Source organism: Camellia sinensis, chromosome 2, assembly GCF_055761805.1.
Source record: "Camellia sinensis isolate YWXY chromosome 2, ASM5576180v1, whole genome shotgun sequence".
Taxonomy (NCBI): Eukaryota; Viridiplantae; Streptophyta; class Magnoliopsida; order Ericales; family Theaceae; genus Camellia; species Camellia sinensis.
Genome location: NC_138962.1, coordinates 26,246,519 through 26,318,607, shown reverse-complemented (window position 1 = coordinate 26,318,607; position 72,089 = coordinate 26,246,519). Strand labels below are relative to the sequence as shown.

General features: G+C 39.2%; 3 protein-coding genes across 4 annotated transcripts; 2 read left to right on the top strand and 1 right to left on the bottom strand.

Annotated features, from left to right (window-relative positions):
- Positions 1-4,111: 4,111 nt before the first annotated feature.
- LOC114274291 (uncharacterized) lies at positions 4,112-4,756 on the top strand. Its single transcript, XM_028216181.2, has one exon. It carries the CDS (start codon positions 4,112-4,114, stop codon positions 4,754-4,756), a length of 645 nt encoding a protein of 214 aa, XP_028071982.2.
- A 16,606-nt stretch (positions 4,757-21,362) lies between these two features.
- On the top strand, positions 21,363-30,228 carry CHB3 (DNA-binding family protein). 2 transcript variants are annotated; one of them, XM_082913963.1, is made up of 7 exons: positions 21,363-22,169; positions 22,438-22,967; positions 26,435-27,010; positions 27,391-27,557; positions 27,636-28,240; positions 28,674-28,864; positions 29,547-30,228. In XM_082913963.1, exons 1-7 carry the CDS (start codon positions 21,665-21,667, stop codon positions 29,637-29,639), a joined length of 2,667 nt encoding a protein of 888 aa, XP_082770089.1. In that variant the 5' UTR covers positions 21,363-21,664; the 3' UTR covers positions 29,640-30,228. The 2 variants fall into 2 exon arrangements, with proteins under 2 accessions (XP_082770089.1, XP_082770088.1); XM_082913962.1 differs by having other exon boundaries at positions 29,482-30,228.
- A 3,340-nt stretch (positions 30,229-33,568) lies between these two features.
- Positions 33,569-41,445, bottom strand: LOC114274283 (ras-related protein Rab7). The gene is made up of 7 exons (XM_028216175.2): positions 41,109-41,445; positions 40,878-40,904; positions 40,695-40,794; positions 35,719-35,865; positions 35,163-35,243; positions 34,918-35,063; positions 33,569-33,872 (listed from the first exon to the last, which is right to left on the bottom strand). The coding sequence occupies exons 1-7, from the start codon at positions 41,159-41,161 to the stop codon at positions 33,806-33,808; spliced, it is 621 nt and encodes a 206-aa protein (XP_028071976.1). The 5' UTR covers positions 41,162-41,445; the 3' UTR covers positions 33,569-33,805.
- Between the last annotated feature and the right edge of the window lie 30,644 nt (positions 41,446-72,089).

The following is a 72,089-nucleotide window of genomic DNA, read 5'->3' as shown; positions in this document are numbered from 1 at the left end:
CTGCCATACATTTCTTCTTAAGCTGCCTACTTCACCCTTACCCAGTTGTTCACTCTTCAACCTCCCAGACAGTTATTGCTGCTCATTCTCCAGTCATTCCACCATTGTTGGACCATTAGCATAGTTTTGCCTCTATAATCACTTTCTAACCTCGAACCCCCCTACATTTCTAGCGACTCTGCTGGGGAGGCTGCTTTGTTGATGGTTCATACCCGCAGTGGCTTACACACTTCATTGGAAAAAATGGCAGATGATGAAGTTCAATAACCCCTACGGCAACAAGGCTCTTCCAATGGCAGAGCAACACATGCTGAGGACCATGATCACAGTGTTGTGGTTGAGGTAATCTAGTCACCCTGGGATATGCATAGAGAGATCCTGGCAGCTCTGCAAACTCTTACCAAGTTTATTATGGCCATGGCATCCAGGCCAACTCTAGCGCAGGCTCCTCCACCTGTAGCAGTCCCAATCCCAGTGCCTAACATGTTCCCTGACGTTCGGGCTCCGATCCAGGTGCCTCCGGTGGTACCTCAGACGAACGGTACAGCCGTTGGTTCAGCTACCCAGGAGCAAACTGGTCCATTTCAGCCTACTCATTTCATTACTCTAGCTGACGTACAAGCTATGCTCGAGCAAGAGCATAGCAAGAAGCAATTACCATCTCTCCCTGACCCGGATGTGAAGCTCTTCCATATTCTCAAGAGATATTGACCACGCCATACCCAACTGGGTATACAGTGTCCAAATTATCAAGTTTGATGGGAAGCAAGGCAATGCCAGAGAACATGTGGTGAAGTTCATTAAAACTCTTGGTGTCCATGGTAGTGACCACTCTCTGTGCCTTCCGAAGTTTTCCAAATCACTTACTGAAAGGGCTTATAGCTAGTATGTGAACTTGGCCCCCAACTCGATCAAGAGTTGGGAGAAGATAGTGAACAAGTTCCACACAAAGTTCTTCCAAATCCAAGAGAAAGTTTACATCCCTCACACTTGAGTGAGATGTCCAAAAAAAAGGTGAAAATATACTGGACTATGTCAATCGGTTCCAAGATAAGGCTATTGACTGTCATGAACTAGTGGATGAGGCCTATCTAGTCAGCATATGTGTTGAGGGTGCCATACGTGACTATAAAATCTTCTCGGTGAACCATAATATGCCTACCTTTTCAACCTTGATTGAGGCAGCTAGAAACCTCAATACCACCGGTCCTTTACATAGATCTCATGATAATCACCGCTACTTCCGTAGTAGTAGAGTTGCTGCAGTAACCTCCGTAGGAGGGAACCGCTCGCAAAGGAAGGCATCGTCCTCTTGGAAGAAGAAGAGTTATGAGGACAAAAATCCATGTCCTTGTAGCCTTGAGAATGTTAAAGCCTTGGTTAAAGAATGGGTAACTGATGGTGAACTTACCTTACCTCCGGTTGATGTTCCTCCAACCAAGAAAGACAAGGAAAGCCCAGATTATTTTATCTATCACAGAGCCACTAAACACCCTACTAGGGACTGTTAGACTTTGAAAAGTATCTTTAAGAAAAAAGTTACTGCAAATGAGCTAAAGTTCAAAGATGTCGGTAATCGTGATGTAAGGAAAGACTCTTATCCTAACCACAATGAGAAGGGGAAGAATGTACATATGATTGGGTATCTTGAGCATTTGCGCGATCAAGTGCACATGGCGTCCTACTATGATGAGTTAGAAGAAACCACAACTAGCCAGCTCCCTCAGACGGTACATGTAGAGGCAAAGTCCACAGAGGATACTCATGCTCAAACCTTGCAAAACTCTATTAAGTTTCACACCTTCTTTGACCAACTGGGGCTGAGCCAAGCCGCCAGGTTATAAACAACAAGGGCCCTCATCAACATCTCTGAAGTGCACCATACTGAAGTTGTTGAGGCTAAGGAGTATGTGCCTCGGCGCATCCAAGAAGATTATGGAGCCATTACTTTTTTAAAAAGAGACAGAGCATACCCATTTCCTCATAACCGTCCTCTTTTTTGTCATAGCTCACATCAATGATGTAGAGTTCAAGTGTGCTTTCTTTGATGGTGGGGCGTCCATAAACATCATCACTACTGACACCTTTGCAAAGGCTGGTATTCCAGAGTCCAGGATGGTCTGCCAACCCATTACTGTGATGTGTTTTGGCGGTGAGAAAAAAATTACTAAGGGCCATGTTGTAGTGGGCTTAGTAGTTGGCTAGATCCGCTCCGCAACTAAGTTTCATGTGATTGAAGCGGACACAAATTACCGCATGATACTTGGCAGTGCTTGGATGTACCGATATAGGGCTATCCAATTGGGTTATCACCAATGCATAAATGCAAAGTTGGGCAAGCGCACAGTGACCATAAATGCGTTTGACAAGCCATTTGGAGTGGAGGAGGCACACTATTCTGATGTAGTTTTCTTTACTGAACTGTCAACGGATGAAACTCCAAAGACTGGTAAAGTTGCAGGGGTAAAGTTACCGAAGTGGGAAAACATTCGAGATGCAGAGGCTGCTCCAGAAAGTAGTGGGCACAAGAGGAGCAGCAAGTCCACAAGTCCTCCGCCCAAGATTGTTAAGGTGCGCGAGGGCGGCAAGACAATTTATTACCTATAACGGTCTTGGGGGCCAGACTTCATACCTTGGGAGGATGGCCCCCAGGCAAATAAATGTGATGGTTAAAAATCCCAAGAAGGGTTGGTGGTGACCCTTGAGCCCGCTCCTGAGTGCATACAAAACAGACCCAAACCACAGCAGAAAGTACTTGCTGAGGTAAACCTCAGTGACTTACTAGGGCAGAGCAAGCCCATGTTTATCAACAATACAGTGGCTCCAGCAGCTAAGGCGGAATTAATAACACTACTGAAATGGTACAGTGACGTCTTTGCTTGGACATACGACGAGATGCCTGGTCTTGACCCATCCTTTGTCACCTATCACCTTGACACTTTTCCCAACCCTAAGCCCATAAAGCAGCATGCTCGAAAGTATCGCCCTGACCTTGAGGCGAAGATTAAGGAAGAGGTGGAAAAGTTGCAGAAGGCCAAGTTCATTGAGCCTATATAGTACTCAACTTGGCTAGCAAATATTGTGCCTATAAAGAAGAAGAATGGCCAAATCAGGGTCTGTGTAGACTTTCGCGACCTGAACAAGGCCTGCCCAAAAAATGAGTTTTCATTGGCCCCATGTTGACACACTTGCCAATTCTACCATAGGCCATCAGATGTTCTCATTCATGAACAGGTTCGGTGGTTGTAACTAGATCAAAATGGCACTAGAAAATGCAGAAAAGACAGCTTTTAGAACATCCTTGGGAAATTTTTTCTATATAGTGATGCCCTTCGGATTGAAAAATGCGGGGGCAACCTATCAATGGGCTATGACTGCAGTGTTCCGTGACATGTTACATCATGAAGTGGAAGTGTATGTGGATAATCTGGTAGTAAAATCTACTGAGGCAAACCGCCACCTCTGTGACTTGGAAAAAGTTTTTCAATGTTGTCGAAAGTTCCGCTTAAAGATGAACCCTCTCAAGTGTGCTTTCGAAGTTACCGCAAGCAAGTTCCTTGGCTTTCTGGTACACCAATGGAGGATTGAAGTAGATGGGGATAAGATCAAGTCAATCATAGAGATGCCACCGCCATACTCTCAAAAAGCCTTGAAGAAATTCCTAGGCAAAGTGTCATACCTTAGGAGGTTCATCCCAGCCCTTTCTGAGATAACCTTTTTCCTTTGGGACACTGCTAAAAGGAAATCACAAGTTTGAATGGTTGCAAGAACACCAACAGGCATTTGATATGGTGAAGCAAGCAATTACCTCTCCCCTTACAATGATTGCCCCACAACCTAAAAACCTCTGCTACTACACTTTACCTCTACACCTCAATCTATTAGAGCTCTACTTGTCCAAGACATAGACGGCATTGAGAAGCCAATCTATTATATTAGCCGTAAATTCAATGGTGCCGAATCATAGTATACCCCAATTGAGAGACATTGTTTAGCCTTAATCTTCACTGCGCAGAAGTTGCGCCATTATTTTTTAGCACACCCGATCTAAGTTGTGACCAGGAGTGATTCAGTCTGCTACTTACTAAGCAAGCCCGCTCTGACCGGAAGAATGGCGAGATGGCTTTTAGCTCTTACAGAATATGACATAACATGTGTTACTCCCAAGGCTATCAAGAGCCAAGCACTTGTAGACTTGCTAGCACAATTCCTATCTGGTGAACATGAACCTGAAGAGGTACCCCTACCTGGTGAGGTCCATGTCTCAGCAGCAACGGTTAAGACTTATTGGGATTTAAAATTTGATGGAGCCTCTAGAGCTGGGAAAGGTGGAGTTGGCATAACATTCATTAGTCAAGAGGGAGAGAAGTTTTATTTGTCATACTTTGAATGTTCAAACAACGAGGTTGAATATGAGGCATTGATACTGGGTCTAATTACTGCTCAAAAGAAAAGCCTCCGCAAGTTGAAAATTTGTGGTGACTCCAAGCTAGTTGTTAAGCAAACAATGGGTGATTTCGCCTTGAATGAGCATCTGCTGGCCCCATACCGCACCACAGTTCAAAAGTTGCTCACTCAATTTGATGATGTCCAAATCCTGTACACCCCTCGAACACACAACCGTTTTTCCGATGCCTTGGCTACACTAGGGGCAAATGTGGATATACTAGATGACAGTATAACCATCGTCATTGAGAAAATAACAACACCAGCAGTGTTAGCCGAAGAACATACAAAGCAAGATGCTGAGGGATAGAGAGCAGATATAATCCAACAACTGAAAGCAGGCTAGGAAACAATCAGACCAGCAGAACTTACATCATTCCTACTCCTCAAAGGAGAGTTGTATTTTCTTAGTCCCAATAACCTGCTAGCAAGGTGCGTCAATAGACAAGAAGCAACTTCCAGACTTAAGCAGATCCATACTAAGTCTTGCGGAGATGGAGATATCAGTCTATATCGACGAATGCAGAGGCAAGGGTACTACTGGCTAAAAATGGAAAAAGAAAGTACTGAGTTGCAGAGGCAATGTGCGAAATGTCAATCCCATCGTAAAGAAGAGGAAGCAGTGAGGAATGGAGGCATTCGTATATTGATTATCTTGGAAACGGCACACTGCCTGAGAACAAAGCCGATGTAATTAGAGTTAAGAGGTGGGCCCTCTACTTCTTCCTTGACCAAGGCAAGTTATACCGAAGAAGCTTTGAAAGAACACCTTTGGCGTGTTTATCAAAGGATAAGGCAAATGAAATGCTGAGGGAAGCCCACAAGATAGAGTATCAAGGAAGGCAGCGACTATATGGACACCTTATCCACCTCGGCTACTACTGGCCGACAATGGAGGAGGATACAAAAAACTTTGTAAATAGGTGCCAGTCTTGCCAAAAGTTTAGGAACTTGATACACCCACCCGCGATTGAACTGCACAACATCAAGACTCCTTACCCGTTTCATACTTAGTCATTTGACCTAGTAGGTCCTATAGCATAGCAATCCAAAGGCCACAGATGGATACTTGCAACAACTAAAGTTAGTACTAAGTGGGTAGAGGCTATACCGATAAGGAAGGCATATGGGGCAGGAGTGGCCAACTTCATCAAGGAAAGCACAATCTGTAGGTTTGGCATACCCAAGGTGATGTTGTCTGATAGTGGGACCTCCTTTGTGAACCGCCATGTGGGAAGATTATTGGACACCTACCAGATCAAGCACCACAAGTCCACTCCATATTATCCTCAAGGGAACAGACAAACTGAGGCAACCAACAAAACCCTCATCCGAATACTGAGTAAAATGATGGACAAAGAAAGGGGCACATGGTCCGAACAACTTCCCATAGCACTCTGGGCATATAGAACATCAAAAAGGAAGCCAACTCAGGCAACCTATTTTCTCTAGCATATGGGACCGAAGCTGTGTTACCAGTTGAGTTGGCAGTACCCTCAGCAAGAATGGCTATGTCAGCACACTTAGCTCCAAACAGCAGGAAGAACGGCATAAAGGCAGCCGAAAAAAGAAAAGATCGAGCCTCGCAGGCAATAAAGAAGTATCATTAGTCTATAGCCCGCGCCTACAATCAATCTGTTCAACATAAGAAGTTCAATGAGGGGGACTTGGTATGGAAAATAGTGGATGTAATCATGCAAGGGCAACCAATCCCCAAGTTCTCACCAAGATGAGAAGGCCCCTGCAAAGTTGTTGAGGCAAGTAGCAGCGAGTGTTACAAGTTGACAAAAGTAGATAATGGGTTCAGAACTGGCCTTATCAACACTACGTGTATAAATGAGTATTTTCCTTAATTTCTTTTGTTCAGAAAAAGAGTTGTAAAGTTTTTTTGTTAATACTTCCAAAGCAAAGTGTAAGAAAGTGTCATACACTTAGTAAACCTGTTACTCTTGTAAACACTTAGTGTGAAGAAATTTTTTTTCAAACTTAGTGAAATTTTATCCTTACAAAAACTTAGTCATGGAAATGTTTTGTTCATGGCAAGATTTTTGCTTGTCTTTAGAAGCCATTAAAAAAAAAAAAAAAAAAACAGTGAAAGGAAAGCAATGAAATAAGACTCAATATCTTTGTTTCTCATAAACATCGAAGTTTTCCACAACATCATTACAATGTTCAAAGGAAAAATAAGAAAGAAAAAGATAACAAAAGTACAAAGAAAAAGAGCCACAACAAAGTCACAATACATCAAATCAACCCTTTCATAAGGGAGTCCATCAGGGTCACATCACGAGGCAACTAAGCAACGAGCGCGGAGTCTTTTTCCTTGAACCGAGCTAGGTTCCGTCGGTGCTTCTCCAAGGCACCCTCACACTCTTTGATAGTCTCCTCCAAAGATGCAATCATCGCCACATTATCTGCATGCTTAAGGAAGCCATCGACTGCCTGAAGCCTAGCTCTCATCCATGATAGGTCCGAACCATTCCTCTCAAAGCTGCTCAGTTAGCCTCAGCACTCTCCACAAACTTGCCGGGGGTTGCCAGAATCTTCTTCGTAGCAAGGTCGCAAATGAAACTGGCAAGTGACTCTAACAACGCTGTCTGCATTATTAAGCTCGAAATGTTAAAAGTAGTAAAGGTGCCAGGGTGCAGCGCCTGGATGTGGACAAGAGTAAGAGCAGATTCGGAGGAGACCCAATAACTTAGAAAAAAAACTTTTCCTGAGGACTGAGGGGACTCTCTTACACTACCGCTAGCTTCAATTACTGGAAGGAGACTGGCAGAGCGACCAAAGGTCTGAGGGCGACGTACCTCCCCTAAAGATGACTGCCCAGTGACATTGGAATGGGTAGATACTAGGTCGCGACCGGGCGAACTAACCTCGCAAGAAAGATCAAAGCTGCATGTACCATCATGTCGCTCCGAAAAGAGGTTGTCTATATGGTAGTCCTCAACATTTAGATCTGGCACAATAGTGGTGCCCATGCCCACAAAAAAGTCTCATGATCCCCTAAGATTACCTGGAACTTCAGGGAAGTAAGTGGGGTACAAGTCAGTAAGTTGCTCAGAAGTTGCTGAGGCAACTAAGTCAGAAGCATTAGCAACAACAGTGGTACCATGAGTGGCTAGGTTGATAATTGCTTCTGCAAGTTGAACCAGCAGAAACTCAGTGGACTGGATAGAACCCCTAGATACAACTTCTAAAAGGGGTGGTGCAACTTCCAGTGGCTCTCTTACGCCACACTCTTCTCTTGGAGTCTCAGGAACAAAATCCTCCCCACCAATGGAGGAACGGTCAAAATGAACAAAATCAACAAGGTTTGAGCGCTCAGTGCCCTCAATAGCTGTACCATCCTCCGTAACTTCTACAGCAAGGAAAACTCATTCGCTTTCAACAAAGGGGGCATCATGACCTCCTTGTATATCTGCAACCTTAGCGACTGACTCAGTCTCAGCAACTGGCTCAACCTCAGCAACTAGCTCAGCCTCAGCAGTTAGGTCGGCCTCAGCACTTGGTTCTTCTTCAACATTTGGAAGTATCATTTTGCGATTTTTGAGTCTAGTGACCCTTGAAGCAATGGGAAGGTCGTCGTCGTCGTCTAAATCTAAAGAAATTTCGATGGTAGTTGAGGGCCCCCCAGGGCCCGATGGTGGTACAGCCGAAACAGTACCGCGCTCTGAAACTAGTAGGCCCTAAAAAACAGAAAAGATCATATGACTTTTAAGATAAATATAAAAGCCTAGGGAAGTATGGAAAAATACAGAAGATTTTCTAAGTATGGGGCCCTCCTCCACTCAGTACTAGGTGGAACATCCCTGTCGGGTCAAAGCCTGGTAGTAGCCATGAAGAAGAATAAAGAAAGAGAAGAAAACTTTAGATGGTAGGGGCTAGAGAGAGAATAAGACAATGACACAAGAAAGTGTGTTGTGGCAGAAATGGGGGACCAGTGGATCCAAGAGGCACTATTTATAGAGAAATCAACGAAAAAGCGCCAACAGACTTCCCCAGGACCATTATGATTCGTTATTCAAAGGCACATTTTCAGAGTCATCATGAGCCTAACCCAACCGACACAACCCCTAGGTCACTTGCTGACGTCATGCACGTGCTAAAAACATAGAGCGTGCCCTCCACGCGCGTAGAGGATAAATGTAGAGGGTTAGAAATTAAACCCCAAATTAAGTGTGGACCCAAGTACTGAGGTCGTCACATCAAGGCGACCAAGAATGACTAAAAGAGTATGAGCTAAAGCCCTTGGGTCTGAACAAACTCCATTAAAGAAAATGCTTAAATGAAGTTACAGAGAGAACACATGCAGTGTTGCAGAGGTAACACATGCAACGGTCAAGTTGCAGAGGCAACACTTGCGACGGTCAAGTTGCAGAAGTACTTTGCCTCAGTGCCACCATTCAAAATATTATCGGTTCCGCTGTTATTTAAAGTTGCTGAGGGAAAAGAGAAAGCCGACACAAATAAGTTGCAGAGGTGATACTTGTAGCACCCAAGTTGTAGAGGCACTTTGTCTCAACGCCACCATTTCAAGTCTTGTCGGTACCGCCGCCATTCTAAGTATTATCGGTGCCATTGCCATTTGGAGTTACTAAGGGAGGGAGAAAACCGAAGCAACTAAGTTACAGAGGTAGTACTTGTAGCGCCCAAGTTGTGGAGGCATTTTGTCGACGTCACCATCTCTAATATTGTCAGTTCTGCCATTTGAACTTGCCACGGGAAATGACCGTCGCAGCAATTACAGCCGCCGCAACTAACGTGCAGAGGGAACACCCTGCCAAGGTGACAGTAGCCTTTGAGAGAAGCTCCCCCTCTGCAAGCTGAGGCTAATGCTTGGCACCGATAACAGGCCCCAAGGCATTACTAGCCCAGGGCTGATAGCAAGCCCCAAAGTTCATTAACTTGGCGTTGATAGCAGGTCCCAAGACTTACTAGTTAGAGCTGATAACAGGACTAGAGATACCAATTTACCGCGGCGATCCCACGAAGATGGGAGCAAGGTAGCCCAAATATAAGGGGCTCCATTTCCATTAACCAAGTCATGGACCTGCCTTAGTCGTACATGCAGGACTAAAGAAGTCCCCTTGGGCTTGGTACTAAGGCACAACATAGCTGATAGCAAGCTTAGTTGTGGCCTTTGCCTTGGGAAACTGGGAAGTTTGTGGTTAGGTGGCTTAGGGTGGAGGTTTCACTAAGGTGAACATAAACATAGCCGATAGCAGGCTAATGGCGTCCTAAGAACGCATGTACTGGCCAAATAGAACCGAGAAGGCAAGTACAGTGACAAGGTTTACTGTTGTAAGTACACTTGCTGAGGTTTGGGCTGAGACGGCAAGTGCAGCGGCAAACACTCCCACCGCAACTGCACTTGCTTAAGCTCAAAATGGAGTTGTAGCGCCAAACACTCTTGTCGCAACTACATTTGCTGAGGCCCAAAAAAGTAGTTACGGAGGCAAACAAATATAGTACACAGTACATGCAGAGGGACACGTGGCACCTTCAGCCTAGTGGCTCAAGGTAGAATATTCTGTGTGATCCTTAGGGACACTTGTCCTCTCTCTATTTGGCCACTTGGTGGCCTCTTGGTACCAAGGAAAAGCCTATAAATAGGACCCATTTCCCAAGGTCCAAGAAAGGAATTTTTGGGATTTGGAAGAGAAGTTGCCCATTTGTGCACTACTATACATTTCTTCTTGAGCTACTTGTTTTGCCCTCACCTAACTGCTCACTCTCCAACCTCCCAAACAGTTGCTGCTCATTCTCCAGTCATTCCATCATTGTTGGACTATTAGCATAGTTTTGCCTCTCTAATCACTTTCCTAACCTCGAACCCCCTACAGAAGCAAACACCTTTCTAGGTTTCAAAAACTGCTCTTATTATATTATTATTGGTCGAAAATATTTTTCAATTATACAAGTCCGTTCCTAAGATTAGAATCATGTGTCTGTCACTCTACAAATCCATTATGGATAGGGGTGCAAATTAGGCCCGACCCGGCCCGACCCATGTTGGGCTGCCTAGGTTCTTGGCAAAATCCAGGCTGGTCCACAAGCTAGAAAATTAGGCCTAGGCCCAAGGAGTGTTCAAACCCTAGGGGGTTTAAGAACTATCACTATATAATTTTATTTTAGCCCCTTCGAAATCTAAATAATTTTAACTTGGCATCCCAAACTTAATAAAGATCTCATTAGGCCTTATACAATTTTGAGTGTTTATAAAAGAAATTAGCATTTTGATACCAAAAATCAAATAAGTTGTAACTCTTTGTGTGTCTCTTTATTGAGCAGCTTGTTGCCAGCAGTGTTGATGCAAGAACAAACCAAGGAGAATACTATGAAAGATTAACCCAAGCCAAAAGCAATGGAAGGCCTCATCAGCTATTAGGGCTTGGTGTCATCACCTCTCTCTGACAAGAAAATCGACTGTCGCACGACAACAGAAAAAGCAACAAACAACGATCAACTTGTCAATGGTTCTGCAGAGAAGAAGGCTTTTGTGAAAGACTTTGAGCTGAGACCAGATGCTACTGCTTTTCAACATTGAAGGACAATCACAAGCTTACATAGGAACTTGGTAGTAAATTATGTGAGATATATCTATATATATGGTTGAATCTAAATAATTAAGAAACAAATGTTGTAGGCTTGTGTGGTGTACTGGTTTGTAGTTGTCATTTGAAATGAGTGATTATGTTTAATTACTCTAAATAAAAAGCTTGTTGTATTGGTGATTGAATAATAGTAGTAAAATTATGTGTATTTTACTTCAAAAAGTATTTACAAATGATTACAAATTTGTTAGTCCCAATAATTTTACGGACACAAAATTGATTATAGAAAAATACATATAGATGTCATACATATCAGATGGTGGGATTTTACAGTGAGTTGAGTGTAACAACCCTGACCCATGACTAACTGATAAACCATGATTACGCCATAATTTAATATATCTAATGAGTAATTACAATGAAATTATGAGTTAAGTGCATGTGTGTTGCATTATTTGTAATTCTATTTGTTTGTCATAGGAAGATTTGTTCATGTTTATGTTTTGTTCTGCGAATTGAAGGCCTTATCGGCATCCAATCACGAAATTAACTTGATATATGTGTTATTTGCAATTTTTACGAATTTATGGTAGGCTCAATTGAAATTCGATTCGAAACTAATTAATTAGAATAAATTGTACCCATTTAATTAGTGGAAAGCTTAATTAATTAAACTCTCTAACCAAGCCTATATAAGGCTAGTATGTGCATTAACTCCTTTTTTTACACATCTTTGAGCCTACTCAAACAAACAAAACGTGAGGGAGAGTGAGAGCTTAGGGAGAGAGTGAGGTCAAGAAGGAAAAGGGGAGGAATTGCTAGAAACTCAAGAGAATTGGCTTGACACCTTAGTGAATTCACCATCTAGAACCTAATTGAGGAGTAAATGTAAGGATTCAGCCCATGGCTTATGAATTATGATGTCTAAACCATGAATTCAAGAGACTCAAGATGAGTAATGGGAGAATTAAGCCGAAAATGAAGAAAAATTGATCATTCATGCATGCATGCACTTACATCACATTTTTAAGTTAGATTTCAAGAAGTCTCTCTTGCATGTGTTCATCTCACCTTTGTTTTGGAAATTCATTAAGTTTCACACCATTTTACCTTGTTTGATCATGTTTTGGAAGGTTGAATTCATGACAACTCATGCATGTTTTGCATACATGCAATTTAAGTTTGATTTTGTGCAAATGACATGCTTTTAGGCCTTGATTTTGCGAAATGATTTAGAATTCCCAATGTTTTCCAAGTTTAGACATGTTTTCTCAAGTTTTGGAGCCCAAAGGTTAAGTTTGAAAGCATTGAATTCGAGTTTTGGATGTGGAAATGCAATCTAAAAATTCCAAAATTCGCACCCTCCGCTTGAGCAACCACTCTGTGATCTTGCGCTTCCGTTCGAGCAACCAAAATCTAGCTCGAGTGTGAAATGCAAGCTCCCAGAAGTTCACATGTTTTACAAACCGCTCAAGCGACAAGAGTTGCGCTCAAGTGAGAACCTGAGTCTCACGCTCGAGCGACCGTCGAGCGGGGAAATCAAGTAATCAGTACTTTTGCAGAAGTTTGCAGACCGCTCGAGCAACAAAAGTTGCGCTCAAGTGGCCACTCACATTTTGCATGTCCGCTTGAGCGAAAAAAGTTGTGCTTGAGCAAGGCCCCTATTTTTAGCAAGTTTTATAAAATGCGTTCAAGTGCATTTTAGCATTCTCATTGCATCCTAAGCATTCCTAAGCCAAGATTAAGACACAATAATGGGGATAAGACTTAAAAACACACGAAGAGCAAAGTGAAATAAGTTACGTACTATTTGAGTGTGTATTTCAAACATATATTTGTTATGTGTTTGTGTAGGTTACGCACCGTAGGCTATTCGGTTATCTGTTCTGTCTATCTACTTTGGAACCATCTATGAGTAATAACTTTGTAAAGCTATATTTACGTTAAGTAATTTCTTATATGATATGATATGATATGATATGACAAGAAATGCTCTATTTTATGAAATGTTATATTCTGCCCATGAATGATGGTTCATGTTTCTGAAATGTATTTGTGGTATCCTTAGCAGAGGCCCTCGCCCAGGAGAAATAGTATTGTGGCTTATGGTCATGAGGCCCTCACCCGGGGGAATAATACCGTGGCCAGGCCCTTGCTCGGGGGAAATAATACCGTAGCCCATGTATGAGATATGTTACCCAATACCGAAGGTTCCATTATGGAACTTAATATGCTTGACTAAAGAGATATGTTAATGCTAATAGATATTCTACACATGAATTGAATTTGATTATGACTATGACTTGGTTTCTAATACGAACATGCCTATGGTTCTGTTTTGATAAGAGATTTGAAATCTAAATCTGTTACGGTCATCATTCATTAAAACCTTTACTTTGTTATTATTCACTGTACACCAGCTCACAATAATTATTTATGTATGTAGGTAACCAGGCGCGTGATCAGGCCCAAAATTGAGGGCCTAAGTTATGTTTTGTCAAGCCATCCATCGTGTCTTCTGGGGAGGATCCCGTGTATAAAAGTCAAGTTTTGTGGACCATGTCAAGGGTTATTTTGTGTATCACGCTAAGAACATTTATGTTTTGTCTTGTTTTGTTTTTCTGTAATCTAGGCTAAGTCCCTTTTATAATGCTTGTACAGCATTGCCAGGCTTATGTGGGTGTGACATTATATGTGTATATTTTATAAGGGTTTAAATTTTTGTCCTATGTATGTCTGCACAGTTCTATGGACTATGAATATTTTGTATATTTATTTCCGCAGCCCCTAGTTATATGTTATTTTATTAAGAGGCCTTTGGTAATACAAGGATTACTGGCCGGTTACGACGCTAAACATATAGGGACAGGTTTAGGTCATGACATTGAGCAAACTCTCCGATGGGTTCTACTGCCTAACATGGTTCTAAATTACGGCATCGGATAACGTAACAATATCGATCGTAGAATATCAGTATCGGTAGTATTAGCTGGTATGTATCGAGAATCGGTGTTGCGACTGTGAAATTTCTTAAACATTTTCAACACTTTCTTTCCCATCGCAGTGAGTATTGGCCCGTCGCGACTTGTGTAACAGTTACACCACGTTATGTAACAAAAACTGGCCAGTTCCCTGACAATTTTCATTCACACCTGTATACCAGTAGGCATTCGTAACAGGGTCATAATTTTTCGATATGTATCAGCCTGTATGTTACGTACCAACGATTTTTTAGAATTATGCCACCTATTGAGTATAATCACATATATTTTCTGTAATCGATTCAATTGTTGATTATCCCTTTATATAATAACTCATAAAATCTCTAATTAGTAAGTAATTATTATGTTTTTCTCAGATTACCATTTCACGTAGGTTGTGCGTTTGTTTAATAAAAAAATACTATAGTGAAAAATATGGTATACCATTATTTGAGTGTTCCAAGGTGATCATCATTTGATCTTTATTATTTGGTGGCAAATAGACTTTCACATTGAATGTATTTGTACCAAATTAGAGGTCACAATGGAAGACTTAATTTTTTTAAATAGAAAGTTGGTCGGAAGTTGAAAATTGGAAAATGATATTTGTTATTTATTAGTGGTATAATGTTTGGGAACTCTAATTGTGAGTCCCACATGATGATGTGATGTTTTGATTTGTGTATTATTATTATTTTTTATTTGTCACATCATTAGAGCTTATATTAAAACTTTAATTTTAGAGCTCTCTATCACTACCCTTATTAGTGTTTGAGTTAGAAAGATGATCGAAACCACTGCATGGTCAAAATCTACAAAATAAATCACTATTAGAGATCAACCAGTGATTGGCCGGGATTACTTAAACCACCAAGTTAGTCCACCACAATACAAAAATGAAAAAAACAAGAGATTATATATTGGCCATTGTAGACACCCCATTTTTGACCGTCCTCAAGACTTGGACGTCACCGTTTGAACACTCGGTGATCACCCATGTTTGTGTTCGTTTAGAGTTCCCGGGGGTCTCGGCTACGCGCGCCTTGCCTCAGGATCTCCGAACTTGACCGTTTTGTGTCTGGTTTTGCACCAAACACTTGTGTTTTGCCTTGGAGGGGCAGGGAATGCTTTGTGAGGCATCCCCACACACCACCGGCAGTGGCTAGAGGTCACCGACTGGTTTTTGCTGCCATCGGCAATGTATATTGCCGGTCGGCACTCTTTGTTGCCGGTCGGCACTAAATTTTGTCAAAATGACATTTTTGGCCGGCCGACTACTGTGCATCTGCTTTTGCAGATATTTTATCACAACTGTCTTGCTTTTGGCTCCCCTCCATACACGTGTATGGAGGGATCTCTCTCTTTGGAAGATTGTCTTGTAAGCTTTACAAGACAAAAGGCTCTATAAGAGAGAGCCTTGTCTCTTGGCTTTAGGGTTAGACACTTGAGAGACTTGAGATATTTTTAGACAACCATTTTTAGGGTTTTGAGTTCTAGGGTTAGAAACCATACACTTTCTATCTCTATATCTCCCTATTGTGTGTGTTTAAGTGCATTTGTGTCTTACTATTGCACATAAACGCATAGTGTTTCACCTTCACTTAGCTACTGAGGTTCTAAGAAGTTGGTTTTGAAGTTTTGGAGCTGTTTTCAACCTAGAAGGAGCTATTGGAGCATCATTTTTGAAGGGGTCTTCAAGGGTAAGAAACTAGCCTCTTTATTCCCCAATCTTGCATTGTATTTCTACCTATCTTAAATTCATTTTTGAGCTTGGTGTATAATACAAAAAAGTTCTGTTTTTTAACCCTCTTGACTGTTTATTAAGAGTGTTTTGTGGTTTGGAGGTGTTTGACCCCTCTTAGGCCTTGAAAGGCCCCATTTTGTGCTATTTTGAGTGAGTTTCGAGACTTTGGTGTTTGGGCCTCTTCACCACTGAAATCTTGAGGGATTTCAGTGGCGGAGATGGTGCCTTGAAGTCTCCAAAAGGGGAGGGCCACCCCCTCTCCTTGTTGTCCTTAAAAAGGACCCTTTTTGGCCTCTTGAGAGAGCATCATGTTAGAATGTGTATTGATCATATCTTGGCTGTTTTCCATGTTTATTATGCCATGATATAACCTTGTTGTGTGTTGGTTTTGGTACACCATGCATGCTTAGTATACCTACCATGTAATGCCATGTTATTGCCTTAATATGCCTTAGGTTGTTAGCCTTTGTTCTAGCATGTTTTAGGCTTAGCCTTGTGAAGGTTTTGTGCTCACTTTGCCATGTTTAAGGTCTGTCCTAGGTTGTTTGGGTCGGCCATGGCATGCATTATATGCCCCCTTTGCATTTTGGCTTGTTGGCCTCAAGTGTGTGAGTTTGTAGCATGCATTACTTGCTTTATTCTAATGATTTGGCATCATTTTTAGCATAATTTCAGACCTTATAGCATGCTTGTATGTTTGCTTTGGACACCTCTTTGAAGCTTTGGAAGCTTGACTTGCATGCCCCATGTTTTGGCCTTGTGTATACCTTTGAATTTGAGCCACTTAGATACCATCTAGGGGGTCCCCTTTGCATGGTCTAGGTCTGCCTTGAACCTATTTTAAGTCCTCTTAGCCTTATGAGGCTTGGTTGGCTTGGTCATGGTTCAAGCCCCTTTGACTTGCTTCAAGCACTTGGGCCATTTGTTGCATGTTTGGCTTGACTTGTTGCTTGGTTTGGCACCATGTTTTAACATGATTTTCAATGCTTATGTTGCATGCTATATGTCCATGATTACCTCCTTTCAAATGTGTTTGAGAGTTGTCCAATTTGTGCCTAAGTGTTGACCTTTGATCATGTGTATGTGTGCATGTGTATTTGGTCCCTTATTATAGCACTTTGGCCATTGTTTTAAGCCTAATTAGAGTTGCCTAAATTATGTGTAAGTCCACCTTTTCCATGAGTTTGCATTGCCTCATGTTTGATTGTATGCTTACATAAGTGTCTTGCCATGCCATGTTGCATTCTTAGCTTGCATGCCTAGGTTGCATTGCATCTTGCATGCATGCCTTGTTCCTTGACTTGGTGATAGGAATTAGGCCTTGGTTTGTTTGTTTGGTTTGCATTTCATTTGACATGAAAGTTGCACACTTGATTCTTTGGGCCATCATGCATGGAAATACGTGATTGGTGGTCCGAGAATCGAGACACATGCCCCTTTGAGTCACAAACATGATAAGGGACATGATTGGTGCATACATTGTTTGAATTGTATTGCCATGCAAGTTCTGCCCTCTGCTGCTGTGAGTTGCAGGTTCTGCAGGCATTCATTGCCGACCGGCGGTATACATTGCCGACCGGCAATTATTCTCCTGCCGATAGCTTCATTTTGTGCCGGTGACCACATACCACTGCCGGTGGTAACTCTACTCAGCCGGTGGTGATTCCCAGTATCCAGAGAAGCATCCTTGAGACTTTGGTAGTCTTCAGAAGGGCAGAGCAGGGAAAACAAAGGCAGACTATGCATGGCGGTGCACTTCCGAGCAAGACCCGAGCACGCGCTGTATCTGGCTCTCCTCCCGAGGCGGTTTACTGTTTTTCCTAGCTTAATTAGTTTGTTAGCTAATTAGGTAATTTGTAATATTTAATTAGCTTGCGTAGTTAATTAATTTGTATTATTTATTTGTACCCTCCGAGCGAGGGCAAATCTGTAATAAGTGTGGGTGAGTGTGTGTATGTCTTCCAATCCCCACTTGTTTCTTCCCTTTTATTTACCTGCTTATGATGGTAGACTAGGGCATATTTAAAATTAGCATACCTTATGCAATGCATGCGTGCATTCATACATTTGTCCTGCATGCACCGGGCTCGGTACATCATGCTAACTGCATTTGTATTTCAAATTCCAAATTGAATACGTGCATCAATTGGTTGCATTTCACATACCATGTTTAGGTTAGCCGAGCCTACTCTAATTGCATCTTGCATGTGTTGCATTAGTCAACTTGACATGAACTAGGACACGCATGTTTGCTAACTAGTTTATTGTTTTGGCACGGAGTACGATGTAAGTATTTATGCTTTAGCATACCGCATGTGTGTGAGTGTTGCCATAACAGTATGTTTGCCATGCGGCTAGATGCTTATATGAGATAAACTGTTTGAATGCCCGTGGGTGAAGGTTGGATTGTTTGAGTTGGAAAAACTCGTTGAAATCCGTGTTTTAGCCTACTTGCGAGTAGCAAATTCTAAAGCGATTTTCAAAACAAACGGATATGCAATGTTTCTTTCCAAATTAGGCAATCTAGTCTATACTTGTTTGCTGTGCGCATAACATAGTAATTCTAGGCTAACAATTGGAATAAGAACACATAATATTTTCAAAAACGGATATCACGGTTAGTAGAGGCCGATCTTCGGATCGGGCGAGAGGGGGTGCTCATAGCTGACCTTTCCCAATCGTACCCTAGCTCCCGAGCCGAGACAACTCCGGTGATGACGGACATGTGGCCTTCGGCACCGAGTCAGGGTTTCCTAAATTCCCCCATAAAAATATTTAGGTGGCAACTCTGTATCTGGCAAAGCAGTCCATGTTTGGCACTTCTTTCCTAAAATCTGTGTTTTCTCAAAACGATTTGCCAGATTTGGACTCTTTGGTTTAAGATTAAGAACCGCAAACAAAATCGAGTCCGAACTGTAGTAGCGGAGTCCCTCGCGGGCGCGTGCTACAGCCTTGTTTGAGAAATTGATTATTTTGATTTTTTAATTATTTTAGTCTGATTAAAATAATTGTATTTGAGAAGTTAGTTATCTTCTTTTTTTCTTTTTCTTTTTTGTAGCAGTTGATTTGATGGTTGTGAGCGAAAAAGTGAAATGATTTTGGATTGGATGTAACATTGTGTTTTATTGATTATTTTAACCTATTTTGTCTTTTAGTAAGTCATTTTAGCCTAACTTTCTTCCCAAACACAACCATTATTATATGATGGCATAGTTTCCATTTAAGGGTTTGTCTTTTCAATAATACTACGTACACAAAGGACCAAACACAAAAACTATTCATCCGGACAATCAACTAGATGACCAAGTGGTCGACTGAATGACAAAATGACAGCCGCAGTCGACTAGATGACAACTGTAGTTGACAAGATGATAATTGCAGTTGACAAACTCTGGCCAATCGACTACCCGGTCATCTAGTCAGTCATCCGGATAAACAATTACTGTATTTGGTTCTCTATGTACGTAGTATTATTGTTTGTCTTTTATTTTATATGGTAGATGTTTGGCCCATTAAGTTGCGCAAATGCTAGCTAAGTTTGGCCCACTATGTAGACTAGAGCGTATTATTGAGCCTATGGGGCCTATCATAGGTCCCATTTTGAATATCCGAACCGTTTAATGTGTAGAGTTCGTCGAATAATTTTTGACAAAAATGTGTTTCAATCAAGGAGTTACGGATATCCGATCAATGTAATTTTTTGCAGGTATAAAGTATTCGATAAGCTCTATACATTGAACGATTTGAATTATCAAAACGAAACTCGTGATGAGCTCCACAAACCCAACAATAATGAACTGAAGAGAAGTCTCTTCCTAAGTTATTAGTAGAGTCACTTAGTTGGGCTGAGTCCGTCATATTAATTTAGTTAAATTGAATCTGTGGCCTAAAGACTTGTGTAATTTTTTTTGCCTCTTTGAAGTTTGAGTTGTCAATTAGTTGATGCTTTCACTTAATAAATATTTACATATAAAATCTACCATATTTAAATTTGCATTTGTTATATAAACCTTATCACTTAACAATGCTATTGAATTGTATAAACTTTTCCGCCTAAAGCAACTTTTAGTTCTTATAGTTGTTTATAGTACCTTCAAGGGTTATTGTTTGTTAAAATAGTAACGTTAAAACTAAAATTTAATATATTATGATGATGTTGTTGTTCCAACGAAGGATGAGTCGGGCTAATCCATGCCTTTAACAGATCTGCTGGCCTTGAAGTCCACGGAGCATTCTTGCAAAAAGGTCCAAGATGGAAGGTAATCTGTCAGCGGACACTCCGACAATCGAGTTAAGATAGAGTAGATTGATTGTGTCGAGAGAGAAGAGGGGGATAAAAAACTTAACCTTTAACGTATATCGAAAACTTCCTTATATCCTTTGCTCATCATTTCCTTGTCCATTCCAAACTATCGTGTTGGCCGAAAGTCTATATTCTAACTCGCATTGTTCATGGTGAGTCTGTTTCCTCCGATGTGAAGGGGTTGTCGTATTTAATGCTGTGAGAGCCTCATTAATGGATGATACGTTGGTGCAATAACTTTGCATGATCTTTGTCCGCTTACGTGACTAGGCATCTGCTTGACAGGTGTTTGAATGTTATTGGTCCTGGCCTAGTGCTGATTTCTTAGAGTTATTAGGCTTTGATCATTGGGATGTGAACTGGGCCCTGGTCCATGAGTTGGGCCCTCTAGCGTGCCCATCGATATCATATTATAATGCCAAAATATCATAATTAACAATAATCTCGTCGACACTCATTCAAATTTATGTAATGTTTTTCGACCCGATGAAAGATTGGGATTACGCAAATATTAGCTCATCAAGCCAATCATTTATTCTATATTTTAACCCAAAAAAAAAAATATATGTAAATATTATTTGTATGTCTCATCACAAGTGATATATAATTATGAAATAGTTTTGGCAATTATGAAATAATTTTGGCCAATTTTTCGTGTCAAATTCAACATTCCTATAATTTGAAATTAAGGTCAAGTTTGGCAACTCCAATACAATTTATCTTTTTATTTTTTTTTTCATCATATCACCTCTTTATTTTTTTCACATCTTTTCGTAAAAAGACAAAAAATGTACTTATTTAGGTTATTCCAAGCAACCCCTAAATTAGTAAAAATTGTTGACACATTTTAACTTTGGAGGGAGGATATTACACTATTAAAGTTGCTATTGTTATAATTATTAAAATTTATGTGATTAATAACGTTTATGCTTTTTGTTTATATTTATAAAAATTTTATACATTAATTTTTGTTTATTTTTAAAAAAAAAAACATAGAGTACAAACATGTTTGGTTTGAATAAAATGTTTACAATTTTTTTAAAAATATAAATTAAAAAAATATGTTTGTTGAGGTCTAAATATTTATATTTAATTTTTATTATTTATGACAATAAGATCATACACATTATAATTGAAAAAAAAATTAATTGAAAAAAAATTATTAGTTAAATTTTTAAATTTCTGTTTAAAAACTAAAGTAAACTTATTTTTTGAGTTTATATTTTTATGAAATAATCATTTATAAACTAAAAAAATTATCAAATAAATTTTTATGACAATTTTTTAATTTTTATAAATATAAATTAAAAACTAAAAATAGAAGAATTACCGAACACATATGTCCACAATAAGATTTCCTTGGTAATATCATTTTTCTCATGATTACCTGAGTTTTATATATACACCGTCACGCGGTTACACAAACTTACAATCTGAATCTACACCGTCAAAATAAAATAAAAAATTCCATTCTGCTATTATCGACCAATTTAACAGCTTCGATTAAAAGCCCATGCGTGTCCATGATAACAGATGTAGTCCGCCGGTACACAGGAATAGCAAGTGAGATACAGAAAGAAATGGTGTATATCTTCGAAGAACACACGACATGAGTCTCCAAACAAGCCCTTAGATGGAGGAGATGCGCAACGACACAGGGAAACAACCGGCGGCTAGTTCCGCCGCCGCCGGTGCGCCGACAAAGATTCCCGATGCGGCGCCGGCGGTGGAGCCACCGTCTTCGCGGCGGAGAGGCGGTGGCCAGAAGAGAAAAGGCAGCGGTGGTGGTGGCAACGCATCGACCCCTTCGTCGTCGAAGCGCCAAGCTCGCGAGAAGCCCTCGGCGATCTCTCAAACTCCGATCCACAACGGTCCGTGCACCAGAGCTCGCCAGTCCCCGAGCACCACTGCCACGACGGCGTCTGGTCCGTCGGCGGCGGCAGTCGTGAAAAAGGAGGCGGAAGCGGAGGGAGTGGCGGCGGCGGAGGTGCCGCCGGGGTTTGGAGAAGAGGTGAAGGCGGCGGAGGAAACGAGTGTGATGGAAGAGGATTTGGAGGCGTTGGAGGCGAAGATTGAAGCTGAATATCAAGTTATTAGATTACGCGATGTTAATGCTCATGTGGTTCCAATTCCTGCTGGTGAGTTCAAATGCACTTCGCCAAACCCTAGTTTTTGTGCATTTTGTTGATTTTCTATTTATGAAATCGAATTTTTGCTTCGATAGATTTTTGATTTCTTGGAATTTGCTTGTTCGATGCAAAAAAATAAATAAATTAGGCGTTTATTCAAAACAAACAAACAGAACACCCTTTCTTTCTTAGAAGCTTGTTAGTTTCTGGAATTCTTCAAAAAGTAGAGAAATTTTTAGGGTTTCGATACAAAAATTCAGAAAATTCTTCTTTGCAGGTTGGTTTTCGTGGACAAAAGTTCATCCCTTGGAGGAACGAACATTTCCTTCGTTCTTCAATGGCAAGTCGAAGAGTAGGACTCCTGAAATATACATGGAGATAAGGAACTGGATTATGCGAAAATTTCATGAAAACCCCAATACACAGATCGAATTGAAAGTTTTGTCGGAGCTTTCGGTTGGGGAATTGGATGCCAGGCAAGAGGTGATGGAGTTTTTGGACCATTGGGGTTTAATCAATTACCACCCATTTCCAGAGAGTGATCCTGCCATGGCGAACGCTAATGGTGGAGATGGGTTACCAAAGATAAATTCTTTGGTTGAAAAGCTGTATCGGTTTGAAACAGAACAATTGTGTGCTCCAGAGGTTTCTAGAACTAATGTGATAACACCAGCTGTGCCATCTGGTTTGTTCCCGGAGTCTGCTGTTGCTGAAGAGTTGGTGAGGCAGGAAGGACCGTCTGTCGAATACCATTGCAATTCTTGCTCAGCTGATTGTTCTCGCACGCGCTACCATTGTCAGAAGCAGGTTTGTTGTTTCCTAGAAGTTTGTTATTTAATGTTGGATTATATGAAGCAAATATTAGAAATAAATTTGAAAGTTAGTGGAAACATAGAAAAACGTCAAAAAGGACCGTAAGAAGTTTGGAAACTTGAGTAGAATCTTGAAATTAGAAGATTCTCTTCTCTCTGATTGGTCCTTGAGAAAATTTATGAAGGAACATTAAATTCTAAATTCTAAATGTGCATTTATGGATGGACTTGTCTTGCTAATTCCATTTTTTTGTTTGTTTAATTTTGACTAAAACCTTTGTGGAATAGAGTATATGTGTAAATGAAGAAAATTTAGGAAATTATAACATTTAAGGTATGCACTATGAATTCTTCTGCGGCTTCAGCTATCAACAAGACTGACCTAGCATTCTAGGAGTTTTGGAACTCGTTAATACCAAAAAGGTTCATGAGTTATTCACAAGCAGATAATTTGTAACGTTTGGATGGGGGTGGTTAGAACTAAGATCCTGCTTCTTATTAAGGACTTCATGTTTGGCTGTAAATGCAATCCTGTAACCATCCTACTAATTTCTTTTCATCGAGATGAATATGCAATTGTATGAAATTTGTATAGAGATGTGAATTAATTTTACCAAGAAAAAGATAATTACTGATCATGTCAAAAGTAACAAACTGTACACGTTAGGCTGAGTCTACTTAAGAGAATGAACAAATAAGAACCAATTAAAAAGGGGAAAAACTCAACCATTGAATATTTTTCAAAAGAGAAGCATCTTCCATGGCTGCTTAACTTTAGTGGTTTGTAGTTGACCAACTCGTCTCTTTGCGTGCAAGTATTCTTGCATATTTCTTCTTTGCTTTTCATTTACTTTTTAAAATTTTTATAACTAGCAAGCATCCTTTCAAAAAAAGAAAAAAGGAAAAGGCTAACTGCCTAAGAAGCACAAACGCTTCTAAGAAGATGGCGTGTCTATTTTAGGCACTGAAACTCCTCAGATACTCTTAAACATGTGTCCTATACTATTTTTTATGTGTCCATAATTAAAAATAAAAATCTTAATTTTGGATACATGTCCGACACTCATTTTGCGATGTGTCCATCACTTGTTGGTCATGTCTATTCCTAAAATATAAATATGAGACCAACACTTCTTGGACACTTGCTAAGGTATGATTTTCAAAGTTTGAAAGTTTGACATAAATATATAAATATTCAATTTTGTATATATTATACACATAGTATTATATATTCTTAGATAATATAAATTATATAATATCAATATATAATTATTTGTGGCTTGTCCGAATTGTGTCTGTGTCCTACTTTTTTGGAATTTGTCGTGTTGTGTCTGTATCTATGCTTCATTATTGGCCGTAGTCCACACTACACTTGTATTACGATCAATACGAGAGTGGGAATTGATCGTCTTAATTAAGTGCTATGAAGCACGGATACTTCAAATAGGAAGACGTATCCGTATCAGATACCGATGCTCCTTGGATACTTACGGATACGTATCAGATACTTATTAAAAGTATCGGATACTTCTTAATTAATTTTTTATTAATTTTGAAGTATCGGATACTTAATTTTGAAGTATCGGATGCTCCAAGTCACATATTATCGGATACTTCTTAATTAATTTGAAGTATCAAATGCTCCAAGTCACATATTATTCCTTTTACGAAATTAGAATTGTATCATTTCTTGCATAACATCATAATATAATATAATTGTAAGGATAAATAGAATATTTTTATAATACTTTGCTTAGTTTTTTTTATAAAAATAACATAGTAAGCTAAAGTAATAGAATTCATCAAATTGACATATCTTCATTGTATCATGCATGTCCCCTATAACTATATAGAAGCAAGGATTAATAAGATGATATAACAATAGCAAAATTAAATATCAATAAATAAATAAGCAAATAAACTTGCATAGAATATTTTTGACTAGTGCAAAAGAAAAAAGCATATGGTCAAGTTGTGGATTATTTTGATATTATAATATCAACATATTAGACTTGATATTGAAATGAAATATTTCCAAGACCTATTGAAAATCTAAAAACTAAACTAGCTACTGCCTTAAATTAGTACCTAATTCTTAAAGATTAGTATTTTGCATCATAAAATTACTGTGGTTTCTCAACATTCTTGAGCTTATGTGTAACTCACTACTAATAATTTATTTATTTTTTATTTTTTATTTTTTACAAACGTATCCTAGCCGTATCCGTATCCTGCTTTTTTAGGTTTTGTTGTATCGCCGTATCCGTATCGTATCACATTCGTATCTCGTATCCGTATCCGTGCTTTCTAGATTAAGTGATATGGATTCTGTGAATGTGGTTTGTTGTGACAGGTATGGGAAACTATATATTAATTTTCTAATCTCTTTCTTTTTACCTTATGAAAATTCATTGTCAATGTGTTTTTTGTCATATCGTGTTTGAGCTTAATTGAATTTCATGGTTTTCGTTTTGTTAAAAGTCATAATTGATTTTTCTTTTTAATTGGTAATGACACTGGGGAGGTATATGTGAGTCTATTTCCTGTTTGCGCTATTTTGAATTTCATCCAATTTTGATGTCAGACTTGAATATAGAATGGAATTGGTGGTGTCATAAGTGTGTAAAAGGATTAAAGAAATTGATGGCTTAAAATGGAAAACAAATGATTTTAACTATTATCCTTCACCCTTTGGCTTTTATTGTGTGATATGTCGTGACGTTTTGTGATTTTCTAACCTTATTAACTTGTCATATCTCATATGTCAAAATCTCTTGCAATGTAGTGCTATATGATTCAATATTTTATTCCATGATCATAGCAAAGTTCTTGAACAAACTGTATATCTATTAACCTCCTTTGAAGGCACTTTCGTAAACTCATTAAATTATTTACTTCTTGTTTTTTCTACATTTCATGTTCCTTCACCTCCAAGCTTTTATTTTATTAATTTATTGTATGTTTGTATGTATGTATTTGGCTCTCCTTTTCCCAGATATTGACATGTTTTGAAGCTTTAAAAATTCCATATATGTTTCTCAAGTACGTCTTCTAATGACTGAATTGTGACTTGGGAGTTGTGGTTTGCTTGGGTTGAACTATTGCTCTAGCTAAAGTAGACTTCAGAAATTCGCAAGTCTAATTAAACATTGTGGACCCTATCTAAAAAAAAATTAAACATTGTGGATTGAAGTGTAACCAAAAATGAAATTTAAACCTTTGCTTCTGGAGCAAGGAGGGTCTATCAATTTTTGCAAGGCAAAATAGAATCCATATGCTGTCAAAGAATGGATATGAATAAGGTGGCCCATTGCTTCCATATCCGTTTTGCACATGTCATCTGAAACAATATCCAAGTGCTGGGCTTTGCTGTGATAGTTCATTGATTTTTATTGCTTTGCCTTAGTTTCTTCTTGAAAGTTGAAAGTTATTTTGTCTGCTGATTCTGTTCTTGTTGCACAGGCAGATTATGATTTATGTACTGAGTGCTTCAATAATGGGAAGCTTGACTCTGGATTGTCCCCGACGGATTTCATTCTCATGGAGCCTGCTGAGGCTGCTGGGGTAAGTGGTGGGAAGTGGACAGATCAGGAGACCCTTCTCCTCCTTGAAGCATTGGAACTTTATAATGAGAACTGGAATGAGATTGCTGAGCATGTTGCTACAAAAACAAAAGCTCAATGTATTTTGCATTTTGTTCAAATGCCAATTGAGGATACTTTTATGGACTGTGATGATGAAAAGGATGCTAGTGTCAAAGAAAATGCAGATACAGCTATGGCCGATAATGATTCTTCTGCACCTAAAGAAACACCTGAAATACCAGAGAGTAGGACTGGTACAGATGAAAATCAACCTCAGTCTTCCCCAATGGAAATTCCAAAGCCAGAAGATGCCAGTGAACTGAAAGCTGTTCAGAAAGCTGATGAAAACTTTGCACTGAAGGCACTGAAGGAAGCATTTGAAGCTGTGGGTTCTTTTCCTATGGCTGGAGGCCAGTTTTCGTTTGCTGAAGCTGGAAATCCCGTCATGGCATTGGTTAGTTGGGGCTTATATGCTGAAAAATGAATAAAATTGATTTAATGAAATGGCACCCTGAACTTACTAGAATGAACTAAAATTCTTGGTATGGAACAATGCAATGATTTTAGTCTGTGCTGATGTTTAAAGTCCCAACACGTACTAAATAATGTGTCTTCTACACCTTTTGTATGAGTTCCTATAGCAGGTTCCATATAACATAAAACAATTCCATGGTTTTATTTTTAGCTAGACACTTAAAATAGCCTAATGCAAATTCTCATAGCGAGTCTTGTTACCTTTGGAGTTTATAAATATATATTTTAAAGATGGAATTGAATATTATTCAAATTTGCATCCAAGTTTGATGTGATGCATGCTGATATTCTCTTCCACAGGCAGCATTCCTGGTAAGAGTGGTGGAACCCAATAAGGCTACTGCCTTGGTCCGTAGTTCTTTAAAATCCATTTCAGGCAACTCTTCCAGCATGCAGCTGGCTGCAAGGCACAGTTTTCTTCTGGAAGATCCGCCAGGTGACAAGAAGAAATCAGCTGATTCTGAGAGGTTTGTAAGCTTATTTGTAGCTTTAATTTGAAAAAGCCTACAAGTATTATGTCTAACGTTAACATATAAGCTATGCAGAGCTGTTGCTGAAACAATTGAGCGGGATGCTCAGAAGAATGAGAAGCAGAATGAGGAAAATGGGAAAGAGGAAAAGTCTAATTCTGTATTGGACGGTGGTGATTTACCAAATGATCACAAGAGTGAAAAAGACAAAGTTTCGGCTAGAGAAGAGAAGGAACTACCGATTTCTCATGATGACAGATGCACTGAACAGTCAAATAAATCAGATAACCCTGATCTTCCAAAAGATCTAGAGATTGGAGATGTAAAAGAATCAGATGATTTAACACCCAAAGCAGATATTCGTACGAGTTCTGGAAAGGAGCCGGGTGGTCAAACTCGTGAGGAAACACTCATTTCTTTGAATGAATCGGATAACCCAGACATTCCTAAAGACATGGCGGCAAAATCTGCAAAGGAATCAGATGACTCGACACCCAAAGAAGAGATTCCTTCAGGTTCTGCAAAGGAGCCAGGTGATGGAGCTTCGGAAGAAGGGGCTTCTCAATCTACAGAGGCAGCAAAGGATGCTGTTGTGTTTCCTGATTCTGTTCCCTCAAAAAAGAAACAGACTGAGCAGCTGATCAAGACAAATTCAACTACTGAAAATGAAAGAAATACAGGTTCTACTTTTGGAAGTTGGTTGTGGATTTCAAAGTATAATTCAGTTATTTGGTTGCAATTTGGTAATATAGTTTAAATAGTGAATCTATGGACATTTGAGGCAGACATTTGGGAATCACTGACATCAAACGTAGAGAATAAATATTCTTGTGGGAATGGGTGGGGAAGAAGCATTGTCGTGTCTTATAGAGAAATATAAGCCTATTTTGCTAAACAGTTTTTATTCATTTTTTTTCAAAGGAACAGATTCGGGCCATGATTTTTGAATTTTTTGATTATAGGCAGCAGACTGATAAAAAATTGGTTGGAGTTTGTCACACCATTATTTTGGAATTGTTTTTGTGGTCAGGAATGTAGTAGAATAGAATTGTTAATTGGCAAGAAAACCTGCTCTTTTTTTATTGGATTTCCCGTTTTGTTTGCTTCATGCAGGTGAGGAAGAAACAAAAGACTGTAATAATGAGAAACAAGACACTAAAAAGACCAAAGATTACCACAACATTGATAAGATGAAGCGTGCTGCTGTTACTGCAATCTCTGCTGCAGCAGTGAAAGCAAAGCTTCTTGCGGACCAGGAAGAAGATCAAATTCGACAGCTTGCGACATTGTTGATTGACAAACAGGTATTGTCATTGTCAATCAGGCTTTCATTTGTGTAGTCCTTTTTTATAGGGTAAATTACACTGATTACCCCTGAAGTTTGAAGAAAATACATTGAACCCCACAAGTTTGGCATAATTGCACCGACCTCCCTTTAAAGAAGCCTAAAGTGATTGAAACTAATGCCGATGGTGTGTGGATACAAGGATAAACAAGGTAAAATTTGCATTAAGTGTAAAAAGATGAAACCTCGTTTTTCTTTTCATATGACTAATGAATTATTGATAAAAAAAATTAAAAAAAGAGAGAGCTAAGGGAGCTTAGTGTTAAGTGAATTATAAACTTTGGGGAGGTCAATGTAATTATGCCAAACTTGTGGGGCTCAATGTTTTGTCTCTAAACCTCAATGTAGGTCTATGCAATTTACCCTTTTTTATACAAGTAAAGAACCTATTAAAAAAAGTGAAAGTGCCACAAAAGTAACTTTTTTCCACAAAAAAACTAGAACAGTCCCTTTCGGGCAAAAATTTGAATTATCAATATTTTCAAAAGAGCTTTTGTTCCTTATGTTCCTCTCATTCATGTAGTCTATTTTTTAGTTGAGAAAGCTATATATTTTCGGAGTTTTCATTAATTGCAGTTACACAAGTTGGAAACTAAATTAGCTTTCTTTACTGAGATGGAAAGTGTGGTAATGAGGGTTAGGGAGCAAATGGAAAGGTCAAAGCAGAGGCTTTACCAAGAGCGAGCACAGATAATTGCAACCCGGCTTGGCTTACCAGCTTCGTCATCTGGTAGACCCATGCAACAACAATCATTACCTATCAATAGAGTTGCGATGGGTTATGCAAATTCAGCAACAAAGCCACCGACGAGCATGACCTCTCAAAGGCCACCAGCTTCGAGATCTATGATGACATTGGCTCCTCCTACTTCAAAAGCATTTGTATCTACTACAGCAGCAGGAAATCCTGTTAAGCCTACCAACCAGGACAAATTTTCTTCAGTAGTAACAAAGTAAAACCGTAACTCATCGTGCAGATACAACTTCATTCATGCTTACTGGTTTATCTCAACCAATTTTTACCAGAGTGAGTATATCGTTATTTATGTAGTTGTAAATTGCCACCATCTTGATGTGTTGTTTGGGAAACTTGAAATTCAGCCTGTAGAATTTGGTCCAAAATTGCTTGAAATGTAATTTTTGAACATAGAGCTGAGGACTAGGCATTGAAAATTTTCTGAACATGCTGGTTTGCTATGTAGGAATTTAAAGGTTTTTATATTAGTCTAGATTTTTTTTGTTCTTATTTTAGAAGTTGATTTCTTGATGATGATTTTGAACTGAGTTGATAAAACCCTGAGAAAATTGGATGTTATTGCGCCACTACTCATTGCAACTTCTGATATATATATATATATATATTTTGGATAGTTGAAATAGTCTTTCCAACCATCTTATCCTTAGGTGGTAAACAGTATATATATGGGGGAAGCATCCAATTTTAATCAAACAAGCTCTCATTCATGTTGCATTCTGATGGTTGCATTTATTTATTTATTTATTTTGTTTTGTTTTTTCTATATTTTGTGTTGTGGCATGATTTGATTGTTGTGTGCTTAACTAAGGAATATTTGATATTCTTAAATTGAATTACTGGCTTTTGTTTTACATGGTATATGAACTAATTGAGGGGGGAAAAGTGTTATTTGCTTTTAGCAGCTAGTGTGGTAACAAACCACAAAGTTGTCATTCTGGAACATTGTTTTCTTCGAATGTAAGGGACTGCAGTTTTGAGTATTCATGTTGTCGGTCAAGGTCCCTTGAGAGCTGCTCGTATCCACTGAGACGTATACTTCTGTAATTATTTTTGTTTTTCTTTTCTGAGCGATTGGATCTTATAAGTTTGCACTCTCTTTTGAGTCCCAATTTTTTTGCAGTGCCTTCATCTTCTTCGTTTTATTTTTTTTATCTCTATATTCTCCTTTTGGTTATTTATTTTTAAATTTTTTAGCAAATTTTTTTATAGGTATATAACAATAATTCTAGGAACCATGAAATATTACCCATAATTCTATCATGAAATTAAAATGTACGGTGTAGATTTGAACTTGGTGTGTTTGTGAGTCGTAAATAGAATAAATCTTGCCTACATGTTTGAATTCTGCGTAAAATTGTGAGTATTTTTTTCCTCCATGTGAAAGTAGCATGCTAGAGTTATTAATTAAACCCATGCAGTTTCGAAACAAAATATTTTAGTAGAAGTTGTTTTCATTTATTTTTTAGCAAAATTACCGTTCAGAGTTGGTTTTCAAAAACTATTAGTGGAAAACATTATGAATTTAAATATTAATATTTATAATGTTTAACATTTTGTTGTAAATATTGTTTTTTAAAATCACTGTTGCGTAATTCCTCGTTTTTTTAAACTCATGTTGTTGAGACAAGCCGTATCTGTATCCATACAGATCATGTTACTATCTATCTATTGTGACTATTGTATCTATCTATCTACATTGCTTGTACTTATCTGATATGTGTATATAAATATACAATGGACACTCCACATATTGTGTGTGTGAGTTTTGCTACAGCAACATATAAGTCTCAACTTGGTATAAGATACTGAAGTGAACCAACCACCGTCCGATACAGTGTTGTCTATCACTATTTGTCATGCTTGTCAGCTTGGCAAGTCCTCTCATCTTTCTTTACATTCTTCCTCTACTCGAAGTGTTGCTCCTTTAGATTTGGTTTTTAGCGATGTATGGGTTCCTTTCCCAATTCTTGTCACAAGTATTTTGTAATTTTTTTCAAGTCATGGTTGGACGACGCAAAATAAAAATCATTCAAACTGACGGGGGTGGTGAATTTTGAAAATTAACATCCTATTTTCAAAATTTGGGGATCATTCATCTGATTGCCTTGTCCACATACACATGAGCAAAATGGCTCAGTTGAACGGCGCCATTGCCACATTGTTGAAACCGGTCTTGCCCTTCTTGCTCATGCCTCTGTTTCTCATGTATTTTGGCATTTTGCTTTCCAAACGGTGGTTTACCTTATTAAGTGCATGCCTTCAAAAGTTATTCAAAATGTTTCTCCCTTATAGCGTCTTTTACATAGACCACAGGATTATAAATTTTTGAAACTGTTTGGGTGTCTTTGTTTTCCGTTTTTTCGTCCTTATAACAAACAAAAAATTTCTTTTTAGTCTACGCCATCTGTTTTCTTGGGTTACAGTCCATCTCATCTTAGGTATCGTTGTCTTAACCCGCTAACCGGTCGTATTTACATTGCCCGTCATGTCCATTTTGACGAATACAGACTTCCTATTTTCGGGTCCCTCTGTTCTTGGTTATCCGCCATCTGCCTCACTTGTACCCAACTCCAACCCCTAGGCTTCATTTCCCCTCCATGTCTCCCCTTCCATTTTTCCTTCTTCTACGCCACTTGGGTCCTCTATACAACTTGTTTTGGCCACACCACATGCTTCCCCACCGCGGCTTTCATCTCTACGTTCCTCAGCCGTAGTCCGGTTCTCTCCGAAACCTTTGGTTGCCCTGTCTCCACCCTTCTCTCCTACCTCTTCTGATTCACGTGGGCTTAATCTTGCTGTTGCTCTTACCTCTCCAGCTGTTCCTCCTGTTCCTCAGCGCACCCATCCGATGATTCTTCGCCGCATGACCTCCAAGTCAACTGCCTTGCTCACAGCCTCCTCTTTAGCCACCAATGATGATGTTGAGCTTAGCTGTTTCACTATTGCCAATAAATTTCCTGTATGGCGTCAAGCCATGTTGGAGGAGATTAATGCTCTTGTCCGTAATGGCACTTGGAGTCTTCATCCGCAACACCATGTCTGAATGTTGTGGGTTGTAAATGGGTTGGGTTGTAAATGGGTGTTTCGCATCAAATGTTGGGCTGACGGTACTGTTGAGCTCTACACTAGCGCCTTTGGTTGCCAAAGGTTTTCATCAAAAAGAGGGCTGGACTATTTTTAGACTTTCAGTCCTGTTGTAAAGCTCACTACTATATGTCTTGTTTTCTCTTTTGTTGTTTCTCACGGTTGGCTTGTTCGGCAACTCGACGTGCACAATGCCTTTCTTCGCAGCAATCTTCAAGAAGTATTTATGCATCAACCACCAGGCTTTGTTGACAAGGATAATCCCTCATTTGTGTGTAAGCTTCACAAATCTTTATATGGTTTGAAGACACCTGAGTTCGAGAAATAAATTTAAAACAACTTGGCATTTAAAAAAATTTATTTCAAAATAACAGGGGTTTTGTACCCATGATGTCTTAGAGGATAAAATTTGGAGATTTTTGCTCCATTATTGGGATTGGAAATTGGTGGTCACATCACAACAAATGTCTCTCTTTTTCTTCTTGTTCTCTTCGAATTGTATTTATTATTAAGGAATCAGTTCAGACTCCGCATTTCACATCACAGCAAAATATCTGACTTATTTGTTTTAACATGTTAAATTTAATATATTCGGTCATTTTCCATTCATATACAGCAATCTTAGCTCATAATCACTTTGATTGACCATAACAGTGAGAACAACAATCAATCATCCAATTTAAACACTAGAAGAAAGAAAATGCACCATCTCAATCTGACTCCAGAATATAGAAAACCATGATCAAGCTCCCGGCTCACGATTTTAAGCATATGAAGCAAAATATGGAGTTATACTGGGAAAACGATATCAACGCATTTGACTTCAACCAAATAACTGGACAGTAATCCAATACTAACAAATCAAGCGGCGCATACAACCAAGTTCAACCAGAGGAACTCAAAAGAGACCAATTTGTTCCTCTCATGCAAACATTAATAATGTACAGGTGTAGTAGCTTCATAAAGCAATGTAGAAGATAAACACTAGCCATATTGTTGTACAGTTTTCCCCCTGGATCTTTATTGTTGCCCCAAAAAATAAAAATACAGATAGTACGTTTAGCACTCACAACCAGTTGACCTCTGCTGACTGCTGCTTGCAACATCAATGGTGTCCGGAAGATATCTTCATAGCGTAAGGGTTCCCATCGAAGCGAGAAGAATAGGAAATGGCGAAAATGGGGAGTTAGCAATCATTTGTGATGCAAAAAATGTATTTGGACCATGGATTTAGGTAGCCATTTGGAAAAAGAAGGGGAAAGGTCGGTAAAATGTAGCTATATTTCACTGACATTTTACTTATCTTTTTCCTTCCCTTTTTCCAAATCCGTGATCCAAATACAGCCTAACATGAATAAGCTTTGTTCAAGTGGAATAACAACACATGCACCCACCAAATAATAAATTAAAGAAAATGATATGTAAACCGTGGAAATGCATAAGACAAGGTTTGCAAAACACTTCAAAAATATACATAGGTCAAAATGCATGCTACAAACTTGAAAGTTAATTTTGGTGAATTGTATTGAGAACTTGAAATTTTTTGTCAATATAAAATGCTCTCACAATAATTTCAGCAAATGGATACACTATTTCATCAATGAAAATTATCAATCAAGGTGAGATCACCGAGAAAAGCCTATGTTTCATGGTATGAAGTACCCGTGTTGGACACTTGAGTAGGGGTACAAGATATGTGCCCAACATGTGTAGTTGTAAACATATTTAGTTATTCAACCATAAAATAAAACTATGCACAAAACTCCCACATTATACATGACATGATCTCTGACACCTTGTGTACACTATTTTACCCTAGAAATTTATTATTAAGAAAGACATGTGATGAGATGAAGCATACACTTGGACACATACCCGAAGAGAATAACACACCCACTCACCAAACAAAAGAGAGTCCAAAATTTTCAGTCGGCTGATTTCTATGGAAATTTAAATTTTTTTTAAAAAAAAAAAAATTGTGCATCTCATATGTGTTTCTGCCTGCAGTGAATTAAAATGTTTTAATGCTTTACTGGACACAGTCAAGTGTCCTAATCTTTTTATGTTTCATCTACACTAAAAAATTTATAATGGGTTGCATGCAAAAAGCTACTTTTATTTTGCTGGGGAAGAAAAAAAAAAGTTACATCAATTTTTTTTTATTTACTCACATTTCTTCCTCTTCCCCACTCTTTAGGGCATTCTTTGCTATGCACTGGAAAGCTTCTTCAACATTGATGCCCTCCTTGGCTGAGGTCTCGAAGTATGGAATATTCCCTTTCGAGGCACACCATGCCCGAGCCTTTTTCTCAGAAACCTGTAGAAAATCATGAAAAGAAGGAGCTTCATATCTACATTGAGAGAAAATAATATCATTTTGGAAAAAACAAATGCTATAATTCAAATTGATACCAACCAGTCTACTACTTCCACCATCCACATCAATCTTGTTTCCTATAACAACAAATGGGAAATTTTCTGGATCCGAAGGGCTTGCCTGCATGACAGTTCTCAAACCATCAGCTTATATCCATGCTTTCATCTAACTCATAATGCTAGATTTTACAGAACCACAATGAAAAAGCTTTTTAATACATGCTAATAAATTAAGCTCAATACACCAATGCTGCAATATAGTGTATTGTTGCCCTTGTTAATAGAAATGAAAAGCCAAAAAGGAAACTCAAATGAACAAAGCATCAAAGTCAACAACTTAAAGTTGGCCTAAGCAGCATTCTCTTCTCTAATCAGCTCAGCATGCAGTCATGTTCTTGGTAAAGGGCGAATGAAAACAAGGGAGAAAAAGAATGAGATATTTATTTTTATACCACAAAAATATAGAATTTCAAACAAGACACAAAAAAAATTCCAAAAAGAAAATGAGAATTTTGATTTATTAGTTACTATTAAAGTCCCCAAAAAATCATGTAAAAATATCAAATATCCCCAATGAGTACAACATAAATCAATACCTGAATAAGGAATTCTTCCCTCCAATTGTTTAGATTGTCAAATGACTTCATTACATTTACATCATACACAAGAACACAACAATCAGCACCTCGGTAGAAAGCGACGCCTAGACTTTGAAATCTTTCCTGGCCAGCTGTATCCCATATCTGCCAAAGCAAAAGGTGAATACAATGTAAGTCGCAAATCAATCAGTTAACCACATGTTTAAGAAACCCAGTACATACACTAGAAATCTAATGATAGAAATGGCAAGGCAAGAGAACTTGGCTGTAAACATGAAAGCAGAATAATGAATAGCATTGGGGCACTTTAGAACAAACTAGAAGTAATAATTTGATAAACAAGAGAGACTCTGCTTTTGCCATACAACAGAAAAGGCATGCCAAACAAAATAATTCATAAAACAATTATATTAATGGCAGTTAGTCTTGCAGTCCCATAAAAAAATAAAGAACACATACTAGTAAATAAAAGTCATATCATCACATTTTATGAAATGGTTGACATGACAGTTTACTTCCGTATTCTCACTAGATGATAGAAACATAAAATTTAGCATTTTACAGAATCTCTTTGATGAGCAAACGTTAATCAGAGTTAGCAAGCAGTTTCATTGCAAGAAAGACAGCATGCTTCATGTGACATTAACACAACCAGACCTCTGTCAAATTGGAAAAGCAATGATTTCTTACAGTGACAACGTAAAGTAAACAACTAGCATGAGATTTTCAAGTCTTGAAAAATGTCACCCTAAAACCATCAGTACACATATTGAGTGTAAAGACAACTCGATAAATCATCTAGACTTTTTGATAGCAACAATACTATTGACAACTTTCACAAACCTTTGGATATTGACAAAAATGAGTTAGAAGCAACAATCTAAAGTTGAACTTGAGAAAACACCAATCCACAATTCATTTTTACTCACAGTCGAGGAGGGATTGATAAAGCGCACCATCTTTGCCAAATTAATTTTATCTTCTTTGCTAGGATAACTTCCTTAAATTCAATTCAGGTCTACTCATTCCCAATCACCAATTCGTAGTAAAGTTCATGTTAACTGTTCCTATTACTCAAAATCAAGTTGCATCTAATATAATGATGCCACAATAACTACGGATTGGAATCTAATTTCAAGTAGCACATTAGCTAGATAATCAAGTGGTGTGTATGTTGTGTCACTTTTAAAATTTCAAATGCCGCTAAATTTTGTCTGCATTGCAATAAAAAGACCGAGCACATAAATAGAACAGCCCCAAGACCTTCTGACAGGGGAAGGGGAGTTTTTTTTTTTTTTGGATAAATGACAGGGGAAGGGGAGTTTAACTATACCAATGGAATCATTCATTGAGAATGATGCAGAATTAACCTTACAAGTTACAATGCTATAACCATCAAATGAATGGCCATTTTAATCTTAAGTTATACACTTAAATTGCTTCCATCCATATAGTCCATATAACAGCAAAAGAATTGATTTTGTGAAGTCTTCTAAAAAATATTACCATATAACATGATAGACTGCAAAGATGAAGAAACATAAAGCATTTAACTCACATCTAACAATATAAAAGAAACACACCTTATCCTGCTAATGAAAGCAGCCAATCATTACAAAATGAATACATTTTCACAACAATTTCACCCGTCTACTTGCAGTAAATGGAGGTTGGAAAAAGAATAAAACAAATAAAATCATAGAGAGAATTAATGATTATCATAAAAAAAAAAAATCAAGAAGCTGCTTTCCATTGATCGCACAAGCAAACCAGGCAACAGAGTATAGTCAACTGGTCACTACTTTACCATTTAACACAAATTCCCAGCCAGCAGTTATTTTAAAAAATAATTGACCAATAAAATAATTGATCAAATAGTATACATATCAACATCAAATTCAAGATAGACTGTGACAACCATTACCTCTTATTAGTGTTAATCTATGTTTTAGCATGATAAGTAATTGATCAGACTGAAATTCTGAACCGAATGCATGAGTGTATTGTTTTAAATGCCTTTCTATCTGTTTGATTGCCGAATGATCTGTTCATGTTTTAAGTTTCGGACTGCGAATCGAAGGCCTTATTGGCGACCGAATCAGAAATTGATTAGTGTTTTATGCTAATTAGAATTTATGTGATTTTATGATAGGTTTAATTAAAATTTGATTTGGAATGATTAAATTAGATTAAATAATGTAAAATTACATTAGTTTGCAATTACTACCAAATTGCCATTGAGTGGATAATCCTAGGCTAACTCCTCCCCACTTCATACACATTTGACATATCACCTCTTCAGCCATTTTCTAGACCAAAAACGTGAGAGAGAGTAAGAGAGTTGGAAGAAAAATTGAGTTCTTCTAGATTGGCTTGAAACTTAGGGCAATTGAAGGGAATTTGCAAAATTTAGCTTCCATACTTTGAATTCAAGACCTAAGGTAAGAGATTCATCCTTTCAATTATGAATTTAAGTTGTTACTTGCATGATTCATGAGAGATTGATGATTAGAGTCTAGAATTGGTTTAAAGTGTTGAGTTGAGAGTGAATTCATGCATGCATGTACATGTTCTTGAATTTGGAGTTGTTTTGCATGAAATCCTTATATGCATGTACATATCATGAAGTTCAAGGTTGTTTTCCATGAAATTCTTCCATGCATATATAGATTATGGATGTAATCTAAGAATTCATCATGTTTTTGGAGTCTTGGCTCATTTGATCATGTGTTAGAAGCTTTGATTTCAAATAAACACATGCATGGCATATTTACATCTTGTTCTTGAATTTTGAGTTGAATTGGTGTTCAATTGGTTTTCTTTTGGGCTTTGATTTTATTAAATGATCTTCAAAACGTGTTGTATTATGAGTTTCCAAGTGTTTTTTAGAAAATTGGCCCAAAAGGTTGAGTTTTGACATGTTTGATTCTTGGTTTTGTGCTTGGGGATCAATCTGAAAATTCCAGATTTTGGGTCTACGCTCGAGCAGAGGACTTCACGCTCGAGCATATACTCTGAGTACATGCACTTCCGCTCGAGCGTATAAAGCCACGCTCGAGCGTGAAATGCATATGCCTAGAAGTTTATGTGTTTTGCAGTCCGCTCGAGCGAGAAAATTCACGCTCAAGCGAGGGTCTGAGTCTCACGCTCGAGCGGAGGTCGAGCGTCCGTCGAGCGTGAAAATCGTGCATCCAGTACTTTTTCATGAGTTTACAGTCCGCTCGAGCGAGGGAAGTCACGCTCGAGCGGAGCTCCTTTGCCTGCATGTCCACTCGAGCGTAGAAAGCCACGCTCGAGCGAGACCCCTGTTTCAGCAAATTTTGAAAAGTATTTTAAAGGCCAAGTTTGGGAACTTGTAAACGAGCTAAAAAGTCAAAAAGTTACTCAAAAAGTTAAAAAGTTAACACTATTCACCAAAAGTCAACAATTACGGCTGCACAACTCCCAATTCGAATTTTTCCCTACAAATCAATTTTTATAATTTTTTATTACACATTTTTTCATAAAAAGTCAAAAAGTTAACCCAAACATCCATATTTTCAACTTCAATTTTTTAGTCCAAAAAGACAAAAAGTGCACTTATTTAGGACACCCCAAACAACCCCAAAGTGTAACTTTTGCATCCTCATTCCATCCTAGGCATTCCTAGGCCAAGTTTAAGGCATCTTAATAAGGATAATGTTATAAAACCACACCAAGTCAAGATTGGGGGCTAAGCTATTTATCCAAGTGTGTAACTTAGTGTGTGTGTTCGTTCTGCAACTGTGTAGGGTAGGCACCCGAGAACGCTGACTAGCCTACCTGTAACCCAGTGCTCTGTGAGTAACAATGTTGTAAAGATATGTTCAATTATGATTATTTTCTGAATGATCAACTGTACTGCTTACTGAAATGTCTTTATTTAATGAATGAATGTTTGTCCTATTTGTAAACTGTACTCGTGGCATCCATAACAACCTACTGTTACTGCTACTGCTACTGTGACAGAGATCTCTGTCGGTTCCAATGTTGGAATCACTACTGTTTACTGTTTGATGACCATCAACTGACTGTTCGGTCTGTCAAGACCTACTATGCTGTTTTGCTATTAGATGTACCGCATATGACTATTATGGTTTCTGAATAACTGTTATGGCATGAAATATGAGCCACTGATTGAGTAACTGTTTTACTGATACAATTGACTGTTTTAATTACTGAAAAGATATTCATTCTTAACCCCTTTACGCATATGTTATTCACTGAGCTTTACCTCACTGTTTATATTTATATGTGGGTGTCCAAGCACCGGACCGGAGCTAGGAGCGTCGGGTTAGCTTTTGTTTTGTCAAGCCAACCAATGTGCCTCACTTCGAGGTTCCAAATCTGTCAAGCCAAGACTTTTTTTGGGTGTCTCAGTTTCACCCTTCTGTCTCCGTTTGTAATGAATGTTTTAAGACTTGACTGTATAGTTATGGTGAATGGATTTGGTCCCTAACCAGGATGTTTGTGTATATAACGTATGTATATATAACGTATGTATATATGTTTTGGTTATGTATGTGAATATGTTTAGAAAAGTCTTTTTACATACAGAATGTCACAACTCATTGGACATCTTTCTTTTACTATTTGACTTCCACCAGCCCCTTACTCTGTATTACTGTCATTTCTGTTTTAAACAGGCCTTTGGTAATCAGCGATTACTGGCCCGGTTGCAATGCTAAACCCATAGGGACGGATTTGGGTCGTGACATTGACCACACCTAGAAAGTAAATCTTTACTTATTCTGGTCATGGACCTGTGAGAAAGACTAGATCACCTATCAGTTCATCTTAATTTATCATTCATTCCACTGTTTTCTCAACAACCAATTCAAATATAATAACAAGCCAACACTGAAGTTATTCAACAACTACAAAGAATCAACATTTAAGCATACAAAAACATAAAAATGAATTCAATAACAAAAAAATAGAACACTATCACTAACCTGTAAAGTAAAGAGCCTATCTTCAAACTGCATTTCTTTAGTCAAGAAATCAGCTCCAATTGTTGCCTTGTATTGATTGCTAAACTTCTTATTCACATATCTAAAAGCACGTATTCAAGGCAAACAACACCAAATCCATAGAAATAAAAATAAAAATCTACTAAAACAATCTACGAAGGATACTGATTCATCAAAGAGGTCTTTCCGACCCTGCAATGCACAAACAAAACATGTAATTAGATCGAGTTCCAATTGAAGAAGTGGAAGAAAACTTTGAAGAGCTCTCCGATTGAATCTATACAGCAAAAGATCTAATTTACATATATACGTCTGGAAACCCTAGAATTGAAGATCGAAGGTAGCACATACACACAGGAGTATATATATATATACAGTCGCGCATGTATAACTCACCCGCTGTCGCCCAGGATTATGACCTTGAGAAGCGTTCTTCTTCGGGAAGGCATCGTGAGGTTGCGAATCGGATTTGAGAGAAACTGATCTCTAGAGAGAGAGAGATTGGAGAGAGAAAGGTGTGATTGTGCAGTAGTAGTAGTAGGAGTCTAACCAATTTCCTTCAGCTCTTATCTCTCTTGACTCTCTCTATACAATGCGCAGGAATGGCGCAACACGACAGTTCTGGGCATGTGAGAGTATATATAGGTATTTTCTACGGTGACGAACCGTTCTACATCCGTACTCGAGAGCTGTAATGCGTTCGAGTTGGACCGAGAAATTGGCCCATTAAAACAAAAAAAAAAAAAAATAGGCGGTGATAAATTTATTTTTAAATTTTTTATACCATGCTTTAAAACACCATGACACTATTTGTTTTGGCAAACTGAATTAGCTTAGATTAACATTCTAATAACTAATAATTTTAAGATTATGAATTCTTTAAATTGTATATCATATTTTATATTTGGATTGAGTAAGAATTATAAAGAGGGATTTAAGAGGGTAATTTATATGTAAATTGGGCCGAGCTGGGCAATGGACTGTTCTTTGGGCCGTAATGAAGAGGCTTGGGGGATGGGCCACGGTCAAGTATTAGCTCGGTCCAAAATAAGGCTCTTGCTGCCAGACTAAGTAAAAAGGCTTGGTAATTAGTCTGGTCCTAAAAAGAGCAACGGTTAGTTCGGTCACCACGATTAGAAGAAGTTAGTTCGGTTACGCCATTCGAAGCTGAGATACAGCGACTTCGCATGGTAAGCCTAGCTTTGGTCAGCCCGGTCCAAGCTTGCTACGGTTAGCTCGGTCTCAATAAGTAAAACCGGGGTACAAGCTGTGAAGAGAGAGCCGAGCTAACTAGAGTTCGGTCGTTTTGGCCCGTTTAGCATGGCTTTGTTATCTCGGTCGTTTTGCCATACTACCGGTTTGAAACCATCTCACTTGGTTTAATCAGTGAGGGGGTGTTGAAGGATAAGTATTATCTTTCAGGAGTATGACTCCTAGGAGGACTCTACACGGAGGAGTAAAAGTCCTACTAGGATTGTGCCACGCGGAACCTATAAAAGCTCACAACATCACCTATGGAGAAGTAACACACAACTTTGATTCTCAAATACACAACTTTTTCTATTTTGCTGACTTAGGCATCGGAGAGGTATCCGACACACACCCGCCGGCTAGCTCACGTTTGTATTTTCAGGGAATAAAGCGACGACGTATGGAGGAGCGCTGACTTGATCAACAGGATTATACGGGAAGAATATTTCGTGCCTGTACAATTGGCGCCGTCTGTGGAAAAATCAGACTAGAACAAAACCTCTTGATCAAGCTTTTCCTCTTTAGAAACAATGGCGCACAACGAAGATTTGCCGCAGTCCGCCATCGACGGACATACACTAGAGGGGGGTGCAAGGCGCGAAGGCCTACCTTCTATCCCTCCCATGGCGGACTTGGAGCCTCAACGACAAAATCCCAGGAGGGATGCAAGGGGGAGGAGACGGACTAACAGCCCCCGTCACTCTCGTTCACGAAATCCTGACAGACAAAGACGGAGGATTGATCCTCAAGTTCTGGAGGACCGCGTGAAGGAGCAAGATGAATTAATAAGGAAGATAGCGGCGGACATGGAGGCCATGAAGCGCCAGATCAAGGAAAAATGGGTGGCGACAGGAGAGGGGCGCAAAGGCAATGCGCCTCCTCGCTACTTAGAAGATCGTAGTAGGCATACCACGACATCGCAAGCAGAAAGTGGAAGCCTCAAAACGAGCGACACTCAATCAAGGACTTCCAGAACTCGTTACTCCAGGTCTAAGAGAATGAGATCATTAAGGTCTTACACAGAAGGAAGTACCTATCGGCCCTCACACACGCACCATACATCATCCAGGCAAACAAAGTTGCCTAGATCGTCCGACTTACGGACTGTGCTTGAAGAAAGGGCGCGACAGAAGGAGGATGCTAGAGCACGCGACCCACACAAAGTTTCAGCTCTTCAGCGGTTGGCTCCTTGGACGCATGGAAGCGTTGAGGTTGGAATGCCAGCACCACACCTTGCCTACGAACCAATAGATAAAGCAGTGGCAAGACTACATAGCTCGCCGTTTGTTCCGGTGATTAAGAACGCATCATTACCCTCAGGCTTCATCCAGCCTAAATTTACCATGTACAAAGGGAAGACAGACCCTTACATGCACCTAAGCCACTTCCGCCAGGTTATGGCGGTATATCGACGAAACGAGGCTTTGATGTGCATCCTCTTCCCATCAAGCCTTGGTGACCTAGGCTTGACTTGGTTCGAAAAACTTCCAGAAGGCAGCATAGCCTCTTGGGCGCAATTGGCTGAGGCGTTCATAACAAGGTTCAAAACGAACACCAAAACCCTGGTGGAAATTGATCAACTGCTCTCCATCGACATGGGCGAAAAAGAGTCATTAAAATCCTACAATAGTCGCTACTGGGAGACCTTCAACCAGATTGGGGACTGCCCCACCAATCTCGCCATCGCACAGTACAAAAGAGGCCTTCTAGTCGGGAACAGACTAAGGGACTCAATCACTATGACACCACCTCTCACGATGGAGGCCTTAATGGAGATAGTGCACCAACACATTCGGGTAAAGAAAATGGCACCCATGCCAAGGCAAAGTCTAGCACGACCGCAGTACCAGATAAAAAAACCGCAACAAAAGTCAACGCGGTAGAACGTCCGAACAAAAACGGACGCGGTAGGCGAGACAACGGTGAGGACCAAGATAAAAGATGGTTGAGAGTCCGCACTGCCATAACCACGGTATTCAAGAAACCGATCTATCGGATTCTAAGCGAAATACGCGATGAGCCTTTCGTCAGATGGCCAACTAAGCTAGGAGAAGCACAGAAAGACTATGACAAAAGATCACAATGCACCTTCCACAATGAAAAGGGACACCGCACTGAAAATTGTATGCCATTGAGACAACATCTGGAGGAGTTGGTGGCAGCCGGTCACCTGGATAAATACATTGAAGGAGGGACGCAACCAGCTCCCCAGGACCACAATAACCCCAATGGAATGCCAATTGATGCCCCACCTCAAGGTGTGATCAATGTGATACACGGAGTATTCGAACCTGAGCGCGCATGCGAGCTCAGGGGCATGATAAAGAAGGCTGAGCACTTAAGAGAGGTACTAAGTGCCCAACCTACCATCAAAAAGGGGAGAACGGAGGCCACAAACGTCATGTCTTTTTCAGACAAAGACTTTGAGAGAATATATTGCCCTCACAACGATGCACTAGTCGTCACCCTCCGCGTCAAGGACTACGACGTCAAGTGAATTCTGATAGACCAGGGTAGCTCGTGTGAGATAATGTACTACGACACCTTCAAACAACTGAAATTGGAGGACAAAGACTTGGCACCAGCTGTATCCCCCCTGATCGGATTCAACTCAATGCCAGAATGGCCAGTCGGCAAGATCATCCTTCCAGTCAGGGCAAGAAGCATGACAAAACAAGTGGAGTTTTCAGTGTTAAAGGCCCCTTCCACTTACAACATAATCTTGGGAAGAACATGGCTGCATACCATGCGATCTGTAGCGTCATCCTACCATCAAGTAATGCGGTTCCCCAACGAAGTCGGGATAATTGAAGAGGTCTTTGGAGACCAGATTATGTCCAAGCAATGCTTTGTCACGGTTAATAGCAGCCGCGCTGCCAAGGGATACGTTCATTCGGTGGAAGAACCTGAGAGCAATGAACTGTTCGCAGATGTCGGCAAAGCAGCTGATCAAAAAGCGGTGGAAGACTTGGTAAAGGTAAGAATAGATGAAAAGAACCCAGATAAGTTCTTTTTGCCCGGTTCGTCGTTGTCCAACACTGAGAGATTAGAGGTCTTGAAATTCTTGACCTCTAACATCGAAGTGTTCGCTTGGACACCCTACGACATGTCAGGCATTGATCCAAACTACATATATCACCAACTCAATGTCCACCCATCCGCCAGACCAATCATTCAGTACACTCGCAGATCGGCACTCTACCACGCCGAGATAGTGGTGGAAGAAGTGGGAAATCTGCTAGAGGTAGGAGCTATCAGAGAGGTGTACTACCCCAGATGGATTTCCAACACAGTCGTGGTGCCAAAGAAGAATGGCAAATGGCGTGTCTGCGTCAACTATAAGACAGTCCACAAAGCATGCCCAAAGGACAGCTTCCCCCTACCACGGATAGATTAATTGGTAGACCTAACGGCAGGGCACAACCGACTTAGCTTTCTGGATGTATACAGAGGCTACCATCAGATCGCCATGTACGAACCAAACCAGGAGGTCACGTCCTTTACAACTCCAAGAGGACTGTATTGCTACAAGGTCATGCCCTTTGGCCTAAAGAATGTAGGGGCAACATTCCAACGGATGGTCACCAAGATGTTTGAACCATTGTTAGTCAAAACAATGGAAGCTTACATCGACGACATGGTGGTCAAGAGCAAGGATAAGAATGACCATCTAAGGGACCTAGGTGAGATGTTCCAGATTCTAAAGAAACACAAGTTGCGCCTTAATGTATCTAAGTGCGCGTTCGGTGTAGGATCTGGTAAATTCCTGGGCTTCCTGGTGACCAACCGGGGTATAGAGGTAGACCCCTCCCAGATCAAAGCTATTCAGGATTTGGAGAGGCCCAACTCAGTAAAAGAAGTACAGCATCTCACCGGCATGGCTGCTGCACTCAATCGATTCATTAGCCGGTCGTCAAACAGACCACGACCATTTTTTCAAGCATTAAAAGCTAAGTTCGAGTGGGACGAAGAATGCGACCGCGCTCTGGAAAGCTTGAAAGAATACATATCTTCTCCACCACTACTGGTGACCCCAATACCTGGAGAAGAACTCTTCCTGTACCTGGCAGTCTCTCAGCACACAATTAGCGCAGTGTTGGTCCGTGCGGAAGGAATCCAACATCTGCCCATCTATTATGTTAGCAAGACATTGCTGGGTGCCGAAATAAGGTACTTGCCACTGGAAAAACTGGCCTTGGCCGTGATGATGGCCTCAAGAAAGTTATCGCATACTTTCACGCCTACACCATAGTCGTCCTCACAGCTTTCCCATTAAAAGCTTTGTTTGAGAGGGCGAACTTTTCTGGGCGAATCTTGAAGTGGGCAGTAGAGTTGGGACAATTTGACATCAAGTTCCAACCCAGAACCGCGATAAAGGCCCAAGCTTTGGTAGACTTTGTCGCAGAATTCACCCCAGGAAGTCATCATATCTGCCCAGTCGACCTGACTGATACAACCGAACCAGGGATAGAAGTTGACGCCGGTATAGCTGTCACGACCCAAACCCGACCCTATGGGTTTAGCACCGTAACCCGCCAGTAATCCGAGATTACCGAAGGCCTGCTTAACAGAAATACAGTAAAACAGAGTACAGGGCCTGGCGGAAGCCAATACAGTAATTAAACAATGTCCAATGAGCTGTGACAGTCTGTATGCAAAAAGGCTTTTCATACATTTATACATAAACAGTACAGAACAGTATGTACAATATTGACATCCATTCAAACTAGGGACTCAACCCTACATAACAGTACAGAAAACATTCTGTCAGTACAAAACAGTACGGTCTATACAAAATTTACAGTCACACAGTACAGGGACCTAATCCCTTTATAACAGTACAGTAGACCAAACAGTATGGAGACAGACGGGGGAAAACAAACAAAACACCCCAAAGCCATAGCATGGCAACTCGGAACCTCGCAGTGAGGCACAAAGGCTGGCTTGACAAAACTGGAGTTACCCTGACACTCCTAGCTCCGATCTGGTGCCTGTACACCTACATATATATATGAGCAGTGAGCTAAAGCCCAGTGAATAACATAAAGCGTAAAAGGGTTTAGAATGAATGTCCTTACAGTAATGAAAACAGTTCAATTCAATCAGTATTTCAGTTGTTCAGTACAGTAAACAGTCATATGTGGTACATCCATTAGCACAACAGTAACAGTAGGTCTTAAAAGACCGAACAGTAATGATGGCCATCAGTCAGTAAACAGTAGTGGCTCCACGAGGGAACCGACAGAGATCTCTGTAACAGTAACAGTAACAGTAAACAGTAGGTACTAAGGATGCCACAGTACAGTTCAGAAATAAAGGACATACATTCATTCAGTAATACCAGTCAGTAAACAGTTCAGTTCAGTATTCAAAGATATCAGTTGAACATATCTTTACACAATTGTTACTCACAGAGTTCTGGGCTACAGTATGCTAGAGCGTGTCTCCCCAGTTGCCAACCCTACACAGTTCACAGGTTGAACACACTAAGCTACACAGTTGGGAAATCTCATAACTTAATCCCTAATTTGCCTTGGTGTGTTCTACAATGATATCCTCATCAAGATGCCTTAAACTAGGCCTAAGAATGCCTAGGATGGGATGAGGATGCAAAAATACACTTAGAAAATATTTCGCAAAGTTTGCTGAAAATAGGAGCCTCGCTCGAGCGAGACTTTCTACGCTCGAGCGTAAGTCCAAAATCAAAGGCTTCGCTCGAGCGAGGAATCCTTCGCTCGAGCGGTCTGCAAAACAGTAAAAGTACTGGATGCTGAAATTTTACGCGCGATCGTCGCTCGATGGTCGCTTGAGCGGAGCCCTGGACAAAGGTGCTCGCTCGAGCGGGGAATCCTTCGCTCGAGCGAGGAAGCCAAATCTGGAATTTCCAGATCTGCCTCCCAAGCTCAAACCAAGCATTCAACCACTCCAAACTCGACCTCTTGGGCCCAAATTCTGGAAAACATCACTAAATTCAATGTATAACAAGTTTCAAAGCTCAATTTATGAATTCAAGCCCCAAAGGTGAGTCAATTAGAACCACATTCAAACCCATTTTCAAGAACAACATTCAAACATGCATGGATTCAAATCAATTCAAAGCTTCAATTTGATGCTCTAAGGAGCCAATTGATCCAAAACAAGTTGAAAACATGGACCATTACAAAATTATGAACATGCATGTGAGGAATTATGAACTCCAACCTCAAAACTTCAATATATGTACATGCATGCAAAAATCAAGCTTCAATTCAACATGTATGCACCAAAACATGGTTTAACTCTACAATTAAAGCATGAATTGTGCAAGAATGAACTCAAGAACAGCAACAAGAAGATGGATGTCCTACCTTAGTCTTGTATTCAAGGTCTAGGAGCTCAAAATAGCAATCACACTTCAATTCTCAAACAATTCCAAGCGATTCAAGATGAAAACCAACTCCTCAAGTCTCTCTCTCTCTAAGGTCGGTTGAGGCAAGAAGAGGAGAAGAAATGTTTGGTTTGATCACATACGTGGAGTGTAAAAGGCTCAAGTGTGTGTATATGAGATAGTGGCAAAATGGTAAATATGGCAAACTCTTTAATTGGCTTATTTTAATCTAATTTAATCATACCTAATCAGTTTTCAGATAAATATACCATAAAATCACATTAATTATGAGGGTCACGGAACATCAATCGGTTTCTAATTCGGCCGCCGATAAGGCCTTCAATTAGCAGTTTAAACATATAAACATAAACAGATAATCATACAATCAAACAGATAGAATGCAATTTAACTAACATATACTCAGTCAATTCAGTTTCAATTTCAGTCAGTCAGTTCAGTATTTCATTCAGTTCGATTATCAGTCAGTTATCAGTTCCGTTTAGCAGTAATCGGTGATTATCGGTAATCAATCAGTCCTTAATCAGTAAACAGTATGAGGGTTGTTACAATAGCGCAACCCCTGGTGCAGGATATTCAGTCAAACCCCAAGGCAGACCAGAGTAAAGAAAGCAAGACAAAAGCGAACCATACTACACCAAGCCAGGACTCACCAACAAATAAAGACTTGGTTTAATCAGATAACGAGGGGAAAACAGCAAGTATGGACCTTAAAGAAAACACCAGCGACATTCTTGACCCCACGGCATCATCTGATCCCTCCACTTGTTGAAAATTGTTCGTTGGAGAGATGTGGAAGCTCTTTGTGGACGGAGCATCCAACCAGCATGGTGCAAGACTTGGCATAGTCCTCATCTCACCAGACGGCCTGGTTCTGGAGTAAGCAATCAACCTTGGCTTCCCAGCATCAAATAATGAAGCGGAGTATGAAGCACTTCTTACAGGACTCAAATCAGTATTCTACATGAAGGCCACCAAACTAATGGTCTACAGCGACTCACAGCTGGTGGTAAACCAAATTTCTAGCGACTATGAAGCAAAGGATGACAGGATGGCCAAGTACCAAGAATTGGTCAGAACAGAGACCAAGAAAATTGAAGTAGTAATGATAGAACAAATTGGCAGGGAGGAAAACAGCAGAGCAGACGAACTAGCAGGCTTTGCGTCAATGGCAGATATATCCATCCCTCACCCACTACTAATTAACTACCTACCGAGACCAAGCATTGAGGACCCCGAAGTAGAAGAGGTGTGTTGCGCTGAATTAGGCCCCTCATGGATGGATCCCATCATACTGTTCTTAAAAGATAGCATCTTACCGGAAGAAAAGAAAGAAGCCAACAAAATTAGAGCAAAGTCGCAGCGATTTTGGCTCTCCCCATCTATGGCATTATACAAAAAGTCATTCTCAGGACCTTATCTAAAGTGTGTCCACCCCAGCAAAGTAGAGGCATTCTTGTTCGAAATACATGAAGGCGTGTGCGGAAGCAACCAAGGAGAAAGATCGTTAGCTTACAGAGCCATTTCGCAAGGATACTGGTGGCCATACATGCAAGCAGACTCGGAGAAGTATGTAAAAAAGTGCGAGAAATGTCAGAAGTTCGCACACCAAATACATCAACCAGCTAGAGAGCTCCTACCGCTAACCAGCCCATGGCCCTTCGCAATGTAGGGCTTGGACATAGTAGGACCACTTCCAACAGCACCCGGAAACAGGAAGTTCCTTCTCGCAGCAACAGACTACTTCACAAAGTGGGTGGAAGCAGAAGCTTTAGCATCAATCAAGGAGAAAGATGTGAAGAAGTTCATCTGGCAGAATATCATCACTCGGTTCGGCATACCTAAAGCCCTAATATCAGACAATGGCACTCAGTTCGACGGCAGAATCTTTAGAGGCTTTTGTGAAGAATACAAGATAGAGTTCTACAATTCTACACCGGCATATCCCCAAGCAAATGGCCAAGCAGAAGCATCAAACAAGGTCATCTTGGATAGATTGAAAAAAAGGCTAGAGAAAGCCAAAGGCAAGTGGGTAGAAGAGCTCCCTCATGTTTTATGGGCTTACCGCACCACACCTCGGTGGTCAACAGGAGAAACTCCATTTTCCTTAGCCTATGGTATGGAGGCAGTAATCCCACTAGAAGTTGGCCTCTCCACAATTCGAAGCGAGAATTTTGATCCAAACTTGAATGGCGAAGCCATAACATTAGAGCTCGACCTTGCGGAAGAAAGAAGAGAAAGCGCACTGGTTCACATCGCCTCATACCAACAAGAGTTATCCAGGAAATACAACAAAATAGTGCATCCAAGGCAATTCAAGATCGGAGATTGGGTACTACGCAAAGTGATGGAAAACACTATGGTTCCAGGAGATGGCAAGGTAGGGCCCAATTGGAAAGGACCTTACAAAGTGGTTGAATTAGCAGGCAAAAGGGCATACCACTTAGAAGATGAGGACGGCAAAGCAATTCCCAGGCCATGGAACACTACAAATCTTAAACTATTTTATTTTTAATTTTTCTTCAAAATACTTGTAATTTTTCTTTTCCCCAATAAAACAAGTAGTTTTTTCAGCAAAAGTGTTTTATTCTGTAAAAATTGTTTTAGTAAGTTAGGGGCATTGAAAACATGGTTGGCTGGGAAAACCAACACCCTTCCTAAGCCCAGGATAAGGATCCAGGCTGCAGGACGTTTGGTCAGAATAACCAAACACTTTACTCTAGGTTGGCTGGAAAAAAACCAACTTAGAGGTTGGCTGGAAAAACCAACACCCTTCCTAAGCCCAGGATAAGGATCTAGGCTGCAAGACGTTTGGTCGGAATACCCAAACATTTTACTCTAGGATTGGTTGGAAAAAACCAACTTAGAGGTTGGCTGGATTAAACCAACACCCCTCCTAAGCCCAGGATAAAGATCCAAGCTGCAGGACGTTTGGTCGGAATAACCAAACACTATACCCTAGGTTGACTGGAAAAACCAATCTACAGGTTGGCTGGAAAAACCAACACCTTTCCTAAGCCCAGGATAAAGATCCAGCCTGCAGGACGTTTGGTCGGAATAACCAAACATTTTTCAAAATTGGCAAAGAATAACCAATTTAGAGGTTGGCTGGATTAAACCAACTCTTAGTACTCTTTAGTCGAAGTAAGGATATCGGCTAAATAGTGGTTGGCTGGACTAAACCAACTCTTAGTAGTCTTTAGCCGAAGTAAGGATATCGGTAAAAGAGTGGTTGGCTGGACTAAACCAACTCGTGGTACTCTTCAGCCGAAGTAAGGACATCGGCTAAAGAGTGGTTGGCTGGACTAAACCAACTCTTGGTACTCTTCAGCCGAAGTAAAGACATCGGCTAAAGAGTGGTTGGCTGGATTAAACCAACTTTTAGTATTCTTCAGTCGAGGTAGGGATCTCGGTTAAAGAATGATTGGCAGGTATACTTATAGTTGCAATGTTAAAACTGAGATAAAGTATCTCGGCAAGAGAATACTGTACCTCATGCAAGACATCAGTTAAAAGGTAAAGGTATAAGCATAATGATCAACCAAAATAAGAGTTTGAACAAAAAAGAAGCATTCATTCAAAGTTCACGAGTACAGAAGGATGTTATTTCAGCCGAGTTACAATTGTCCAAAAGTAGAAAAGAAGAGAAAATACAAAGTCAGTTAAACAGATCATCTATTTCGGTGTCTAGATCGGCGTCAAGATCAACTCTAAGACTGGTTTCAGCTGGCAACGCAGTCCCGGTTGCGAGCACAGTTTCAGTTGGCAGCTCGTCAGTCAGGTCTTCCACCACTGGCTCCAACCGAGCTGACTGATCAGCAGGGTCATTGATGACCGAGGTATCGTTGGGCACGGTTTCTTCTTCCTCATCTGATTCTTCAAGAAATTGTTATTGAACGGTCACAGCATACTCCACCATTGAGCCCGGTATGAAATATGGTGGAGGATTGTAGACCTCGGTCTCTGGTTGATGACCGAGCTGAGTCACGGCCGCCCTCCAACTGCACTTGAAAAAAAGGTCCTTCGCCACTTCACATTGCTTAATATAAAGGGCTTCACCTTCTTCAAAATCGCGGGTCTCAGTACCCTCCAGCTTCTTCTTCATCTCCTCAATTTCGGCTTTCTTCTTTCTTTCTAGTTTAGCAAGTTCGCGCAAATACTTGTCTTTGATCACGGCTACAGCTTTTTGTTTTTCTGCTTCAGCCGAGCTAGCAAGACCGGCCAGACGACCGTTCTCGGATTTTAGCTCGGCTAGTTGCTTCCTAGCCTCTTCCAGCTCGATAGTTTTTTTCAGTTACTTCGGCCATAGCTTGCCTTGCTGTTTTTCGGAGCTCCAACACATGCTTGTGGGCAATTTGACTCTTTTGCATGGCCTGAAGAAGAACGGAAAGAATCTAATGACAAAACCGAGCAAAAAGTTAGAAAAATTAGAGAGACCAGAGGGGCTACTTACCAGGATCATTGATTTCGTTGCAGACCGGATGGCCTTGAGCTTGGTCAATTGGTTGTGATGCTCCATATCAGGGGGCAGACATACACTCTTAGCCAGATTGAAGGCTAGCGTATGGTCTTTGTCAGCCACCACTGAGTTAGTATCACGGATAGCGCAGTTTTGGAAAGACATTTTCGAAGCCCACTTGGAGGAGCTAGCCTGGTCAGAAAGCTCCGACTGAGGGCTCGGTGGAGGGCTCGGTGGAAGAGTGGTTTCATCTTCATCAACGAGGCGTTGCTCGGTTTGGGTAGTCCGGGCACGCTTGCTGGGGCGAGATGAGGAGGGTTGTTGAGATGGAAGAGCCACCACGGTCTCTTGAGTCTGGGTGGTTGGTGGTACTTCAGCTGGGTGTGTTTCGGTTAGGAGGACCCTCACTCTGTTCCTCTTCGCCATTTCTTCTTCAGCAGTAGTACGGACTAGGTTGATTTATAGCAAGGTCGGATCCGGTTCAGGAGAGGCCTCTAGCAAAAAATCTGTTACTCTGGCTTTTCGTCGGCTGCTATATCTATACGTCGGCTCAAAATTCAGTAGTTTGGCCCAACTTCTTTCAGGGTATCGTAGTGTGGCGTGAAGTGTGTCTAGGTTGGGGTAACTGTATAATGACTTAAGGTGAGCTGAATCTGCATAAAGAAGGCAACTGTTAGTTCGGTTAAGAAATAGGAGACCGAAATAAAGAGAAGCACGCAAAAGAGCCGAGGTAATTATACCGGGGGTTCCTTTTTTCCAGTTTATTCGGTCACCAAGGATCTGGGCTTGGTGGTCTTCAAAATTCCCAGATACCCAGAAAAAATCATCATCATTCAAGTCTTTGTCCGGTGTATCCTTTATTATTTTCTCTCGGCGGCGGCGTATTCTTAAATAATAGACCCAGCCATCTTCTTTTGATCCTATCGAGTATTGGTGGAACAGTTCGGCTAAGCCGAGGTTAATGCCAGCCCGGCGGTTTAGCTCGGCTATACCATTTATTATACGGTATGAGTTGGTGGAAAGCTGGGTAGGGCATATCCTAGTTTGCCTAAGGAATTCACAAAGTAAAGGCTGTACAGGGAATCTTAGTCTGGTTTCTATTATGGACAAAAGGGTAAAGGGTACAAAGCCACGGTTTTCCCATGGTGTGATATCTTGTTTGGCTAAGGTGAGATGGACATCGTCAGGGATATTATACTCCCTTCGGAATTCGGCCAAGCCACCAGTTGTATCTACTAAGAACCTATATTTACCCATTCTCTTTTAAGTTATGAATAAATTAAGCTTGTGATAGCTCGGTCAAAGAAAGGTGCTGAGTAGCTCGGTTGAGTGCTCAAAGGAGTGCCTGGGCAACCTAAAGTCTGCAAAGTGAAAAAATAAAGGTGTTAAGCAGACTGTTGGACCGTGCTAAAAATAAATAAAGACAAGATATATCAAGTCTTAGCTCGGCTATGTGAAATGCTACTTGTCTTAGTCCGGTTTGAGCAACGGTTTCGTTATCTCGGTTTACACAAGGGATTTGGTATCTTGGTTTGCACAAGGGATTTGGTATCTCAGTTCGTGCAAGGGTTTTGTTAGCCCGGTTGAGCCTCTAGAGGCAGCACTTGTAGTTCGGTTGAACTACGAAGGCTGGTTTAGCCCCAGTCATAACTCGGTCGTGGTCAAAGCTTTCAAACATAGTATTGCATAGACCTAGTACGGTTCAAAAGATCGGCTAGTTGAATCACAAGGAGGTTTTATTTCTTGAGATTACTAGTATAGCATGAAGTATTAGTTCGGTTGGATAAGTCTGACTAAGATTCATAGCAACTACAAACTACTTATTAGTTCGGTTATATTGTGATTTTGGATCAACTACAGTGTCCTACAGGTTGTTTTAATGAAATTCAAGTGGTTCTTATAAGTTTTTTCAGAAGACACAAGGCAAAGCAAAAATGGAAAAGAGTGTGTTTTACAAAAACACACAAAACAAAATGCAGTGGATTGAACAAGTACGAAAACAAGAAAAATAAAACAAATTTACAATGCTTACCTTATGAAGATCGAACAGCCTAGAGGATAAAAGCAAACGGCAGCAGCAAAACACGAGCTTCACAGTTATAAGGTTGAAGGACAGTGGAGGTTAGAAGTGAGAGAGAAGGAGATTAGTAATTCAAAATAGCAAGGGTTTGTTTTATGTAGATGGAAGGACGAAAAGGCGGGAACTGTTCAAAAAACGCGAGGTACGAGGGTGGCGTGACAGCTGCCTTCAGCCAATAAGAGCATGCCACGTGTCCATAAAATGAGAAGCGCTTCAGTTGCTGTGATTGAAGAGACGTTTTGACCGGACAGGTCCAGCCCGGTGTGAATTTAGCTCAGCTGAAAAGGCTAAAAGGTTTTTTAGCCCGGCTGGAAAGGCTAAAGGGTTTTAGCTCGATTGGAAGGCTGAAACTTTTTAGCTCGGCTGGTGACAGGTAATCCCTATCATGTAGCGTAAATGGAATTAAGGGGCAATTGAGAGGGTAATTTATATGTAAATTGGGCCGAGTTGGGCAATGGGCTGTTCTTTGGGCCGTAATGAAGAGGCTTGGGAGATGGGCCACAGTCAAGTGTTAGCTCAGTCCAAAATAAGGCTCTTGCCGCCAGACTAAGTAAAAAGGCTTGGTAATTAGTCTGGTCCTAAAAAGAGCAACGGTTAGTTCGGTCACCACGATTAGAAGAAGTTAGTTCGGTCACGCCATTCGGAGCTGAGATACAGCGACTTCGCACGGTAAGTCTAGCTTTGGTCAGCCCGGTCCAAGCTTGCTACGGTTAGCTCGGTCTCAATAAGTAAAACTGGAGTACAAGCTATGAAGAGAGAGCCGAGCTAACTAGAGTTCGGCCGTTTTGGCCTGTTTAGCATGGCTTTGTTATCCCGATCGTTTTGCCATACTACCAGTTTGAAACTATCTCACTTGGTTTAAGCAATGAGGGGGGTGTTGAAGGATAAGCATTATCTTTCAGGAGTATGACTCCTAGGAGGACTCTACACGGAGGAGTAAGAGTCCTACTAGGATTGTGCCACGCGGAACCTATAAAAGCTCACAACATCACCTATGGAGAGGTAATACACAACTTTGATTCTCAAATACATAGTTTTTTCTATTTTGCTGACTTAGGCATCGGAGAGGTATCCGGCACACACCCGCCGGTTATCTCACGTTTATGTTTTCAGGGAATAAAGCGACGACATACAGAGGAGCGCTGATTTGATCAACAGGATTATACGGAAAGAATATTTCGTGCCCGTACAGGATTAATAAAATATTATTCAATCTGATATTTGTTTAAGGGGATTGGAATAGATAGGACATGAGACATCTAATATATTGACCATAATATCTCTATGATGATCATTTGATAAGTTAGTCCAGATTTTGACTTAGTTCCCCAATTTATATTTCACCCTCTATGTGAAATTGAATAGTTCATCATATGTGGGATACCATATCCGGATGGATTGTTAGTCGGTATTTCAATTTTTTAACCAAATATTGGATTAATAATTTTATTGGACTATTAGTTCAATTCCAAGCACATGTTCGCCCAAACAAACATAGCCTATGTTCATAAGGACAACTTCCTACAAAATGATTACACCATCCTTATATATCTATCTATTTATATCTATATGTATACTATTGTGAAGTAAAGGTCTAAATTAGTTTAGTGAAACATTTTTCTTCTCATGCTACGTGACAATTTTATATATGCTAAAATAAAAAAAAAAATTTATATACAGCGTAAGCAAGTTTTGAATCCAAAACTTTGGGTTTCATTAAAAACATAATTATCACTTAAACAATATACATATTATGATATTAAATTCTTTATTATTTGTTTTTATTATTAGTTATCTGAATTGTACATGCATTGTATATGCCACCCGTTAGCGTGTATATATATATATATATGTAGTATACACCGTGGAATAAGGATAAAACCAAACTCAACCTCCATTTTCTCTCTCCTTTATCGTTCATCCTCTCTCTGACGATCTCCCTCCTCATTTTCGATGATTCGCCATCTCCAACAATCTAAGATCTGAAACACATCTGATGTAATCCTTTGTGCTGCCAATTCGCCATCTTCAACGATTTCTCTTCGATAATCTAAGATCTGAAACACATCTAAGCTATCGATCTGCCATCTTCGACGATCCGCCATATTTGTGTCGCCAATCTTCCATCTTCTACGATCTGTCATCTCAAATCTCAGAAACACAAACCTCTCACATCCAAATGGCCTATAATGGATATGTTATTCAATATTTTTTCTCTCTCTAGGAGTTGAAACTCTTAACAAAATTCTTCTTCTTGTCAAACATTGTGAATAAGAGAGAGAACTATTGAGTAATGAAATGTTGATTCAGTCGTTGGACTCTCTGTGATGCTTTTTGTAGTGGTCTGATTTTTTTTTCTTTTTTTATTTTATTAAAAATGTATATATACATGTGGCTATTCCGGAACAACACGGTTACACGATATATATCCCTAATTTTTTTTTGTTCGAGTTTTGATTAGGGTGAACATCAGTGGATTTGATTATAGTGTTGTGAGTTTTTCATTGGATGATTAGAGGTCATCATCAGATTCACTCTACTTTTTCCTCTGTATATGTATATTTATAATTTATCAATAATCTTTGCTCATTTTCAGGTTTCTCTATCCCCAACTCGCTAGAAAAATACAAAATCTCTTACACTGACCTCTCTCTCTCTCTCTCTTTCTTGTTTATGGAGGTCTTGGATTTGTTAAGGCTGAGAAAGGAATTCATGAAATCCGTAATCCGATCCAGTCCAGTCCAATCCAATCCAGTAGGTTTGAATTGGTTTTTTGAATTCGTGGTTCGATTCTGGATTGAAAAATTAAAAATCCGTAATTTACGGATTGGTTCCGAATTGAACCCCATAGTTCCAGATTAGAAACGATCCGGACCGTATACAAATAGTCTATATTTTTATTATACACGTTCCTGCATAGTATCTTCTCTTATTTCATATAAAGCTTAAATCCAAACCTAAACTCGCATAATATCTTCTTTTATTACTTTTGTTTGCTAGTTTTTAGTGTTAATTTGTAATGGTCTAAATACTTATGGTGGAACCAATTTTCTTATGGTTATTTAAATTCTAGAATAACATGTCGCTATTATGAAAAAATATGTTACTATTATGAAACTAATATGGTGCTATATTTATATTTTTATGAAATTAAAGTGTTATATATATATATTTTTTTTGTTATTTAATTATATAAATCCATGGTCGTAAACCAATCGAATCCGTATTTAAATGGATTGGTTCCACAATTTAAATGGATTGGATTGGTTCTAATTTTTCAAGAATCGTAGATAACAGATTGGTCCTGATTTTACCCCAATCCGGTCCAATCCGGACAATGCTCACCCCTAGAATTTGTTTTATTACTGATAAAATATAGAGGAAAAAAATGTAATATGATGATCTCTAACTTTTTACTTTGTTGTTTTACCTCTGTTTGGTTGCTAAGAATATGAAAAAGAAAAAAGAAAAAAAAAAGAAAAAAAAAAGATGAATGGATCAAATGAAATTATCTGTTGCTTTTGTTGTCATTTTTGTCCATTTACATGTATTCTAATCTTTTCATTCTAGGTTTTGATGGTGAGATGGTGTGTTGTGAGAGATAAAGAGTTTGATGTTCGGAGGAGACAACAGATGCAAGCTAATGAAACTTTGATTTAAACAAGAAATTTTTTTGAGAATTGAACAGATACTCTCACTTTCTTCTCTCTCTCTCTCTCTCTCTCTCTGCTATTCAAATTTTGATATGTTGTGTGGTTTTGATGAAGGAATTGTAGAGGTTGAAGATTGAGATTGGTACTGACAGATAGAGAGAGAAAGAGGAAAAAGTCACCAAAAAAAAAATTGGATAGAAAATTTGTATATATAAAAATATTGAACAGATAAAAAATTTGTACAAAAAAAATTGAACAAATAAACAAAAAAATCGAAAAGGTAAAAAATAATTTGAACAAATAGATGAAAAATTTAAACAGATAGAAAATAATTTAAACAAAAAGAAAATAATTTGAACAGATAGTCAAAAAAAGTTAACAGATAAAAAAATCAATAGACAAAATCAGTGGTAAGATTAGAAACAAAATATCCTTCAAAACAAGTAAAAGAACCTATCACTAAACTATTTTACAAATGGTGAATCTCTCACTAATAAAAAAAAACACTGGACAGATAAAAAACTTGTACAAAAAAATTGAACAGATAAACAAAAAAATTGAAAAGGTAAAAAATAATTTGAACAGATAGAAAATAATTTGAACAGATAGTCAAAAAAAGTCAACAGATAAAAAAATCAACAGACAAAATAAGGGGTAAGATTAGAAACAAAATGTCCTTCAAAACAAGTAAAAGAACCTATCACCAAACTATTTTACAAATGGTGAATATCTCACCAATAAAAAAATACACTGGACCTCATGCCTTAGACAACTTATAAAATGGATTTATCACCAAATTTCTCAAAAAAAAACTTGTCAATCTGAATTTAGAGACTTGAAACTATTTGAAAAATTTTAGAAAAAATTCATGAAAGACGAAAATAAACTCCCCCCTTTCCCCCCACCCCCCACAAAAAAAAAAAAAAAAAAAAAAAAACTCGCTTTCTAAAACACTCCATTATCCTAGAAAATCATGTAAGCTATTTTGTATTGAACAATGATAGGATTTACACTTTTAGATCTACAAATTCATCTATAACATTGTGACAAGAGAGTTAAATTTTATATCATTAAATGTGTAACAAAATAAAAGTTAACACATATGATACTGCATCATGTGGGTATTATTGTAAGAGTTTTTTTGTGGTTCTTGAACATTTTCTTCTTGTTGTTAAAAATAAAAATAAAAAAAATAAAATATTTTCTTTTTGTATTTAAAGATTTATTTGGGAAGTAAATTTTTTTTTTTTTGGCTAAAATATGAAGTGCAAAAAATTGAAGTGTTTGGGAATGATTTTTTAAAATTTTTAGGGAAAAAATATGCCAAAAATAGAGAGAAAATTAAAAGAATCTTTAATTTTTTTTATAAGATTTTTTAAGCTTTTTTGTTTCTCTTTTGACAACATTTAAAAAAATTAATTTATTGGCTTATTTAGATCACATCATTTCTCTATTTTTCTGCACAGATTTTTGTAAAAAATAAAAAATAAAAAAAAACTTATAAGTCATATCTAAAATAACCTAGGGACTTTTTGACTTTCTGATTAAAAAACTACCATCTCAAACAAAAATGAGGAAGAAAGCTATGGTGTGTACCGTATGTATTTTTTTGATAAATATTAAGAAAATTCTATCCTACACGCCTTATACCATATGCACCATTAGTTGCACTATTTTCTTTTTTAATTATGACCGATTTTTTTATTTAGTTATAACATTATTTTGAAATCTGTGGTTACATCTCATTTGTGTTTAGTTATATGTATTTTTTTAGTTATGACTAAAAAAATATGGCATTATGACATTTTTTTCTATAATTATAAGGTGGGTTGTATGCCATAGTCATTTCCTAAATATTATATATATTTCTTTTGTAGAGTTGCGACAATTTTATAATTCAGTTTTTTTATTCAAAATTTTATAATCACAAAATGTGTAACATTATCATAAAAATAAGTAATATTATCAAATATATATATAATTTCATTATGAATAAAAAATTATCATAATGTTGGCTGTATAATTTGTATAAGCCAATCACAATTCGACACGTGGCATGAAAAGAGCAATTTGGGGAGGTAATATAAATTGCCAACCATAGTCAGACACGTGTCAAGCCATATTGGTAATAATGGGTTTGCGTAGCACTGGAATAATTAAGGGACATAAGGTGATGTGGCCTAACGGTTACTCACAAGGTTCAAATTCAAAATCATAAGGGAAGCCTAACTGTAAACATGGCGTTGTGGGGCTGACTATGAGAAAGCATGATCAGCGATCATGGAAAGACATTTCGACGGTTATCATTGAGAAGTATAAATAGTAGAGAAGGTCCCAGAAATGAGGACCTAGACTTAGATCTAGAAACTAGTCATTTACTTCGTATTTTTCTTTCCAGTTTTATATTTCTAGTTCTTTACATTTCTGTATTTCAAATTCCTGTACTGTACTTCATTCATAGGAGTAGTTTCAAATAACTTGTTAATGTAAACCTCTATGAGATTGGGTCAGATCATTATAAGTTTTTCATTTTACTTAATGAAATTCTGCAATTATTCTTCACTTAATTGTTATTTACTAAATTCTCCTAAACAAGCCACTAGTAAAAGTCCTCTTCATTGAGGGTAAAAGAACTAAAACACAATCGTTTGATAATTGGTTGGCAATTAATCTTTTGTAAGGACTGATTGATCCTTGCTGGCACGCTTAAAATTACAATACTAACCTTCGAAAGCCAAAAAAGCGAACATATATTTTTGGCACGCCCAGTGAGACTAATTGAAATGGCTAGACGTAGAAAACAAGGAGAAAATAAACGCCTGGAAGAAGGTGTGGATGGAGAGGTAGAAACACCTAATACAAAGGATAAAGTGATAGCACATCCTGTGGAAGTACCTATCCTATCAGAACCTATGGTCGAACAGACCAGCACTTCAGAGTATATACCACATGTTCAAAATATTGGACGAGGCCATGGAATTGGACCATCCACTATTCCATCTACCCAGCCAATAAATCTATAGTGAGGCTTAGTATAGGACAACAGTTAATGAACATAATGGAAAGATTGGCAACATCCTTTGTGGATCAAATGAATTCCCATCAACCAACTAACACAAGGCATATGAAGGAAAACTCAAATGTTCCTCAACAAAGATTGGCTAGAGATAAGCAGCCTATGCAAAGTAATGGACAGACTAATGGTCAGACTAGTAATCCAAATTATGAAAGACCATCACTTGTACGTCAATCATGGTATGAGCCTCTTTTGAGACCCGTGGTAAATCAAAATGTCTCATTACCTAACAGTGAAGCCATACAAATTAGTGGATTGGGCCAACACAAGAAAATGATATAAGAATGTTTTCAAATCCCATGTTCGAAACCATAACTGGTACAAGAGAGTTCACTAATCCTCTATTCGAATTCACACCCGGGGGGTTGGAAGGGTTTCCCACGACTGGAAGAGAAGCAACACATGTTCCTTCAATTGTAACACCTTTCGCAGGACAGGTTCAGAGGGGTCAACCACACCCTCAACAGTAGCAAGTACTACAGGGACAACCAGCCCAAAATATACCTCTCTATAGACCAAGAGGACATCAAGCACATGGGGTTCCACCAAACCCTGTGTTTGTTTCTCCAGTGATAGTCCAATAAGCACAAAATATGGTTCCTACAAACCAAATTGCTGATATTATTAAAGAAATGTATGGACCTATGGCTCGGGGGATTCAAACTCCTGTGTATAGGAAGCCATATCCAGAATGGATGGATAGGGTGCATGAATACCTAAGAGAGATTAGAATACCAGACTTTGCTCCTTTTTATGAGAATGGAAATCAGTCAACAGTAGAACATATTACTAGATTCGTAGCCCAGTGTGGTGAATTTACCAATAATGCTTACATGAAGTTACGACTTTTTCCAAATTCTCTAACTGGGGTAGCTTTTGCATGGTATATTAACCTTACAGCTGGCTCCATTCAGACTTGGCAGCAAATAGATGAGGCATTTCATTCCCAATTCTTCCAAATGGAGCCAAAAATTTTTGTGGCAGACTTGGTAAGGTTGAGTTAAAGGCCTAATAAGAAAACTGTTCAATTTATTGCCAGATTCAAAAGAGCACGAAATAAGTGTAGGGTCATTCTACCAAAGCCTAAAATTGTGAGATTGGCTCAAAATGGTTTAGAGTTTAGGCTTCGAAAGAAGTTTGACTCAACTGAGTTTTGAGACTTAATGAAATTAACCTATAAGGTGTCTAAATATGAATCATTACTTGAGGAAGAACAAGACCGGAGTAATGCATCGTACAAGACTTATTATAAAGATCCTAATTATAAGATTGATGCAGTAGAGATCGTAGGAAAATAGCCTGTGATCTGTGAGGCGTTAATTCATAAAGACACTATAATAGACTAGCAGTTTAAAAAGAAAGACTTTCATAGGAAATACTCTTTTGATTTAACAAAGGCAGATGACATTTTTGATCATTTGCTTGCAGCGAATTTCCTAAAGTTACCAAAAGGAGTTAAAATTCCTTCTCCAGAAGAACTTGAAGGGAAAATGTATTATAAATGGCACAATTCTTGGTCTCACTCAATTAAAAATTGTATTGTTTTTCAGGATAGGATCCAAGAACAGATTCGAAAGAGGAGTTTAAAATTCCCATCTAAAACAGAGAAAACTATGGGGATTGACACTAATCCATTCCCAGAAATTAGAGAAGTTACAGCCAATATTATTGTGCCAGACTTCCAAAACTTATCCTTGAAGGAATTGGAAGAGGTTAATGTGCAGATGCATGTTGCCAGCCAGACTACTGTTAAGAAAGATGCCAGAAGTTCACCAACGAATGGGCAGAGCTTTGCAGACCAAATGGAGGGCTCTAGTGAAGAAGTACTGGATGATGACTCTTTAGAGACAACTGTCATGCAAATGATGTGTTCCAAATGTAGGTTAAGTTACAAATGGTTGAAAGGGCTCTCAATTGATGGGAAACAGTATTACAAGGATATGTAGAGACGCCCTAAACCAACTAGTGCCTACAACAAAAGGCCATACCCAACTGGTCCCGGACAGCAGCTATTCTTGGTTGGACCAATAGCTACTAGAGTGCATTCCAAGGGCAAGAGACCTCTACATGAGCTTAGACCACCCAACTATTACAGGATAGAGGGCAATCATCTTGAGAGGAGGTCTGAAGTGGGCTCAAGTTATGGGATCAGAGCTAGAGATTGTCCCCCTAAACTAGCCTCACACAAGATGGAAAGTAGCCACCCTCATGGAAGGCCTAAATTAGGCCCAAGACAGGGGGTTAGGGCCAACCAGTGGCCTCCACATGCAGCTTCGAAGCTGGCTTCAATGGCAGAAAGAGATAGTTTAACAACTAAGCTATTGAGTTCATGGGTACCTGGGGTTCTAGATTTGTTTGTCATGCAAAACAAGCCTAAAAAAATGCCTACCCAGAGAAATGTTGTTGGAGACCAGGGTAGGATGATTAAACCTCCCTTGGTGGTTCTAAATAATTGGGTGTTACTGAAGCATCCAAAGACAAAGGAACCAAATATGGTTCCAGTAATTTCTAGGTCCCAAATGAGGAAGATCCAGCGAAGGTACACTCAGTACCAAAAGGATCTGAAAGAAAGTGGGGAGAGTTCTTCATTGGTCCAGCCAAAACGCCAAACAGAGGAGAGAGAAAGTCCAAAGTTGGATCATAATCCAAAATCGACTCCTTAGAACAGAAGAAATTTCAGCAAAGACCAGTTGACTAAAGTTCACTCTGAACTGAAAACCAAGGAAAGATCCAGCTTAGCAGGTCTTGAAAAGGTTTTGATGGAAAGCGACAGTGAGACACAAAGAGAAGTTGACCTAGGCCAAAGGAAAAAGATGGTTGAGGAGGAGATGTTTGAAGCCTTCAGGGATTGAACAGACATTTTTGGTCGAAAAACCAATAGAAACAGACCATTCGAAGGAAGTCACTACTATTGAAGTGCCAAAATGCAACATGGAAGATGCTTCTGAAGTAACCGAACAAGTTGGCCTGGAAAAGAAGCAAGTGCAACTAGTGGTTCAATTTGGCTCATTTCCTCCAATGTCAGTGAATATGGTGCATATACTACCACAGGAGTTCCAGGCTGAAGATGGAAACCAAAAAGGTTAGGAGATTGACCATATTCCAGTTTCTAGTAAAGATTCACAGGTTAGTATGGTTCAAGATGAATCCGAAGTGGCCAGACCAATGGAAACTGAGGACGAGAGTGAGGAAGAAGTGAGTATTAATATCTCATATCCTTTTGAGTATCCTACAACATCCATGACACAGCATGTCAAGCCCTTGTATATCAAAGCTTTTTTCGATGGGATACAGATGAATAGGGTTGTAGACCCGACTTTCTTCGCGCGCCCCCCTTTCGGAGAGGCGCGAATTTGGTCTTACTACAGTTCGGACTCCTGTCACAGTTCTGAATCTAATCTCACAAAGTGCAATGTGAGACTGATAAACACCAAAGAGTCCAAATCTGGCAAATCGTTTTGGAAATCGATTTTAAATCAAAAAGCGCCAAACGTGGACTGCTTTGCCAGATTACAGAGTCACCACCTAAATATTTTGTTTTTGGAAAATTTAGGAAATCCTGACTCGTGCCAAAGGCCACGTGTCTGTCATCACCAAAGTTGTCTCGGCTCGGGAACTTGGGTACGAGAGGGGAAGGTCCTGAAATAAGCACCCCCGCTCACCCGATCAAAGGATCGGCCTCTACTAAGCATGATATGTTATTTGATAAACACATGTGTTCTTATCCAGATTATTAGCTAACTTTACTATGTGATGCGCACAACATACAAGTATAGACTCGATCACGAGAATTGGAACAAAACAACTCATGTTTGTTTTCAAAAATAGTTTGAAAGTGCTACTCGCAAGTATGCTAAAGCACGGATTGGCCACCCTCAAGTGGGCTTGAAAAAAACATGATTTTGCCACTCCGCAAAGTGGGCTTAAAACTCACAATCATCGAATTGTTCCAATTCAAGCAATCAAGCCTTCATCCACAAGCATTCAAGTAGTCAAGCACATAAGCAAATAGCCTCATGGCAAGCATGCTGTCATGGCAACACTCACACTCATACAAGTATGCTAAAGCATAAAACTTACAGTGTATTCCAAGCCAAAACAAAAAGCTAGTTAAAAACATGCATAATCCTAGCTGTGTTAAGATGCCTAATGCAACACATGCAATAATGCAATTAAATAGGCTCGGCTGTCTAAGATGGCATATGAATGCAATAATTGATGCACGTATTCAAATAGGTATTGAAATACGATGCAGTTTGAATGATGCACCGAGCCCGATGCATGCAAGACAAATGAATGGATGCAAACATGCAAAGTATAAGGTATGCTAATCAAAACGTGCCCTAATCTAACCATCGAAAGCGATTAAGTAAAAGGGAGAAATAAGTGGGGTTGGAAGACATGCACACACACACGCACCCTTATTAAACATTGCGCCCTCGCGAAGAAGGGTCCGAATAAATAAGCTAAGCTAAACTAAGCTAAGTATAACTAATCTAATTAAACTAATTAGACTAATTATTACAAAACGAAATAAAGAAATAGCTAAGTTAAGCTACTTAATTATTACAACACTTAACTAATTAGCACACTAATTAATCAAATTACAAATTCATGCTAACTAATAAGAAAAGCATTAAACAACACCGCCTCAGCTCTGTTTGAAGAAGTTGAACATGCATGCCTCGGTTTTCGTCCCGAAAAACTCTCCGGTTTGCTTTTAGAGGCTCTGTTTGCAGGGTGTCTTCAAGAACTTTCTGCTAAAACTTACCAAAACAATGCTGGGGAGTGCACTAGTGGCCTGCCAGCTATGAATGGTGGCTGCAGGCCATCTGCCGGCCAAGAGTGTGCCTCTGCCGGCCAACAATGAAGAACTGCCGGCCACTGGTGTGCTGTGACACCAAACTGCAACCGAGCACAAAATACAGAAAAATGGAGGTTCTTCCAGGGATATGTTTGTACTATGTCATTCCTTATCATCTCAAAACATCAAGGGAGTGGCACCATTGGGTCTAAAGCCACCAATCAAGCATTTTCAATGCATGATGGCCAAGGATCCAACTTGCACAAATTCAATGAATACACAAAACAAAGACACAAGTCCATTATCTCATCATAAGAGATCAAAGGCAATGGAGACAAGGGAGATTGGCTCATTTCATCACTTTGAATATGAAATGGACCAATCCACCTTGTGTTTAATATAACGTCCGATTGAACACAATGCAATGCAAACAACAATGCTTATCTTGGCATGTTTTACTTAATTCAATTCTTGTTTACACATTTTAAGTTACCAAACCATTCCTTAATTGATTTGTCCAAATGTGGAAGTCCTCCAATGGGAAAGATGGCCTCAGCCACAACTACCTTGAGTATGAAAGAAGCCTCATGCTTTTGGTTAGTAGAAACCCTCAAGAGAAGGCTAAAACCATTAGGCATGAGAGCCTCAATTCCATGCTCAAGCTAACAAGGGGCTTAAGACTACTTTCAAAGCAAATGAAAGAGTGAAGCATGGAGGAAGATTACAGAAATTCAGTGCTGATATGGCATGAGAAATAAGACTATAACATGTAAACAACTCAACATGTTAAGAGCCAAAAACATTAAGGCTAGTAAAGGACACAACACTAGAGGCATGCAACACATTGCTCAAAAGGGACAAACAATCCAAAACAGTCCTAAAACACCCTAAATAGAGTTCTAAAACATGCTTGAAATAAGCTAAGAATAACTATATTAAGAGGCCAAAACAATAACACGTGCTAGGCAATTTAGCACAATTACACTACAAGCATACAAAGCAAAGCTCGTGTGATCAAACCAGCTCAAAACAAAGCTTAATCATGCCAAATCAGTGGCTCAAACATGCTGAAATGGAAGCATAGATGGCAAGAAAAACATGCACACATGTTGGCTCACAAACAAGGCACAAAGCACACCTCTCAAAAGCAATGAAAGAGTAGAATATGTGAAAGTGTGACAATGATATATGCTCTGAAATCACATGTAAAATGATGCTATGGCATGCAAATACCTCAAGCAAAGCATGCCACGGGCCTCAAAACACAAGGCTAGTGAAGCTAATTACAATATAGTTATACAAAGCGAGTCTCAAAAGACCAAGACCACTCAAAATAGAGTTAAAGCATGATAAAATATGAGCAAAAGCATGCTGAGATGGAGCTAACACAAGCTAGAATGATAGGCTAAGTCATTAAGCATGTTAAGCTAGTAAGCATAATTACACTACAAGTGCAAAAAACAAGCAACAAGTGACCCAACCAGCCAAAAACAGAGTTAAAGTAGGTCAAAATAGGGTCTAAAACATGCTTAAATAAAGCTACAAAGAGATAGAAATACATGCTCACATGTTAGGCCATCAACACATGTAAACAAGATACAAGGAGGAGAGGCCACCCCCTCCTATTTTGGACCTCAAAACATGGTTTTCACCACTGAAATTTCCCTAGAATTCAGTGGTTAGAAGGCCAAAAAGGTTGGTTTGAAAGGTGATGAAAGATGGCACAAAAAGTTACACAAGCTAAGGAGCAAAAGGGAGAGACAACCCCCTACCAAAAAATAGGCTCAAACTACCATTTTTAGGACTGAAAAACAGAGTTTTTTTTGTAGTTGAAAGCCAGCTAAAAAACAGCACAAAAAGATGGCAAAAACAAGTATGAAAGCAAGCTTAAAGGGTGAGTCTTATACCTCTTGAAGGGAAAACAACACTTAAGCAACAAAACCAAGCAAAACCACCTTAAGGAGCTCCAAGGAGGCTTCAAGAGAGCTTCAAGCAATCTCAACCCAAAGATGAACCACTCTTGTTAAGGGTTGATAGGTTGAAGATGGATGTATGCAAGCCTCCAAGCACAAAAGCTTTAGAGAGAGAGAAATCTAGAGAGATGATTTAGAGAGAGAGGCTCCCAAACTTCTTTCTAAATTGTTCTAACCTTATAAACAATAGAGAATCCTCTCTCTATATAGCAAAATACAATCTTTGGTCGAAATATCTCCAAAAGGGACAGCTATAATAGCTGGAGAACAAATATCTACAAAAATCTACTTTTCTACATCAATGGCCAGCACTGGATCACTGATGGCCGGCACTACATCATTGTTGGCCGGCATGGGACACTATTGGACGGCAGGGGGCCGGCATAGACCATTCATGGCTGGCACATGGCCAAAAAATCCCATTTATGGCTAGCATTCTCCATCTCTGGTTGGCCAAAAAAATCTGCTTTTTGGGCCCGACTTCAAATGGGAATATCTCCTTTATCTGGACTCCTTTGCAGGTCATTCTTGAGCCTAAATTGAATCCCTTGAAGTCTTTTTTCCAATGGTGGCAGCCTTACATCAAAATTCCAACTGTGAAAAAAGTTATGCATGTTTGAGTGAAGACTACTCAGATTCAGTCCAACCTGGATTCATGCCAAACTGCTCCTCAGCTAATTTTCTTCTTTCCTCTCCCATCTTCTTTAACACCAAACCCCTAAATAAGGTGTTTTGAAAGATTTTTTTTCAAAGAGTTCATCTCTCTTTCATTCATTTCCACTTTGTCCTTACTCGGTTTATTGAAAAGCGCAACATTTAACAAAATGCGAGCGTCGGAACATCGTAGGAACTCTTTCAAAAACTATTTTGAAAGAGAAGGTTTTAAGGTCTAAAATCTTTTGGTCAAAATCGTTTTGGTCCAAAGAGGGGTGTGAAGTTGGGATTTGAAGCTCCTCTTGCCGAAAAAATTGACTATTTTCACTGCACATCTTTCATCACCAAGTAAACAATCAGTAACACCCAAGTCTTAAGGACGGTAAAAAATGGGGTGTTTACAAGGGTATTGGTGGATAATGGAGCAGCGGTGAACCTGCTTCCAAAATCTTCTTTGAAGAAACTAGGAAAAAGGAACCCAGATTAATCCCGACCAGCACAACCATTTCTGGTTTTGCTGGAGATAAACAGATGGCTCAAGGTATTTTGCCCATCAACCTGAGTGTAAGAACCAGAGATTGCATGATGGCATTCTTTGTTATTGACAGCAATGCTAAGTATAATGTTTTACTTGGCAGGGATTGGATTCACACCAACAAATGTATGCCTTCCTCTTTACATCAGAAGATAATGATGGCCTTGTGCAATGGAGAGACAGAGGAGATCAATGTAGACCCTCAATCCTTTGTCGCTTGTGCTGACTTTGCAGAGGCTAAGCTGTATACTAAAGGAGTAACACCACTCAATATATTGAGAAAACCTAATGGTTCAGCCGAAGTGACTGCTAATAAGGAAGTAGCACACCTGAAGCACTTGGTACAGGAGACTGCAGATGAAAAGCTCATCATCAAAGATGATAATGATGCCTGGTTGTAGGTAAGAAGATGAAACCCAAGAAGCTAGACCCTTGGCTTTAGTCAAGTTGCCAACATTGGACCTAAAAGCAATAGTCCAAAAGGTGTAGGAACAAGAGAAAGAAGCCATGGTAGTTGGCTCTAAGCATAAACAACAACAGGTCAAACCTTTGACCTTTGATAGGTACCGTGCATTGGACATCGAAACAAAAGTCTAGGAATATAGGAAGAAGAAACCTTATGGATAGACTTTGTCTATGAAGAAGAGGGCAACAATGTTGAATCAGAGAAAATGGAAGCAGAACAAAGCAAAGAAATTGCTTCGAAGACAGAAGAAATCAAAAAAGAAGCATTAGTGAGTTCTCAAATACAGGAACCCTTAGAAGAAGTTAATTTAGGGAAGGGTTCTACACAGCAACCCACTTATATCAGTGCTTGGTTAAGTGCTCTTGATAGGGACCAGTTATTGATGGTCTTAAAGAGATATAAAGATTGTTTTGCATGGTCTTATAATGAACTGCTAGGATTGGATAGGTCGTTAGTGAAACATAGGCTCCATATGAAGCCTAATTTCGAGCCATACAAGCAGAAACCAAGAAGAATGAGTCCTAAAGTGATTTAGAAGGTTAAGGAGGAAATTCTTAGGCTCCTTAAGGCAAGCTTTATTAGAACAACTAGATATGTTGAATGGCTATCCAATATTGTGCCTGTGATTAAAAAGAATGGTAAAATGAGAGTATGTATTGATTTTAGAAACCTGAATTTAGCAATCTCAAAAGATGAGTACCCTATGCCCATAGTAGATTTATTAGTGGATAGTTCAGTAGGGCACAAGATTTTATCTATGATGGATGGGCATTCTGGTTATAACCAAATCTGCATTGCAGAGGAAAATGTCCATAAGACAGCATTCAGATGTCCTGAGAACATTGGCACCTTCGAATGGGTTAAAATGCTATTTGGCCTAAAGAATGCTGGGGCTACATATCAAAGGGCTATGAACACTATTTTTCATGATCTCATTGGAGGGTATTTGAGTGTTACATCGATGACATTGTAGTAAAGTCTCAGTCCATGGAGGAACATTTGTTTCACTTGGAAGCAGCTTTCGAAAGAATGAGAAAGTTCAAGTTGAAGCTTAATCCTCTCAAATGTACTTTTGGTGTATCAACTGGAAACTTCTTGGGCTATGTAGTACACAAGAAGGGAATACAGATTGATCAAAATAAAGCCAAAGCCATCATTGAAGCCAAGCCTCCATCAAGTAAGAAAGAAGTACAAAAATTCCTTGAACAGGTTAATTTTCTTCGAAGATTTATTTCTAACACTGTAGGGAAAACTAAAGTATTTTCTTTCTTATTAAGGTTAAAAGATGAAGAGGAGTTTGGGTGGACCACAGAGCACCAAACTGCTTTCGAAGGAATTAAAGCCTACTTGGCCAAGCCTCCTGTGTTGATGCCACCAAAGAGTGATAAGCCCTTGAAGTTGTACATTGCTACAGCAGAAGATTCATTGGGAGTTTTCTTAGCCTAGGACAATGAAGAAGGCAAATAGTAAGCAGTTTATTACCTTAGTAGGTTTTTAAATTCTTGTGAATGTAAATATTCAGCTGTAGAAAAGTTGTGCGTCGCATTTTATTTTGTTACAATGAAATTAAGATACTATCTTTTGCCTACAATTGTCTTGGTAATTACAACCACAAATTTGGTTAAGTATGTGTTATCTAGACCTATGTTGAGAGGAAGAATTGGCAAATGGATACTAGCTTTATCAGAATTTTATCTAGAATATGTCCCCCCAAAAGTAGTAAAAGGACAAGTTTTAGCTAATTTCTTGCCAAATCATCCATGTCAGATAGAAAGCCAAGAGATAATGGATTTTGGTATGGTTAATATTGAGCCATGGAAAATATAGTTTGATGGATCAAAAGTAAATGGTCTAACTGAAATTGGTATAGTGATTAAGTCACCACAGGGGGTAGAAACCACACATGGTTTTAGAGTTGATGAAATTACTTGTTCCAATAATCAAGCTGAATATGAAGCTTTAATAATGGGACTGGAAATATTTATTGGATTACAAGTTCATGCAGTTGATATATTTGGGGATTCTCAATTGGTGGTTAACT

What these genes read in the sequence shown, in the direction of transcription:
- LOC114274291 (XM_028216181.2), top strand. Translation starts at nt 4,112, where the DNA reads ATGGCGAGATGGCTTTTAGCTCTTACAGAATATGACATAACATGTGTT.
- CHB3 (XM_082913962.1), top strand. Translation starts at nt 21,665, where the DNA reads ATGGAGGAGATGCGCAACGACACAGGGAAACAACCGGCGGCTAGTTCC. An exon ending in GCTACCATTGTCAGAAGCAG is followed by an intron (nt 22,968 to 26,434) that starts GTTTGTTGTTTC and finishes CTTGTTGCACAG; the next exon opens with GCAGATTATGATTTATGTAC. An exon ending in CATTGTTGATTGACAAACAG is followed by an intron (nt 28,865 to 29,481) that starts GTATTGTCATTG and finishes CATTAATTGCAG; the next exon opens with TTACACAAGTTGGAAACTAA.
- LOC114274283 (XM_028216175.2), bottom strand. Translation starts at nt 41,161, where the DNA reads ATGCCTTCCCGAAGAAGAACGCTTCTCAAGGTCATAATCCTGGGCGAC. An exon ending in GGGAAGAATTCCTTATTCAG is followed by an intron (nt 35,244 to 35,718) that starts GTATTGATTTAT and finishes ACTGTCATGCAG; the next exon opens with GCAAGCCCTTCGGATCCAGA. An exon ending in AGTGGGGAAGAGGAAGAAAT is followed by an intron (nt 33,873 to 34,917) that starts GTGAGTAAATAA and finishes TACGCTATGAAG; the next exon opens with ATATCTTCCGGACACCATTG.